Source organism: Columba livia, chromosome 16 (assembly GCF_036013475.1).
Source record: "Columba livia isolate bColLiv1 breed racing homer chromosome 16, bColLiv1.pat.W.v2, whole genome shotgun sequence".
In the NCBI taxonomy this organism is placed as follows: domain Eukaryota; kingdom Metazoa; phylum Chordata; class Aves; order Columbiformes; family Columbidae; genus Columba; species Columba livia.
Window position 1 is genome coordinate 4,571,308 of NC_088617.1, and position 67,015 is coordinate 4,638,322.

General features: G+C 56.5%; 4 protein-coding genes and 1 long non-coding RNA gene across 14 annotated transcripts; 2 read left to right on the plus strand and 3 right to left on the minus strand.

Annotated features, from left to right (window-relative positions):
• Window positions 1-3,911: 3,911 nt before the first annotated feature.
• Window positions 3,912-33,374, plus strand: SRC (SRC proto-oncogene, non-receptor tyrosine kinase). Of its 6 annotated transcripts, none has more exons than XM_065031917.1 (14): window positions 3,912-4,141; window positions 17,331-17,406; window positions 21,440-21,718; window positions 21,913-22,012; window positions 22,457-22,474; window positions 25,659-25,757; window positions 26,407-26,510; window positions 27,704-27,853; window positions 28,088-28,243; window positions 28,372-28,551; window positions 28,629-28,705; window positions 29,053-29,206; window positions 29,435-29,566; window positions 29,998-33,374. In XM_065031917.1, the coding sequence occupies exons 3-14, from the start codon at window positions 21,478-21,480 to the stop codon at window positions 30,204-30,206; spliced, it is 1,620 nt and encodes a 539-aa protein (XP_064887989.1). In that variant the 5' UTR covers window positions 3,912-4,141; window positions 17,331-17,406; window positions 21,440-21,477; the 3' UTR covers window positions 30,207-33,374. The 6 variants fall into 6 exon arrangements, with proteins under 6 accessions (XP_064887989.1, XP_064887988.1, XP_064887991.1 ...); XM_065031916.1 differs by having other exon boundaries at window positions 21,469-21,718; XM_065031919.1 differs by lacking the exon at window positions 22,457-22,474 and having other exon boundaries at window positions 21,469-21,718.
• A 4,068-nt stretch (window positions 33,375-37,442) lies between these two features.
• BLCAP (BLCAP apoptosis inducing factor) lies at window positions 37,443-45,541 on the minus strand. 5 transcript variants are annotated; one of them, XM_065031932.1, is made up of 3 exons: window positions 45,298-45,541; window positions 44,252-44,327; window positions 37,443-39,093 (listed from the first exon to the last, which is right to left on the minus strand). In XM_065031932.1, the coding sequence occupies exon 3, from the start codon at window positions 39,008-39,010 to the stop codon at window positions 38,747-38,749; it is 264 nt and encodes an 87-aa protein (XP_064888004.1). In that variant the 5' UTR covers window positions 39,011-39,093; window positions 44,252-44,327; window positions 45,298-45,541; the 3' UTR covers window positions 37,443-38,746. The 5 variants fall into 5 exon arrangements, with proteins under 5 accessions (XP_064888004.1, XP_064888005.1, XP_064888007.1 ...); XM_065031933.1 differs by lacking the exon at window positions 44,252-44,327 and having other exon boundaries at window positions 37,443-39,118; XM_065031935.1 differs by lacking the exon at window positions 44,252-44,327 and having other exon boundaries at window positions 45,176-45,541.
• Window positions 45,542-49,889: 4,348 nt separating this feature from the next.
• On the minus strand, window positions 49,890-56,808 carry PIGT (phosphatidylinositol glycan anchor biosynthesis class T). The gene is made up of 12 exons (XM_065031928.1): window positions 55,765-56,808; window positions 54,472-54,649; window positions 53,505-53,632; window positions 52,938-53,038; window positions 52,692-52,778; window positions 52,344-52,431; window positions 52,158-52,255; window positions 51,695-51,860; window positions 51,396-51,596; window positions 50,735-50,900; window positions 50,517-50,600; window positions 49,890-50,405 (listed from the first exon to the last, which is right to left on the minus strand). Exons 1-12 carry the CDS (start codon window positions 56,306-56,308, stop codon window positions 50,153-50,155), a joined length of 2,094 nt encoding a protein of 697 aa, XP_064888000.1. The 5' UTR covers window positions 56,309-56,808; the 3' UTR covers window positions 49,890-50,152.
• On the plus strand, window positions 56,217-57,258 carry LOC135575566 (uncharacterized). The gene is made up of 2 exons (XR_010466550.1): window positions 56,217-56,346; window positions 56,802-57,258. It is a non-coding gene; the product is annotated as an uncharacterized LOC135575566 (long non-coding RNA).
• On the minus strand, window positions 57,252-64,025 carry DBNDD2 (dysbindin domain containing 2). The gene is made up of 4 exons (XM_065031929.1): window positions 63,867-64,025; window positions 59,142-59,297; window positions 58,566-58,694; window positions 57,252-57,839 (listed from the first exon to the last, which is right to left on the minus strand). The coding sequence occupies exons 1-4, from the start codon at window positions 63,907-63,909 to the stop codon at window positions 57,631-57,633; spliced, it is 537 nt and encodes a 178-aa protein (XP_064888001.1). The 5' UTR covers window positions 63,910-64,025; the 3' UTR covers window positions 57,252-57,630.
• Window positions 64,026-67,015: the final 2,990 nt, after the last annotated feature.

Here is a 67,015-nt window from a genome sequence, read left to right on the forward strand (position 1 = left end):
AGTCAGAAACCTGACGGGAAATGTTGTGGCTCTATTGAACATGCAGATATTAATAATTTCCCCCCCAGCTCTTGAACTCGGTGCCTCCTTATCAAACATTTGCACGTCACCCAGTCAGTGGTTTCCCTCTGTCCTTTCCCCGGGGGAATTTTGCAGTGACACTTCCTGGCTGGGGCCACCTCGGCGCTGGGGTTAAGGGCCCCTTTGGCACAGCAGGTTGTCACCGCACTGAGGGACACGATGGGCTCTGAGCCCTCCTGGTGATTTCTTCTCAGCCGCCCCTTTTTATCCCACAACCTGCGCACGCTGGCATTTACCGCTCGGCTCCTGCAGCCCGGATGCTTAATGCGGAAGAGAATGTCCAGAATTAGCATTTCTAGCATGAAATATTGCCAAATGGCTTGTACTGCAGGAGTTATTCTGGTCAATCCCCCTTAGTAAATCAGCTCCTGAGCTTCTAACTGCAGCTTCTCTAACACGGTGCCGATTGTTTGCCATCACACACTCACTATTTGCAAGGCTGTAAAGCTCAATGATCATAAAATCCCAGGGCAAGAGCCGCGGCTGCTTCTGCGTCTGTCCAGCATATCGCACACAACCATTATATTATTAATAGTAATGATTCGTGCAAATATATTTGGAATTTGCAGTGAGCAAACTGCAGCTAGCCTCAGGAACAGAAGCCATCAGACAAAACTTATTCATGCTTGCCAAGGGAACGCTTAAAAATAAATCTGGCTGGAGATGAATAGATGTTTTGTTGTAAATCCACAGAGATTGCAGGGATCAGGACTCAGGTCAATGACTGGACCCAGAAGCACCCTCTTACCTGTCAGGAGGATTTCAGGAGCCTCATGGAGCAGTTTGATCTGCACACCTGGAGGGGGAAGGAGTCACATACTTACTCATGCCTGTAGTAACTCTCATTCTTCTTTTTCCTGATTAAACTTGTGTAAAGGTCAGCAAGAAAGCACAGGAATACCTGGGCACATCTTGATTTCTTGTTAGAACATAATTTCAAGATGTGCCGTCATAACCGAGCCACCAGAAATATCCAGTGCTGTTTTTTTTATTATCATTTGAAAGTACACAGTTTTCAGTTTCTGTTTCCTCTTCCCCTCCCTGGGGTGGGTTTTATCGGTGCTGTTTAAAAGTGGAGAAGAAGAATCATCTGAAGGAAACAAGTTTCAGGGAAGAGACTGAAATCCTTACTTGGGTAAAGAAAAAATAATTGTGGATTAGACTGTTTAAAGATAAATACTTGGAGTGGGCAGGAGGGAAGGGAAAGCAGGCGGCTGGGGGTGTCTGTCAGGCTCAGGGCTTCCTGGCTGAGTCAGGGACACACTGAGGTTTTGCTGCGTTGCTTCAACTTAAATGGTCTTAAATCGCATTATCGCCAGAGCTGCGTGTTTAATGTCAGAGTCCTGTGAGGGCACATTCCTGAATCTGAGCCCAAAAGATAAGAGACTAGTTTTAGAGAGTATCTATTTGCCATTTTAAATTTGCATGTTGGCATCTTCTTCAAATAAGATTATTTCGTGGACGTGGTCCGGCGTGTTAAAAGACACAGTGTCTTTGCTGTTTGCCTTCCAGCAACAGGCCAGCACTGCCAGAGATGAAAACTATGATTGTAGGGCAGCCTGTAGGAAAAGAGTTGATTGCAAAAGAGGAAAACAAAATACAAATATTTATAAGTCATAATTGCATCTTAGATTTGGGTCTGGATCCAGTAGAGGCTGAGTCACCCTCACCGGCTCACCCCGGGCTGGGGCCGGGTCCTGCACCCCCAGGACGCTCTCCCCTCCGGCACTGGCTCCTCACGTCTGCTCCGGACCGCGGGATCTCCTGGGATGGGGAGGGAGAGGGGACCGTCCCCACGTCCCTGTGCAGGCACTGGAGGAGAAGGTGTGTGGGACCCCAGGCATCGACATGCGCTAAAGTATGACCAAGTAATAACGTACGAGCGAGCAGAGCAGCCCCCTGGGGCTGCCCCACGCCGGTTAATTCCTTAATCCCATGTCAAACGTTAAATGGAGGAATCCCTCCCTACACATCCCCATGCCAGGTGGGTCGCGGAGGGGGTGGCTGTGAGTTAACACCCCCAAAAAACCTCGGTTCTAAACCAGGCTGTGGTTTGATGCTCCGACAAGGAGCAAGTGGGGCTGCTACCCCCACCACAGCCACCCCACGGGTGTGCGGGGAGCCCGGCCGCCCTGTCCCAGCGCTGGGAGCCAAGCGGCAGGAGGGAAAGCAGGAGGGAAAGCGTCAGCCCTGCCCCGCTGCAGGGACCTTATCAGTGGGTGGCTCCTCCCGGGGAAGGGCCCCTGCGATGTGCTGGCCAGGGCTGATGGATTGGTGTGTGCGTGACTCCTCGTTCCGGGTGACTCATGGATTCGTTGGCCCTCGCCAGTGTCATGGGAAATACTTTTTTAATAACTCAAAAGACCGAGGCGAGGGGGGCGGAGAGCTGGGAAACACAAAGGAAAACTCTCTGCCACATAGTTGTCTGAAACTTGTTAGCTTCTTAAGTTGTTCCTCAAGTGTCGGGTCTTGCTCAGATTAATGGGGTTTTCAGAAATCCCTGTTGAGTGGCCGTAAGGGTTGGTTGGAGGGGTGGGCAGGGGATGATGGAGGTGGCGCTGGCTGTGGAAATACAGCCCACGGGTCACCGGAACCAGCCAGCAGCCGAGCGCGCCTCATAAACCAGCTCAATGGGGTTTTAAGGAGCAGACTGCTTTGCCCCATTTCTTCCTAGAGGACACAGTGACAGGGAACACCTTGGTGGATCGCTGATGGGGAAGGTGGGAGGGCTGCCAGCGCCGCCGAGCTGGTCGGGCAGCCCCAACGGGCTCAGTGCAGGCGTCGGGGCGGCTGAGCCCTGAGCCTGTGTGTGCGCCCTGGCACTGCTCTGTGCGGGGCACAGCTGGGCAGTCCCCACCTCCCCAGCGCTGGAAGGAGAAAGTGCTGAGGAGCAACAGGAGGGACGGCTGGAACTGTCCCCGTGTGCCCACCTGCCCAAGCGGGACTCAGGGGGACCCTCACTTCAGCCAGCCCTATATGGGGTGACGCTGCCAGCCAGAGCACCCCCGGAACACACACAGCTCCGTTCTGCCCCATTTTGGAGGCTGACAGTGGCTACAGGGGCAGCTGGGGGTGTATTAACCCAAAGATGGGGCAGATGCCCAATGGGACGTGGCCACCACCACCTGCTAGTGCTGCCTGCAAAGGACTTCACAGCCACCTGGGGATCCCCAGGATGTGGTTTATCTTTCCCCACTTTTTTTCACTATACTTAAGTTTTGCCTCCTGACTTCAGAGATGGGGGAACAGGTATCGCAGCCCCCTGGGACGGCAAGGTGTCCATCCTGGGGATGGCGATGCACAGATTCAAGGGGAGAGCCTGACAAAATAGCATTTCGTGCTATTCACCACGTGTTAGAGCTGTTTAATAAAGCAACCCCCAAACCAGCCGGGTTTTAACCTCCTGAAAATCTGGTACCAGCTGCGGCTCCCAGGTAAACACAACAATGCAGCCCGCCGGGGCTCGGAGCGGGGGCGCGGGTGGGAGAACCCCACGGCCCCGGGGGTCGGGAGCCCGCCCAGCCCCTCACCCGCGGGGCCGCGCAGACACAGACGCTCACCGAGGAGCGAGGCCGCCGCTCCCACGCGTGTCCCCGACGCGACCGGGCGGTTCCCTCCGCCGGCGGCCGGGGTGCGCCGGCAGAGCCCGCGGCGGGGGCGGCCCCTCGCCCGCTGCGCGCCCCGCGGAGCCCGGCGGCCCGGAGCCTTCTCCCTTAAAAAAAAACACACCGAGGGGAGGGGCTGCTCTTTTTCCCCCATCCGCCGTTTCCGGTTTGCTGCCATATTCCTCTTTTTTTTTTCCCTCCCCGTGGGTTGCCCCCCCGCCCCGGAGAAGGGGTGAGCGGGGGCGGGCGAGCCAGCAGCGCGCCGGATCCGCGGCGCTGCGCGATGCTGCTGCCGGCGGCGCAGCCCTGAGCGCCCGGCTCGGCACGGCCCGGTGCGGACACCCAGCGCGGCGGCGGCGGGGGGCGGCGGCCGCGCCCCCGGCGCGGAGACAAAGCCGGGGCCGAGCGCTGGAGGCGAGCGGAGGGGTCGGCTGCGCTGCGCGCACAGGCGGGAGGTGAGCGGGCGGCGGCTGTGGGGCCGGCGGGGCATGGCCGGGGTCCGGCTGTGGGGCCGGCGGGGAATGCGTGGGGTCCGCCTGTGGGGCTCGGTGGGATGCGGACAGCCGGGTGGGCTGGTTGTGGGGTCGGCGGGGGATGCTGGCAGTTTGGCAGGGAGGCTGTGGGTCCGGCCGGGGATGCCCAGGCTCCGGTGGGGTAGCTGTGGATCCGGCAGCGGAGGATGCCCGCAGTCCCGTGAGCTTGCTATGGGTCCCGACAGGATAGGATTCTTGCGGTTTGGCTACTGGTTTCCGTGGGGTGGCTATGGGTCCAGCAGCGGATGCACATGGTCTGGCGGGTCAGTTGTGGGTCTGGCTGAGGATGCCACTGCTCTAGCGAGGCAGCTCTGAGCCCAGCCGGGGATGCTGAGCGTCCAGCGGGGCGGCCATGGGGTCTGTCGGGGCGGCACCGCCTGCCTGCAACTCCCCTTTGTTGTGTTCAGGGGCTGCGGGGGACCCCCGGGAGCGAAGGGTGGGGAGAGCCGGGCTGTATGTAGGCCAGGACATGAAATATTCATCGCCCCCCTGCTTTTATGTCTCTTGATCCGCTTCGCTTGTCATGTTTGCTCACCGGTAATTCTGGGACTGGTGTCCAGCCCTGATGGGCCCGAAGAGCTGCGTCCAGCAGGCTCCTCGCTGGGGCTCCCCGCTCTGCTGGGGGACTGCAGAGTCCCAGGTTGCTCAGTTAAAGGTTTTACCCAGCTGGGAAGTTCCCCTTTTGCAGCCTGGGCAATCCAGTCCCCATGTGTGGCTGTGAGTGGTGACACTGATGTGTCCCCACCATCCCCATCACAGTCCTTGGTACCACAGAAGAGCATTGTGTGTTTTGCCCTGAGCCACACGGGAGCTGGGGTGGGTTTTTATTCCTGCTCACTGCCCGGGGGGCTGTGCTGCATCCCAGTGCCGTTTGGGATGGGCAGGGGGACAGCCTGCAGGGATGGGCCCCACTGCACAGGGCTGTGTGTGCTGGGGACGGGGTCTGGATGGGGGGGTGACTCACTGCGCTGACCCTGGCGCGCCCCTGTCTGGTGCTGAGCATCGAGCATCGTCTCAAGGTGCTGCGCAGCCTCCTGCGGGACCTGCTGGAAGTGAGTGGGGATCTGTCGCATCTCCACGCGTTTTGCTGGCCCCATGCAGCCCTTCCCTGCCCCAGCCGCCGCTGCTGCGGTGTGTCAGGGCTTCAGCCTCCCAGATTTGGGGCCAGGAGGTGGCTGCAGTCCCAGTCCTGTCCTGGTCCCAGTGCTGTTGAGCAGCAGTGGGTCAGTAAAGGTCGTAGGTGACAGGGAGTGCTTCCCTGCCTGTGCTGCTGGCTCATTGTCCTCCTGGCTCCCCAGGAGTGATGCAAAGGAAGGAGCAGGGCAGCCGGGGGAGCCCCCCAAGACAGGACCCACCGCCCCATGGCGTTAGGAGCCGGGGGCAGTGGAGGGTGCTGGGGGTTCCTGGGGCAAGCTCCTGCCTGGGGCTGGTGCTGCCCACGCCGTGGGGGCAGGAACGGGACAGCACATACCCAGCAGTGCCGTATGCAAACTGAGCTGCGGGAAGGTGGCAACAAAAGACTTGGTTTTCCTTCCTCCAGCTCACCGGCTGGTGCTCCCCAGAGGAGGAGGTGTACGGCAGCGAGGAGCTGGGGGGCTTCGTCGCTCTCCTCTCAGCTGAGACACCCACTGCCAGCACTGACCGGGGTGCGGGTGGGAGAACCGAGTCATGACAAACCCTCCCAACTATTAATAGTGAGAAGCCATTCATCCCTGCCAGGCTTGGAGACCCCACTTGGCACCCAGCAGCTCAACACTTGCCCAGGCCCCTGTGCAGCATGTGTTGGTCAAACAAGGGTGGGGGCTGGCAGAACTCTTGGGGACGGGGACATGCAGGGGGACATCAGCAATCTTGCACTTTAAAGCAATATCCTTTTTTGTTATTTCCCCTGTGGGGCTGCTCCCAACACCTTTGCAGCCAAAGAGGCTGATCTGGCCTGCCCAGTGCTAAGCCAGCTGTTCTGCACCATTCTGTGCTGGCTCAGGATCCGGCCCGTGGCAAAACCTTGTCCATTCGGTGTCTCTGAGATGAGGCTCCTGTGCTGGCTCCCCAGGAGCCCGTCTCTGTAATCATTAGCCAGGTGATGCTCCTTTGTCAGAGAAGGGCACCTTTGCCTGAAAGATCGAGGGTCAGTTCCCAGTTCCAAGCTTTGACCTGGGAGCGCAGGGCAGAGGCTTCTCCAGACACCTTGCCTTGGTGGCTCTGCCTGATGATTTTTTTGGAGACAGGGTTATTTATGGGCTGGTGCAGCAGCAGCTAAGGGAAGTCCAATGTCCCCTGTCTCGATCGTTAGTGGCCTTGCAGTGCTCCCTGTGTGATGGAGATGGCCTAACGATAGCTCTGCCCTTTAATGACTTTGTGCCAGAGTGATGGAAAATCATGGAGGTACTGAGGGGAGGCAGAAAGGGACATCTAAACCCCTAGATGGGGAGTGGGGGGACAAGACGAGGAAAAGAGCTGCAGTTTGTGGTGACTGACCTCCTCTGCTGCGGAGGCAAGAGGCTCCTTCGCTGCCTTGGTGTCACGGAGGGGACAGCAGTGGTCCTGAGGCAGAGGTGGCCTTTAGCAGCATGTGCAGCCCCCAGGAAGCAGCATCATTTTGCCAGGCTCACCAAGGTGAGGAGGGGATGGACCGAGTGGCTCCCGTGTCTCCAAAATCCCGTCTGCCTCTCCCTGCCGCTGGTGCCAGGGTCATCACAGAGCGAAAACTGTTATCTAATGAGACCTGAAGGACATGGCCTGTATGGTCTCGTTTTAATGACCAGCAGACACCTTTAACGTTGAAAGAGAAAAGGTAGGAGTGAGCGAACAGCCTGTGCCTCCTCCCAGTGTGTCTTAAGGCGGGGAGGGGAACCCCAAGCATCACTTGGGCACAGCGCTGTGCTCCTGACATCACTGGGGGAAATTTGAAAGCCTATCTGAAGCGCTATTGTTTCCTGTGCTGTCTATTTTGCAGCTCGGTTTCCAACTTGTTCCTTTATCTCTTGGAACAATTTCCCATCTGAGCTCACTTCCACAGCCCTTCGCATCTCTCCCCGGAGCCCGCCTGGAGACACGTCCAGCCACATCCCATGAGAGGTCCCTTTAATCTGATGCCCCAAGAGCAGCTCAAACCTCTGGATGGAAATAACCATCCTCGCGCGGCTGTTCCTGGGATGGGAGTGTGCATTGTCGCTGTTTCCAGTCCAAACTCCTTCTCTTTTTGACCGCCTGTAGCTGCGGGTGGTGCGGACTGACTCTCCCAGGGTTCGCCTTTTGCTGAAGTTTCCACCCATCAGCAAAAAAACGTGCAGTGTGTCACAGGGCTGTTTTAAAGTGGGCCTCAGGAAAATAGTAATGCCTCTGGTCCTTCATATTCTAAATTCATACTGAGCCATGAGATAGTCCAGTATATCATCTGCTTAAGACAGAAAAATATAATTAATTGACTGAGCGTGGCTGCGTTGGCGTGGGCTGCGGTCGGTGCTCGGGTGCACCCAGGGCCCCAACTTGGCCCCGTGTTGGCACCAGCAACCTCGGCGCGAGGCTGCGGCGGGACCGGTGCTGCTTTGCACATGCCTGCGCACATGCATGCTTTGAAAATAAAGCCCTGAAACAGATTTCAGGAACAAATGTGGTTTGAACCTGGGCCAGGAACCAGGACCTGCAAATCTGCGTCTTGCACTGACTTCCCTTCGGGCTACGGATCTCCTGGCTGTGGAGTGGGAGGTGTTTGGGGGGGCTGTGGGCTGGCAGGATGGCCGGGGGGCATGGGTTGATGGGCAAAGGGGGGCTGGTTGCAGATTCTATATGATTCGTTAAAGAAATCTGCCTGAGCTCCTTGGCTCCCGGTGGTCTCAGTGGAGATGCACCATCTGAAGTACCTGGAGGCTGGTGTGCAGCATCGCTGGGCTCATCTAGAGGAATTTGGGGAACAGAACTGTGCGGGTGTTTAAGGCAAAAATATAAGAAATGGGACATATGTGTAGCAAGCCTGCCTTCGCCTCTCAGCCGGGGAACCAGCGCAGGTTTGGGTGGCACCTCTGGGTCTCCGTGCCAAGAGGGCACCAGGATGCCTTTGGGATCTGCAGCAAAGGGCTAGCAGGCTTTGCAGGGTCAGTGCCTCTGCCCACACATGACACGGGGACACCTGCTCTTCCTTCCCCACACTGCAAGTCTTGGGACCAGCCCCGAGTGTCCCAGCCCCAGGTTTCCCAGCCCTGTCCTGCATTTGACCTGTTGTGGTCTGGCTCCTGTGCCCGTGTGGTTTCGGCTGGCCCCATGCCTGCTGTGTTGGGGCTGGATGGATGGGGGAGATCCTGACTGCATGCTGCAAAAATAGCTCCAATGCATCATGGCTGCTCCCATCCTTCCTGACTGTGTCTGGCAATCTCAGCCACCAAAAAGCCTGGATGATGAGGGCAAACACTTCCTGATGCATTGTTGCCTCCACCATAGGTGAGGCTGACAAGTCCAGCCTGTCCCAAGCCACATGCCCCTTTTCCACACAGTGTCTCCCTTCCCACACCATACCCTTGTTTGGGGGCAGCATGTCAGGGTTAGGTCGGTGCTAAATTGATCTTGGAAGCATCTCACTTTGGGTCACCCTTCAGGAGGAATTTGGGGTTGAAGGTGCAGCCCTGTGTCTAGGTTTTACTACCCCACCTTCCTTCCCTACCTGGTAAGAAGCCTTGTGTGCCCCAGTTTCCCCTGGGAGAACCTGGGAAGCTGCCATCAGAAGTTGGTGAGGCTTTACACCACGTGTGTGCCTCAGTTTCCCCCCTTCCCACCCTTTCTTCACCAACTGCTCAACACTATGCACGCACCGTGGGCAAAGCTCTTCTTTAGGCAGGGCAAATACAATCCGATTTCCATGAACTGCCACCACCTTCCTCACCCACTCACCCGCAGCCTCTCAGATGGTGTTTTCAAGGTTTCCCTCCCCAGACCATGGCCTGACTGGGCACCAACTTCCCTGGTTGAAACCAGCCCTTGTGGCTTGATGGTTTTGTGGTGCCGCTGGGCTGCAGCTGATGTGACAGCAGCAGCGGGGTTGGGTAGTGCCATCCTGGGCTCTGGGTGCTCCCAGAGCGGAAACGTGCTGGGTCCCTTCTGCAAAAAAAACCCACAGCACAAAAATGCTGTCAGAATCGCTCCCAGCATGGCTGGGGAGGGCTGGGGAAGCCTTGGCATGGCTGAGAGGAAGCCGCCGGTGAGCACCCTGCTGTGCCGGGCAGGGAGGGTGTTCTGGGACAAGGAAGGGTGTGTATGGAGCTGCAAAAGTCACTGTGACCAGGATGAGTTTCATGCTCCAGCATCACAGGTGGTTGAGTTTGTAAATATGCGAGGTAAAAAGCTCAGGGTGCTGGGGCTGGGCAAGGAGAGCAGCACATGCGGCTGGGAGCTGCCTGCCCCCCCGTCTGCCTGCACGCGTGTGCAGCCGCGTGTGGGTGTGCATGCATGTGTGTGTACGTACACTGGTCTGAGCCCTTCTCCGTGCTTTGGGGATGGGGATAGCTGTGGGTGGGCTGGGTCGGCTGTGCTGAAGCTGCCATGAGCCACAGGTGATGCAAAGCAAAGGAGGTGCCCTTTATCTCTTTGTCCCTTCATCCCAGCCCCACGGGCTCTGCTGAGGGTGGGGAGGGGGCAGCTCCACGCAGGATGGTTATTTTGGGTATGAAGAGCAGCACAGGTGAGGGCTGGAGAGGTGCCATGGGAAGGTGCGAGGTCCACGTGCAGCTCGTCCCACGCTGCTGGTGCATGTCAGTGGCTCAGGACTGGTCCCATCCATCTCGCCCATCTGCAGTGAGCGGTGCAGGGCTGGAGGTGTGTGGAGCCTGGCTCTCCCCTCTGGGAGCGGCGGGGATAAAAGACACCAGCTCAGCGTTTTTCTTTGTTTTTCATCTGCTCGGGCCCTTTATAGCGAGCACCGTCTGGGGCTGCACCTCCTGGCCAGCTCCTCTCATGGCAGCTCCGGTGGAGCCGCTGAGCATCCCCCTCGCCCCAGGAGCGGCTGGGGAATCCAACACAGCTTTTTTGGGTATGGAAATGCTGTCTACGGCTGGCTGATCTTCTCCGTTTGCCCTTCACGACCCTCTCTGGTTGCTTCCTCTGGCGCATCCTGAGCGCGTTGCTTTGTTTTGGTGGTGCAGATGGGAGTGGCTGTGGGGACCAGCATCTCTGCGGGCTCTGCCGCCGGCAAAGTCCGGGCTCCCCGGGCATGTCACAGCGTGGGATCTGACAGTGCTGAGACCAGACCCACGGTCCTGGGCTGTGCCCAGTGCTGTGGGAGCTGCTCCCGGTCCCATCAGTGCCCGCGGAGGTGAATGCGGCAGTGGAACATGCGTTGCTGGAGGCTGATGCTGATCATCCAGCCCTGACCCACAGCCACTCGCTGCCCCCCATAGCATGTGCGTGTTTGGGCTGGTGGCGCCATGGTTTCCTGGAGCACATGGCTTGTGTTGGGCAGATGCCACGAAGTCCCAAAGTAACCCAGGAAAATAAGCCGATAATCAGCATAAATTTGCTGCATGGGGTCCTGCTTATTCGTTTGAAACTGTTCAGGGATCTGCGAAGTGGGAAGTATTGGAAATTGGTGATGGAAGACCCTTGGCCTCTGCTTGGCTTCTCCTTCATACCGTCCTGTTGCAGTGAACCCCGGCATGTGTCCTGCCAAGTCCTCATGGCCCCCAGCCCTGTGGGGTTTGTGTTGAGGGTGCAAATACCCTCCCTGCCTTTACCCATTTTACCAGCAAGCGTTTCAGGTCCTGTTCTGCGTTAGGAGAGTTGCTGGCAGGTTTCCTGCCATGGGGGTCCTGCGGGACCCCTTTGCAGGGCTGATGGGGCTGCAGCTCCAGCCCCGGGGGGCCGGTGGAGCCCCAGGGAGCTCCTCTCCTTGCTGGACTGGAAGGGCTGCTTTCTCTGAAAGTGGAAATGTTTTAGCAGTGACGCCAGCGTGACCAGGGGTGGTTGTAACTTGCTCAACTCCGGAGCTTTTCTGTCTCCTGTGTGTTCCTTGTCCCCTTCATCCCCCTGCCCTGGAGGTTTGCCACCTGCCTGCATTGCCGTCCTCGCCCAGGGGTGAAATTGCTGGGGTGCTCTCAGGTGCTGTGGGGTGCAGCAGCCCTCACGCGTGAGTGGCAGCACCGTTTTGGCCGGATCTGAGCCACCTATGAGTCACATCAGCCTCTCACCACCACCTGTCCCGTCCCCAGGAGTCGTGCATGGGCGGGCTGGGTGCTGTGCCACGGCCGTCCCCGGAGAGCACCGTGACAGATGTCCCTGTCTAGAAAGCAGAAGCAAACTCCATTCCCTGCAGCCAGAGCCTGGCTGTGCTGGGAGAGGTGCTGCAGAAAGGGGAACAGAAACCCTCCCTCCTCCTACAGTGGCCAGCTTGTGTCACTACGTCTCTGTCACCCCCTCCAGTACAGCCGGAGGAGGATGGGAACAGTGTTGATGTGATGGGAAACTGGAGAATTAGGTGGCAGGCAGTGGGAGCTCATGGATGCCGCGTGCGTGGGGGCTAGTATAAAAAGGCACATTTTGAGGGGCACTGAAGCCTCAGTGCTGAGCTAGAAGCCCGTTTTGGGGAAGCATCACCCTGTGGCTCCAGGCAGTCCTGGTGGCCAGGGGCTCCAGCTCCTAGTGCTGGCCCAGCTTGACATCGCTGCTTCCCTGCCCAACATCAGTGCTTCCCGGCCCTGCGGGCACTCTCACTCTTGGAAACATTTATGTTTTTTTCTCCTTCTGGACTTGGCAGGAAGAGAGCATTGCCCTCATCACCTTTCTGGGAGAAACCGGTTTCAGGTTAACGTAGGCCAAAGGCTTTGTGTGCCTTTGGAAAGCGTTTGCTGGAGCTGGTTGGGCAATTCCTGGCTTTGGCTGGTGTCCTGGTGGGGATGCTGGAAGCACAGGCTGAGTCAGACTGGGAGGCATTGGTAGGCATCCCTGCTCCCACCCGAAGCAGCACCGGCGAGTTCAGGCTGCACAGAACTGGCCGGCTTCGAGCATCTGCTGCGGGAGATCCCACCACTTCTCCAGCCCCCATTCCTGTGCTGGACCACTGTCATGGTGAAAAAGCTTATTTTTCCATCTGTAGTTGCCAGGTGCCCTTGCAGAGCAGAAAGGGAGGGCGGATGCATGCTGGCTGGGAGGTGAGGTGCTCCCCTCTCCCTGTGACTCCCCTTTCCTCTGTGTGTGCAAGCAGCAGACTGGGACTGGGGTTGCTGGATCCGTGTGCTTGTTCTCTGCCTGTCCCAAAGCGCTCATGCGTGGGTAACAGGGGACAGCGGGGCATCCAGGAGGCTTCCATTGACCTTCATTTCCTCACTGCCCCCAAACTCTTCCTAGCAGTGCCCTGAACCCAGGGAGGTCTCCTTTGGACCAGGGCATGGGGCTGGTGGAGCTGTAGGAGCCCTGATTTTCGGGGTGGCTTTGTTGCTGCTCAGGAATGATGGGGCACTGCTGGTAGCCCGTGCTCTGTCGGTGCAGCAGCTGTTCCCCTACAGCCCTTGGCATGGTGTGTCAGGAGCTCCCACAAGCTTTGCCCAGTGACATGCTGGTCAGGAAAGGCGGCTGCCAGCTCCCTCCAGAGCCCTCCGCACCGCTCAGTGATGTCCATTAAAAACCCACTGCAGCTTTGGGTGTGCGAAGCTCCCAGGGAGCTGGTACACAGGGCCGTGGGCAAGCATCACAGTGGGTCAGTTCCCAGGTTTGCTCTGGTGTTGTGGTGGGGATGTGACACAGTGTGGCCATGGCCACCTTCCCTTCTTACATCCCTCGGGGGAGAAAAAGACTTAAAACCGAGTGCGTGGCAGCTCAGCACCAGCAAACACAACTCGCTGCACGTACCGCTCACTCCAGGCAGCTGGTTGCGATATTTGGGGAGATAAGGCTTGCAAGTTTTTCTTGCCAGCCTTAAGCGAGATGGTGCTGGTGGGGCACCCACTGTCGGGCTTCCCCTGCCCTCCCCAGCTTTGGGGTGCTGTGGGGGGCAGTGGGGGAACCACAGCTGTGTGCAGCTGCTGGTTTTGGCAGAGCCGCTGCCCATCATCCCAGCGAGCCAAAAACTGCCTGTTGAGGGGCTGGTGTCACAATGGTGGGGAGAGCTTGAGCTCCCTGCCTGGCTCCCTGAGCGTGTGCTTGGTGCTTCCCCGTTTCTTGGCCAGATAAACATCCAGAACTTGCTTTTGAGCTTGACAGGGGTTTGTTTTGGTCTTTTAAACTCCGTGTTTTGACACATCTTTTTGGAGACATTGTGCATCACTCTTGGCTGTGACTCTCTCCCATGCTTAGCGGCGGGGTGAATTTGGATGTTTGATTTAATTATCCTTTCCCTTTTCGTGACCCACTGGCCTCTGCTAGCTTGGGCTGTGGAGCTTTAATTAAGATGGTTTTAAATTTAATGGGAGTTGACAGGGTCGGATGGGAGGGGCTGGGACTTACATATGTGGGGAGTGTGTAGCTGGGCCCCCACACATCATCCGTGCTGCCCTCCCCTCTCCACTAGTGATTCCTTCCATCTGGGAGAGTTTTCCATCAGCTGGAGGCAGCCAGGGGAGGGCTGGGGTGCCTTAATTCAGGTGCCTTCAACATGCAGTCACTGAGTGAAGTGGGGGTCCTTGTTGGGCATTTGAGGCACCCACCCATTGAAGTGGCTTCCCTGGTCCCCATGATGGAGCTGAGAGATCAAGTGAGCATCTCCGCATCTCTCCGTGTTTTAGGAATCAGTGCAGCAGGGCTGGTCCCAGCCTGGCGGAGACATGCCTCGGTGTTCCCACTCTTGTACTGAGCAGAGCCCAATGGCACGGGACAGGGGACAGGAATCGCTTTTTCTGCGGGGGACATGTTGAGCTGTGGTGTTTGGATGTCAGGAGGGGACAGTGGGCTGAGTGGGGCAGCGAGACTTTCCCCAAAGCACCGGGGACTGCGCTGCCATTTGCTGCCCCCCACCCACGGTGTTTGCAACAGGAAAAAGGAAAAACCTCAATAGCATCTCCTGGGACCAAGGGGGAAGCTGCTGTGCGAGTGTGTCCGGGGCCGTGTTCCCTACCAAAATGCGGGGAGGGAGCAGGGGGTGATGCAGGGAGGAGGACGGTGAGATGCCCTTTGGCTCTTGCGTGGCTCAAGCCTGGGATCTCTGTTTTTAGTGACACACCTCGTAGGTGGCTTCTGTTTGTCCTGTTCCACCCTGGCCGTCCCTGCTCCCCAGCCCCCGTCATGCTGGCAGAGGGCTGGTTGCGTGCAGAGGATGGAGCAGGTTGGGGTGGGTTTGGGATCCCTGGTGCCTGCTCCTGCGGGCTGCGCGGCTGCTCTGTCTCGCCCGCCGTCCTGCACGCTTCATTTTTCAGTCTGGTGTGAGACAGGTGCCGTTATTCATCTCGCCGGGGCTTTGCCAGCCAGGGATGCGGCTCGGCTCCCTCCGGCAGCGGGTGGGTGCTGGTGCCCCAGCTCCTCGGCAGCCCCAAGGACGGAGCCTGTTTTGTCGGAGACGTCCCCATCCCCAAGGCTTGATGTCTGGTGTTGGGCCCCAGCCTGTCGCGGCATTTCCCAAGGTTTCTGCCTCTGCCTGGCAGAAGCAGCCATACCGCTGTGTTTTGTCTGCTCCCAATCAGTGTCTTTTGTTAGTGTCTTTGAAAAGAAGATAAGATCGCTTCCCCCTCGCCGCCAGCCCCGCTATCAGCCTGGCCGTGCCACGGCCATTGTATCCTTGAGCGATCCCAATGCAGCAGAAAACAGCCAGAGCGGGACTTGCTGGAGAGCAGCGATTGCCTTCACTATTGCCTTTGTGAGAGCATCTCTGCCGTGGGGAGGTAGGGCAGAGGATGGAGCCTTTTCCTGCATCCCAACTTGCCAGTTAATTTTGGGGTGAGGGGAGAATCCCTGGGGTCACGGGTGCCGGAGGAGCGGGATGCTGGGGAGGTCAGGTGGCGTTTCCAGCGCCAGCAGGGGAGGATGGGGCCGCCACTGTCTCGTGTGCCGTGATCTGATGCGAGCTGAGTTGTGCAGCTGAGTGTGCTTCATTTTTAATTGCTTTTGGAGAGGGCAGGCTGGGGGTGGCCTCTTGCTGCGGCTCTCTCCTCGCTGCGGCCCCTGCCCCGGGCAGGGTGCGTGTCTGGGCGCAGCCCTGGCACCCTCCCCTGTGGCTGCAGCTCAGCCCAGCTGCTGCCTGGGGGCGTTTGGGGGGGCTCGGGGTGGCAGGAAGACCCTGAATGCAGAACCCAGCAGCACATGGGGATGGCAGTACTGTGGGGAGCAGCCAGAGCAGCCACTTCCAGCCACCAAACACCCAAATCTGGGTACACAAGGAGTGAGAGTGCATCCATCCGCCGGGCAGCCGAGCAGGGACCTGTCCCTTCCCCTTTGGAGGACGTTGCACCTCGCCACCCTGGCACATGGCTGACACCAGGCTGAGGGGTATTTGGGTTTCTCTGGTGGCATTTTTGGTCCTGTTTTGTCTAAACATGCCCATGGGTTCGCAGCATGTGTCCGGGAACCCTGGTGACACAGTGTGCCTGGGCAGTGAGGACACAAGGGACCACGTGCGTACGCGTCGCAGCCTTATTTGTATGTGCTGCAGCCTGGAGTTGAGACTGCAGCTTCCCCCACCTTCCATTCTGCTGTGCAATTATTGCCAGTGAATATTAGTCAAGTACAAATTACAAACCATTCAGAGTCTTAAAGAGCTGTCAATCAGCTGCTGCTTATTATCCTAATCAAATGCACTCAAAATAGTGGCAGAACTTACTAGCAGGGAGAAAAGGAGGCCACCAAAATAAACCTGTGATATGCCACGTCCTCTGTGTGCCATCCACCGCCCCAGGCGCCCACCCAGCGAGAGGGACCCGGGTCGGCTACCCGTCATCGCGCTGACCCCGCGGAGGTTTGCTCAGTGATTTCCAACCATCACGCTGCAGCATTTGCAACATAACCAGCCTGGTGTGTGTGTGCCGTGGGGCTGCGTGCCGTGATCCAGGGAACACACAGGCTGAACAGGTCAGGTCGGGGTGGCTGGGGAGGGGAGGCTGCAATGGCAGCCAGCGATGCTGGGGGAGCAGCAGCTTGTTCTCCTTTGCTGCCGTCTCTGTACAAGCCCCCTCCTCGCCGTGGCTGAAGGCTCTTGTGTAAAGGCAGGAGGCTGTGGCTGGTCTCACTTCCAGGCTTGCTCCCAGCAGGGTTAGATGGCAGCCCTGCAAAAACTTGCCTGTGGCCAATCCCTGTTCCCCCTGGGTGAGATGTGAACCCTGGGCTCCAGCCGGGACTGGAGCCCCTTGGGATGCTTCTCAGGGCTGGGATGCTCGGGGTGCTGCGGGGGCTGAATCCCCTCTGTGCCAGGCAAGCCAGAGCTCCCCAGGAGCAGCTAAAACTTCAGCCCAGCACAGGGTGAGCAGGGCTGGCTGGAGAGAGGTTTGTCTTTTGGCATGAGAGGTGGGAGAAGGGGCAGCTCCTGCAGGATTTGGGGGCTGGAAGGGGGTGGCAGAGCCAGGCAACGTGGCTGCCCTGGCTCTGCGGGGCCCTGCCCTGCCCTGAGCCACTGCTGCTGACAGGTGTCCCCCCATCACACACACTTGCAGCAGGAAACTGTCTGTTTTCAAAAATTTGGCCAAAATGTGCTTTTCTGGCTGAGTCAGGGCTTGAGCAGCTCCCGGACCTTGTGCATGGTTCATGCCGTAGCATCTGTCTGTGCTGCTGGGGGTGGAGAAGGCGACTCATCCCTGGGAAAAAGGTCCCCAGTTGGTGACCGACCCTCCCTGCCACCAGTCTCAGCTGTCTGGAGGCAGAACGGCGGGACTGGGAACACTGGTATGTCCAGAGAAACTGGCTTCACTTCTCCCCCAAAAAGCCCCTCAGCGGGCCAGCGGTGCCTGCGCTCCCCTCTCGCCCCGGGACATCGCTTGGGGCAACTCCAGCCGCCTCCTCTCCCATCCTCCGGTGGGTTTGATGAAGTGGAGCAGAGAATTGTCCCCTCTTCACACATGAGAGATCAGAGCAGGCGGGTGTGAGCTGCTGGTGGGATGGCGAGGAGGAGGAGGAGGAAGGCAGCAGCAGCTCTGGGCACTAGACAGTGGTGTAGGGGGGAAAGGGTGGTGGGGTGCGGGGACTGCCGGGTGCTGACGTCCCCTCTGTCTCGCAGGCTGCGGCAGGAGCTGAGCTGACTTCACCGGTGTCCCCTCCCCACCCCACGGCGAGGCTGTAGCTGGAAAGCGCTGGTAAGGGATCTCTGATGTTCTGGGGAGGGGGGACCAGGCTGCTTGCTGAATGAGCCCACTCAGGAGAAGGGAAACTCTCCTGACTCCCTGGTGGACTCAGGTGTGGGGTACTGGGTGCTCTGCAACACTTGGATTTGGCCCTTGAGCATCCATGGGTGGGTAGGGAGCTGGGTGCAAGAGCAAAAGGCAGAGCCCCCGCTTTGTCCTTCCCACCCCCTGTTGCTCCCCATGGGGACAGAGCTGAGGTCTCACAACTCAGCACCACAGTGATTTGCAATTTGCTATCAGCACTGACCCCCCCACCAGAGCGGAAACCAGGGGAGTTCCTGCAGGCTGCGACGTGCCCGGGGTGCTAATCCCCGCCGCAGGAAAGCTGCCTCCGTCCGTCCGCCGCCTCGCAGCAGTTGGAGGTGAATGCCGGGAGTGCTGGCCACGCTCCAGCCCACCATGCCAGCCTGGGGAGGGGAAGCCCTGCCGAAAGCTGAGGCACCGGCCGGGACAGGGAGCGATGCTGAGCCACCCCATCCCAGCACAGCAAAAAGCACAGGAGCACAGAAATATCCTGCCAGGCATCGGCTGGGCTGCCCTGGCTGGATGCCGGGGCTTGGAGTGTGGCTGCAGCCTGTTACATGTAGAAATCCTGTGCGTTAGACATAAGTACAGCGTAGCTGCTGGCAGCAGGGAAATTTGTCTCACGGCTCCCAGTGATGCTGCTGGGATGTGCTGGGAGCTGCCACAGCCAGGTGGTGGATTCACCCACCTCCTTCCTTCTCTGCCCCTCAGTTCCGAGGGGGTTTCGTCACTAGCTCTGCCGCAGGGGGGTCTCTCCTGGTGCGCGGCCCCTCTTCCCTGGGGACCTGAGTGCACAGCACATTCCTGCTGTCATTAATAACTCCTCTGCTGGGCTCTTGCACAACCCCCTGCTCCTCCAGGGAATTTGCACCCTTTCCTCGCTGTCTGCCCAGGCAGAGATGTGGTAATGGTCACATTGGCTGTTACCTGGGACTTGGAGTGGGGATGGTGCGAGGCTGCCAGTGCCTCTGGGCACATTTTGGGGTTGCCAACTTAAGTCTTGCACAAGCCAAATTGAAACTGGTACATGCAGGTGTTTAGGTGCAAAGCTGTTTGCAACAGGAGAGCACAGAGCAGGGCTTGCTGCTCTGCAGCCCCTTCCCCAGAGGACCATGGGCTTGTGCCTCCTCCTCCTTCACTCCCATCTTTGGCTGCCGCAGCCAGAGCCCTAAGTGACCCAGGGACTAGTGCAGACCCAAGCAAAGCCCTTGCTGAGGAGGGTTAGTACCCAAGCATGAGCTTGTGATGCATTTTGGAGAGCTCTCCCTTCCCACAAACATGACACAGGGAGTGATGAACTCGTGGTCTCTGGCTGGGACATACCTGGGGGATGCATGTCCTGTGCCTGTGGGCTAAGGGGTTTGAAGGTGAGGACATCCCACTGCTTTGGGGCCATTGTGGAAGTGCCCAGGGGGATCCCGTGTCCCCTTTCTGGCCCTGCTCCTGGCTAATCTCCAGGCATTTTGCCTGGTTTACACTCTGATTTTTCTCAGTGCACTGATAGATCAGTTGCTGACCCAGGCTGGCAGCCCCACAGGGTGTGCTCAGGGGACACTTGTGTCCCCAAAATGATGCTAAATCAACACCCCCCCCCCAGCCGGGTGTTTTCCTGCCTGGGGAAGTGCTGCTTCCAGGGGAAACTCTGAGCGGCCGCCCCTTGCTCACGGCCGCGTGGGCAGTCACAAGCTGTGTGGTCACAGCCCCCCCGTGTCCCCGCTTTCCTGCCCGTGCTGCCGCTGCCACCCGGGAGCACCAGCGGTGCCAGAACCCCGGCAGAGGTGAGCAGGGGGCTGGCCGGGGGACAGGGAGGTTTGCTTTCCTTAGCAGGGGGGGCTTTTTCTTGTCATTTCTAAGGTCCTGCTTCCTGTCCTTTCCTTCCCACAGTTCTGCTTTAGCTTTTTCTGCAGCAGGGTTTTAAAAGCACATTTATTTACAGGACAGATCCCTTCCCCTCCACCGTGGGCTCTGCCTCTGGATTGTTGTCAGTGACAGTTTGCAAGTGCACGGATTATATTTGACCTTCCTTTGCTCCGGGGCCCCTGAAGCCCGGCACAGATATGCGTGGGACGAGTCCCATGGCAAATAGAGGCTTTGGTCCCTCCTCGTCACCAGCACATGTAGGAGGCAGGACGGCTCCACTCCCCGCTGGAGTGGTTGCCGTAGCCGTACCCAGCCCCAAAAAATTGGTTTATTCCGATTCCCAAACACTGGCAGGGTCTGATCCTGCTGGCACACTTGCAGCTGAAGCAAACCTGCCAGGAAGTGAGGCAGGGGATGCTGTTCTGCAATTTGAGAGCTGGAAAACGGTAGATGGAAGTTTGGTCTTTTGGAAAATAAGCCGTGATCATCAAGCAAAGCCCTTGCTATGGGGAGGGGAGCAGATCTTTGCCAGGCACCCCTGAATGTCCCTGCGGCAGAAGAAGGGGGCTCTGCCCCTCAGGTGCTGGGGCTGTGCAAGCTGCTGGAGCTGCCCCATGACTCTTGTCCTGCTCATGGGGGCTGGATTAGAAAAGTGATTTATTGGGTGAGGCTGAGCCCTCAGCAAAGCCTCGTGGGTGGCTGCATCCAGGTCCCCCTCTGGTCCACACCGCACAGGCAGCGACTGCCTCCCCTGCTCCTTCCCTGCTTGATTTTATTAGAGATATTCTCCTCCCCACTTGTCTCCACCGCCCTTTTCCCTCCTGCCACGCGTGATCTAGCCTAAATATTTCCTTCCATAGCTTCAGGACACTGCTGGATATCCTGCCATCTTCGGAGACTGCGAATAATTCCCTCCCTTCATTTATATCATTACCTTGAAGGTATTTATAGAGCATGATCTTGAGTGGAAAGGAAGGCACGACTATATATATAAAGCTGAGATCCCTTGGTCTTTAGCTGCTAACTGCCTGGAACAGCTCTTGATGTAAACTTTTATCCCATTTGTTGCACACTTTGGACTTCACAGGAACATCCTCAGCATTTTAATCCCCATCCTGAGGAAGGAGAGTGATGCAGCTATGGGTTCTCCAAATCTCTGATGTTGAAGTAATCCCAACTCATGGATATTTGTCTGGGTTTTGTCTTCTCCTGTCCGTGCCCTGGTAGAAATCCTCATGTAAGAGGAAAAGTGGCTGTATGGGGTGCTGAGCTACATGCGACGGCAGGTGCCTGGCCCTGGGTCAGCCACCCAGGCACTTGGCATCCTCACTCCCAGGCTGATCCTGCATCCCCCCGCTCCCAAAACCTGCCCTAGCAGCTGCGCTCCCGGCGTTCCGCTGGCTGCTGCAGCGAGGTGGGATGCGGCTCGGTGTTAATGAGGGACAATGCTGTCCCAGGGCAAGGGCAGGATGGCCAGACTTTGCAGCAGCTGATGCTTGAACAGACTCCAGAGGTTGTTTTGTTTCCTGGTGGGCAGGCGTCTGTTGCACAAGCCCTGGGCAGCATAATAATAATAGCAATAATAACAAATGAACACAGAATCATAGAATCCTTTTAGTTGAAAGAGACCCTCAAGATCATCAAGTCCAACTGTTAACCCAAAAGTGGCACTAAACCATGTCCCTAAGAACCTCATCTATGCATCTTTGAAACTCCTCCAGGGTTGGTGACTCCACTGCTTCCCTGGGCAGCCTGTTCCAATGCTTGACAGCCTTTTCCATGAAGAAATTTTTCCTAATATCCAATGTAAACCTCCCCTGGTGCAACTTGAGGCTGTTTCCTCTTGTCCTATCACTCGTTCCTTAGGAGAAGAGACCAGCCTCCCCCTGGCTCCAACCTTCTTTCAGGTAGTTCAGAGATCAGAAGGTCTCCCCTCAGCTCCTGTTCTCCAGGCTGAACCACCCAGGTCCCTCAGATGCTCCCATCACACTTGTGCTCCAGACCCTTCACCAGCCCCGTTGACCTCTGAACTCTCTCCAGTACCTCAATGTCTTAATAATGATGATAATAATAATAATGAAAATAATAATAATAAAAGAAGTCCTGTGCACATGTGTCTTTCTCCTCCAGCCTGGGACCATGGGGAGCAGCAAGAGCAAGCCCAAGGACGCCAGCCAGCGCCGGCGCAGCCTGGAGCCCACCGACAACACCCACCACGGGGGGTACCCGGCCTCGCAGACACCCAGCAAGGCGGCTGCTCCCGACACCCACCGCACCCCCAGCCGCTCCTTTGGGACCATGGCTGCTGAGTCCAAGCTCTTTGGAGGCTTCAACACGTCCGACACAGTCACCTCGCCGCAGCGTGCCGGGGCGCTGGCTGGTCGGTGTGGGCTGGGGCTCAGCGGGGTGTGGGGGGGTCTTGGTTTGGTGTTTGTGGCTTTGGTTCCAGCTTTTTCTGATGATGGTGGGGTCTCCTGCTTTTGAGGGACTCGGTCTTATCAGCTGGTGGGAGAGTGTGGGGAGAGGAGAGGAGAGTCCCACGGCTCTGCCCATCCTGAGCGGTCTCTGTTGCAGGTGGCGTCACCACCTTCGTGGCCCTCTATGACTACGAGTCTCGGACTGAAACAGACTTGTCCTTCAAGAAAGGAGAGCGCCTACAAATCGTCAACAACACGTGAGTGTCCCCGTCCCTGCAGCCAAGCCCAGGTGGGTGAGCTGCCGCCTTTGTCCACCCCTAAATCCAGCCCCAGCAGGACCAGCTCTACCTGGGGATGGGTGCTCATAGAGGAATGTGACAAAACTCGCAGCGACATGTCTGAGGGCATCAGCCCTGGAGGCAATGATTTGCCTGCTTCCACGTCCTGCTGGCCCTGCTGCTGGTCACTGTTGCCTTGCAGCCTTGTCACCAAGCCACCTCCTTGCTGGCCAGTCCATGCCCTCCAACGTGGGTCCATGTCCTCGCTGGTTCCCTGTCCCCATCAGTGCTCAGCTCCCTCTTGTTTGCCTGGACATGTCTCCTCAGTTTCATGGGTGCTCTCCCCTGTGCTTGCACGGTGTCTCTGATCTCACCTTCTCTCTTGACTCTTTTTTCTCTCCTCTGTGCCACGCTGTCGTTTAGGAGAAAAGTGGATGTCAGGTGTGTATCACAGATTGTTAATATTATTATTGTTAATGATCTTAAATGATGGAAGCCCATCTGGTGCCCATATTAGGTTGGGTGAAGCAGGGCTGGGAGAAGCTGGTTGCCCAATGGTTTAGTGGTTGGTTTGGTTTGTCCTGCCTGAGCGATCGGGGCAGAGCAGGGAGCCCCTTCTCATGCTGGGACTGCTCCATCCCGAGCTGTGTCTGCACCCAGGAGCTCTGGACCTGTCCCGCTCTCCTCATCTGCACCCACACCCCTCTACAGTCCCTTTTCACCTGGCTTTCTGCTCCCTCCTGCCCTTTCTTTTGCATTTATTTTTGCATTTTTAAAGTTTACTTTTTGTGAGTGGCTCGGGGGGCTCAAGCACTTCTTTAGGGGTCTGCCTCCCACTTGTTTGCTCTCCACTCCATCCATAGCAGCATACCCATCGCCCAAGTGACCTGCCACAAGATGTGCTGGGCCCATCACTTGCCACGTGGAGCAGGGCAGCGGCACAAGCTGGAAGATGCTCCTAAATGTGATCCCGTATTGAACCCATGTGTGGGTCCTGGCATGCATGGTCTGCAGCGTCCTTTGACTGCACTGCTGGTGGCCTGGCGGGCAGGGCCGCTGTCCCCAGCGCTGCCATGGGGTCCCCAGGCTCTGCAGCTCCCACTGGCCCCTCCGCTGCTGCCTTCCAGCCCGGGCACCCCAACAGCTTTGCGAAGTCAAAGGGTGGGAAGATGGCAGAACCTCCTGGAGGTGATATTCTGCTGCAATGGTTGAGCAGTGTTGCACAAGCATGTTTTCAATCTGATCCTTGTTCTCCTTGTTCCAACACTGTTTATTAATGGTGATTCATTTAATCCATGAAGTGCAGGATGTGCAGGGCTTCAATGCTGCAGGGAGAGCCTGAATTTGGGGGGCTTGGTGCTTCTTGCTTTCACAGCCTCAGCAGTGTGCTAGCCCCAGGCTTGGGTTCTGGTTTGGGCTGTTATGAAGTGAGCTCTGCCTGCTGGGGGCCAGACTGGGCCCATATTTAAGGTTTTTTCATTATGTCTTATATCACTTCTGGGGTTTCCATACTTTTATATTCGTGCTGTTTGTGAAAGGCTGGGTCAGAGTGAAGGGTCAGTCAGGGCATGCCCAGAGATGCTCGGATGGTCCAGGAGCAGCTCGGGCTGCCGCGCTGTGGGGACAGCAGAAGGCAGGCGTGCCATGTCCCATGTCCCCCTCCTCTGGGCTCCCTCAGGGCACAGCACCTGGGGACTGTGGGGAGGGGGCTTGGGCTCAGCCTGGGAAGGGCTGATGGGTCCTGGGCACAACAGCAGCTTTGCAGGGTGGCTGTGGGTTGCAGCTGCTCTGCCAGGGCTGGGGTAACACAGGGCGAGAGGACAAGCCTCTGCATCCCTCAGCTCCTCCTGCATCCCAGCAATGCCCAGGCTGTCTGCGCTGATCCTCGGCCTCTCGGAGGGGCCAAATCCATCCACCCCAGTGCAGAAAGGCTCCCGTGGTACCATTTCCAGTGGGAGGAGGTCTCCTGCCAGCCGGCCAGCAGCCAGCAGGGATGTGGTAGGGTATTTTGGGTAAGATTGTGTAGGGAACTGTTGAAATGCTTTGTTTTGATGATGATTATTTATTTTTTTCCCCACTGGGGCATTTTTGGAATAGTTTGTTTTTGCTGAATTCCCAGCTTGCAGCCTTGCAGCTTGAGCTGGAACAAAGCCACAAGTCAAAAGCTGGGCATTTCTCAAGCAGACATTTACCCCAATCCCGTGGGAAAGGAGCCCAACCGGCCTCCTGTCCCCTTCGGAGCCACCCCAGTGAAGGTGACTGGGTCAGCAGCTCTGGCTGGGGAGCCCAAGCGACCTGCCACAAGGTGTGCTGGGGCCAGGAGAAGTTAAAATATGGACTGGGACTGCTGCAAGGCTGGGGTTGGGCTCTGGGGAGTGTCAGAACCCAGGTCTTGGGGTGGGGGGAGATGTCTGAAGGGTCCCCACTTACCCTGGCATTGGTGCGGGGAGCCAGGGGCTGTGTCCGTCTTCTCCCAGCTGCTTCCAGGCATCACTGGGACAAGCAAAAGTCACAAGTTGTTGGTGTGTCAGGAGTGAGGATGGAGGTTTACACATCTGCAGAGGTCAGGGACAGGTCTGGATGTGGTCTGAGGAGTCTTGCACTGGTGACTGAGGTTATTCAGGTTGTTCTGTAAAGTGTTTGTGGAGGTCATCCTGCCAAGTTCTTGCATCCTTGCAAAGCCGTTCCCACGGATCTGCACTTTTCCCGTAGCCTCATCTCCCTCGTGGTCAGGATAAATGAGGTGACTCTGTCTTTGATGGGTGAGAAGATGTGGGTGGTGGGAGGAAGCCCCGCTGTCCATAGGGAAGGGGAAGCTGCCTCCCGCCGTCCTCTTGTTCTTCGCTGTTTATTGTCCTTTCCTGCCCCGTCCTGTGCCGGAGCCTGCGGGAAAGAGGACAGAGCAGCGAGAAGGCTCCTGGGGACATGCTTGGGGTCACCATACTCAGGGCAGGAGGGACAGCAGGTCAGCCCTGGGATTGTGGGGGCTCACACAAGGCAGAGCTGTGCTGGGGGCCATGGGCCAGCACTGTGGGGGTGTGTGGCTCGTTTGGGGGGCTGGGGAGAAGCTCAGGGGTTGTGGCCAGGCAGGGTGCCCATCCCAGGGCTTCCAGGGATGTGCCTAGGCTGGATGGAGCTCACCACATCCAGGCTGGCATCGCCGCAGGGCAGGTCTCATCCCACCCTGCCAAAAACTCAGGGCTTTCTGCCGCCTGTTTAACAAATGCCATCTCTTGGGTTTTCCTGGTGCTTTTTTTAATTGCTGCCATCATTCTGTCGCTTTTCCCTGTTTCTCCTCCCTCCCCTGTTGCTCCCCGCTGCCTTGGATCCCAAATGCCACTCAACCTCCAGCCAGACCCTGTTCACATTAATTTGGCTCCAGAGGTACTTTGCCTCGCTGGCTGCCCTGCCCAATTTAACTTTAAAGCATCCTGTATGCAGATGGGTGGCCGATACCCTAGGCTGGCCCAAAGGGCAGGAGCCCTCCTGACTGGGGTCTGGCTGGGGGCTGGGGGGCTGCACCCCTTCCCGGTGGGCTCACCCCCCGGCCCTGGCGCTGCGGGCAGGAGAGGGGCTGGCTGGGCGGTCCTGGCTTCACACTGAGTGTGTTTTGGTTCTCTTGCAGGGAAGGTGACTGGTGGCTGGCTCATTCCCTCACTACAGGACAGACGGGCTACATCCCCAGTAACTATGTCGCGCCCTCAGACTCCATCCAGGCTGAAGAGTAATTGCCATCTTTGAGACAGTTTAAAGACGAGCGATAGCAAAAGCACCCTGAGCGCTCCCCACCTCCCCCTGCCCCGCTCCTGGGCAAAACCTGGAAGCATTCTGGGTTTTTCCCCTTTCTTTAAGGCCTGTGAGGTGGGGAGGTGCAGGATGCGCGCGTGGTGGAGGGATGAGCGGTGGTGGAGCCAGGGCCGTGGTGGAACTGAAGCTTTTGGTCTGGTTTTCACTCTTCTGCACGGACACACATCCGTGCATGAAGATGCTGCTGGTGACCATCACACAGGGAGAGCAGGAAGGGGCAAAACTGGCCAGAAGTCCCAGAGCAGGAGGTGCCAGCCACATCCCCACAGCCTGTCCCCAGCCAGCAGTATGGCATCCCCCCAACAAGAGCTCGAGGGGCTTCAGGGGTCCCCAGAGCCCCTTGTTTGGGGAGGTTTTGGAGTGAAGGCATTTTGTGGTCTGTGGCGCAGGGTTGCTCCTCGGGCAATGCTCAGTTCACGCTGTACAGGGGCACTGCGCACCCCGGGGTGCCCAAGCCTGGAGGTGTAGTCTGTGGTCTCCAAGATCTGCAGCAGGGGTGCCAGGGCTGGCCAGACTGGAGGGGGGCGGTGAGTGCAGGGTGTTGAGTGGGCATCTTGCTCTTGCAGGTGGTATTTTGGGAAGATCACTCGCCGGGAGTCTGAGCGGCTGCTGCTCAACCCCGAAAACCCTCGAGGGACCTTCCTGGTCCGGGAGAGTGAGACCACGAAAGGTGAGTGGGGCTGGGGGGAGCCAGCTGGGAGGACCCCCGCCGGGGCTGGGGGATCATCTGTGCAGGGGTCTCTTTGTTCACTCTTCACAGTCCTGGTTCCCCCAGCTTAAGTGCACAGGGAGAGAGAAGAACAGAATCATACCTTGTAGCTAGGAGCTGATGTTGGGGTCACTGAGCGATGTCCCTCAGCACGGATGGTCCCTTGGGGTCTCCTCTGCCAGTCCCAGGGAGCAGGTGCTGATGCACCCATTAAATCACCGGTGACATTTCTATCCCGAACATGCTGTGACACCACTGAGCCCACAGGGCTGGGAGGACACGGCCACATCTCTCCCACTGCTGCCTGCCCATCAGTTGCCCTTCAGAGAGATGGTTCAGCTCATGGCAGGGGGGGATCTTGTGTCCCTCCAGCTCCGACCCGACCACCAGGCAGGATGGTCTATTTTCTGATTTTGTTCTTTTGTATGATCTTGGTTTTTCCTGGTCCTTACATAGTGGCAAAATCCTGAACATGTGCTTCCTGGGCAACCAGGCAAAGGCAGTAATGAATTTTTAGGTACTTCTTTCAAGTCTAACAACTCTTTATACTTGTTTTGTGCCTCCCGAAAGTGCAAGTTGTGATCTTCGCGGTTTGCCTGCCTGAGGCTGCTGTCTCTTACCTGGAAACATGGTTTAGTTTGGCTCCAAATACACCTTTGGGAAAAGCTCCTTGATGTTTCTTTCTGTTTTGATGCCTTGAACTCGTCATTATTTATTTTATTCCGGTAGAAACATTTCACTCAAGCAGCAGCAGCAATCTTCCCTTTCGTTATTTAAGGCCCAGGTGTTGCTTTCGTGTGGGCAGAGCAGAGATGGGCATCCAAAGCGCTGCCCATGGTGGGGTCTGTGGAGGGGCGAGTTGGGCCCCCCAGCCCCTTGGCTCCTCTCTGAGATGCCAAGACACTGGGGTTGTGGGTCAGCAGCTCCCCCCGCCCATCCAGTCCCCTCTGCTCCTTCAGAATCCCCCCTTTGCTGGATTTATGTTTGTCCCTGGAGGTTGAAGGGGGTCATGCCCCTCATTAACGCTTTCCCAGTTCCATGGGGATGCTGACATGGCTCTTGACTGCCCAGTCCTTCCCCCATACCCTTCCCCACCCCATGCGGAGCACCCGTCTGTGGTGCATCTCCCCCCATCTCCTCGGTTCTGCCCGCAGGTGCCTACTGCCTCTCCGTCTCCGACTTCGACAACGCCAAAGGGCTCAATGTGAAGCACTACAAGATCCGCAAGCTGGACAACGGCGGCTTCTACATCACCTCCCGCACCCAGTTCAACAGCCTGCAGCAGCTGGTGGCCTATTACTCCAGTGGGTGGCCCCGTGGAGCTGGGTGACACCCTGGGTGCTGCTGGGAAGCTGGCATGGGGTTGGGGCTCCACGAACCGGTTGGGGGGACCCTGGTGAAAAGCTGGTTGGGTTTTAGGGAGGACGGTGAGGGTTTGGGTATGGGTCCCTGAGGTGTTTTACAGGGAAGATGTGGGGTGAAGCATCACGTGCCTAAATGCCCACATGTCACCATGATGTCGTCCCTTCCTGTGCTAGAACACGCCGATGGCTTGTGCCACCGTCTCACCAATGTCTGTCCCACGTCCAAGCCCCAGACCCAAGGCCTGGCCAAGGACGCCTGGGAGATCCCCCGGGAATCGCTGCGGCTGGAGGTCAAGCTGGGGCAGGGCTGCTTCGGAGAGGTGTGGATGGGTAAGGATCGCTCCCACTGTCCCCTCCGTGTCACCACCTGCATCCTCTCCCCAGACACATAGGTGGGGGTAGCAGGAGAGGGACACAGCACCATAGACGTGTCCTGAGCGGGGTATCCTATGCTGCAGGGACCTGGAATGGCACCACGCGGGTGGCGATCAAGACGCTGAAGCCTGGCACCATGTCCCCGGAGGCCTTCCTGCAGGAGGCCCAGGTCATGAAGAAGCTCCGGCATGAGAAGCTGGTTCAGCTCTACGCTGTGGTTTCAGAGGAGCCCATTTATATCGTTACTGAGTACATGAGCAAGGGTGAGCGCAGGAGGGATGCCAGGGGTGGTCAAGGGGCTCTGCTCCTCCGATTGCCGTGACCATGGTCTTCCTCGTAGGGAGCCTCCTGGATTTCCTGAAGGGCGAGATGGGCAAGTACCTGCGGCTGCCCCAGCTCGTGGATATGGCAGCTCAGGTGGGTTTGTGCGTCCCTGGGCCTCCTGCATCCCCATCCGAGTGCGCCAGCTGCCCCAGCATTTCCCTGGGCTGTTGTAGCTGTTGGGTTGCAGGTGCCACCATCCCGCTGTGTGCTCAGCATGGAGCTGGGTTGCAGTCAGGGACCGTAATTTCCCCGTTCCCGTTGCTGCTGGCTCTCCTTGGCCAGCAAACCTGTGTCTGCCTGGTGTTTCTTGAGCAACCGGCTGCTCTATACCCCAAGTTGGGCTCCGCTGTAGAGCTGTTCCTGTCAGCGGTGCTGGGCACTCCCCAGGGACCCTCATGTCACCCCACCAGCCTCAGTGCCGCGTGTCCTGGTCCCCACAGATCGCATCTGGTATGGCCTACGTGGAGAGGATGAACTACGTCCACCGGGACCTCCGGGCCGCCAACATCCTTGTGGGGGAGAACCTGGTGTGCAAAGTGGCTGACTTTGGCTTGGCACGCCTCATCGAGGACAACGAGTACACGGCTCGGCAAGGTGTGTCCCCAGGGCTGCTGGCACCGTGCCCAGGCAGGGGACAACCACAGCAATGGTCCCTCCAAAGTCCCCAGTCCCCAGGAGTGTGTGTTGCATCTTGAGGCAGCACATGGCCCTGGCTGCGTGGGGATCCTGGGGACACTCACAGCCCCTGGGGACACTTGCAGCCCCTGTGTCCTCGGGCACCGTGGGGCCAGGAGCAGCCCCTCACCCTGTGTCTCCATCCAGGTGCCAAGTTCCCCATCAAGTGGACAGCCCCCGAAGCTGCTCTGTACGGCAGGTTTACTATCAAGTCGGACGTCTGGTCCTTTGGCATCCTCTTGACCGAGCTGACCACCAAGGGCAGAGTGCCATACCCAGGTGAGGGCTGGCGCCCGCCGGCAAAAACCCATTGTGGTGCCCTGGCACCATCTGCCTGTGCCTGGCACTCACCCCAGGCACTTCGTGGCCCCCAGAGCCATCTTTGCAGAGGAGCAAACTGCTCCAAGTTTCTCCTGGGACGTGGGCAGGGAGGGCAGGCTTGGGGCAGGGACTCCTGCCCAGGTTGGATCCTGTCCTGCTGGGGGACAGTGCACAGAGCCTGCCCGGGGTGCAGGGTCACAGCCCCTCTGTCCCTGAGCAAGGCGACAGGGACAAATGCTGTTGGGCTTGGGGGACCTCTCCCTGAATCACCACAGTTGCCTGTAAGGCTCACCCCAGTGGGATGCCCTTGGTGTCCTCTCTGGGAAGGATGCAGTGCAGGATCTGGTCTGGCTCTCCCTCACTGCCACATCTCCTCTGGCCGCACACAGGGATGGTGAACCGGGAGGTGCTGGACCAGGTGGAGCGGGGGTACCGCATGCCCTGCCCCCCCGAGTGCCCCGAGTCTCTGCACGACCTCATGTGCCAGTGCTGGCGGAAGGACCCGGAGGAGCGACCTACATTCGAGTACCTGCAGGCTTTCCTGGAGGACTACTTCACCTCGACAGAGCCCCAGTACCAGCCCGGCGAGAACCTATAGACCCGGAGCTCCTCCTGGCACCAGGGACGTTGCCATCCTCGCCGCAGGGCGCCGAGGGCTGGCCTCCCCACCTGGGGGCCGGTTTTTGTGGAGCGGCCCCAGAGCAGGATGGGGCATCGCCTCCGGATGCGGCCAGGGGAGGTGCTGAGTCCCCCTGCCGCTCATTAAGACTTCTGGCCCATGTTTAACCAAGTGGTGCCATCCCGCTGGCGAGAGGAGCCTGCGGGTGCTGGCGGCTCAGGAGGGCGAGCAGAGCATCTCCTGCTGAGAGACTTGGCTTTTGGGAGAACTTTTCCACCCCCCCGGCAGCTCTGGGGTGAGCCCAGAGGAACTGGGGGACAGCACCCTCTACCTGGGACATGTGGCCCTGGCCTCCTGCACCCCCTTTCTAAATCAGCACAATTTTCCCTGCCCCTTCACCCTCCCTGCCATTTCCCCCTTGGCTCTGGTTCTCCCGAAGACACTGGCAGAGACCTTTTGCCCCAGGGAAGGCGCAAGCCCTGGCTTGTTCAGATGGGGAGATGTGCCAGGGCAGTGATGCCAGCGTGGGGTGGCAGCGGGACGCTGGTGGTCCCCTTTCCTGGAGCATCCCTCCAGCCATACCATAGCAGGGCTCTGCGGCTGAGCCATGCTAGCAGGCACCAGGGCATGAAATGTGGGTGTTCATGGCTCCGGTGACCATCACCATCCCGTGGGAGCACCTGGGTGCACATTCAAGTCTTCCAGCTGTGTCTGTCCCCCCAAGAGACCCATCTCGTCTCTCCTGGGAGCAGCACGGGGGATGCTGGCAGAGCCCTTGCCTTGCCCTGCCCATGGCCAGCCCCACCGCCCCGGCTGCGCTTTGTGCCACCAAGCGCTCCTGGTCTTCCAGCCGGTCCCCTGGGAGGTGCCCCAGAGCCCCCCAGCAGGTGCACCACAACCCCCCAGCCACCCTCCCTGTTCCACTGCCAGCTCTCCCACCAGCAGAGTCCCCTGGGCTGGCCCTGTCACCAAATCCAGTGCCACCGCAGGGTTTGGGTGCATGGCACAGGTGGTTTTTCAAGGTGTGGGACTGTTTGGGGGGAAATATTCATTTTTCACAGATGCTTTTGTCCACCAGGTACATTTTTAGCTGCATTCCCCTCACCCCTTGTGTCTTGGCTGCTGGGCTATGATGCCCGCAGCATCCCCAGCCACAGGCTGTCACTGTGCAGGAGAGTCCCGGGATGTGCTGTGCCACCCGGGAGACATCTGCATCCTCATCTCCCCGCTCGCTCCCAAGCCCTCAGCCATGTTTTGGCATTGAGTGTCTGTCTGTCCCCATGGGGCTGAACCCCTGGACCCCTGCACTCTCCCACCCAGCACCTGCTTTGTACATAGCCCCGGAGCAGCCCCCACCCTCCCAGACATTGACTTAGTTGCATGTGTTGTTTTTTCCCCTCCTGGGGCTGTATGCAGCTGGAAACCATTCACCACGGTGGCTCACGAGGTTTTGCTCCCTCACCTCTTGGGTTCCAGACACCCTCGCTCAGAAAGACCTGGGGGCTCTTTGGATGCTCTCCTGGACCAGGGGGTGTGGTGGGGGCTGGAGGGTGGGGGTGCTGTGGGGCCAGGGTGCTGGTACACACCACCAGGAAGGACCCGGAGAAGGGGAGCCAATGGCTTCGCCCACCTCTCGCTCCCCAGGCAGTGGGTTTTCTTTGCCTCCTCATGGCTTGTGGGATGGGGTTTCCCTCCAGCACAGCCTCCTTGCAGGCAGCAGACCCAAACCACCTCTTGCCAGCCCCCACCGTGGTGCTGGTGTCGCATGAAAGGCAGGTGGGAGCCGAGTATGGGCAGGGGGGCAGCCAAAACCACCTTCCCTCCCAAAAACCAACACCCCCCCGGCGCAGGGCCTGGGCATGCTGCTGCCTCCCGCAGCTCCCCGACCACTTATTTATGAACCAAGTGCTCACTTGGTTGGTTGGTGACACCTTTTTAATGAGTAAAACCTTCAAAATCAGCTTGAATGGGCTCTTTAGCAAAACAGAGATCTTGTATTTTCTGGCTTGGAGAACGGCAACTGGTTTGATGGATTTTTTTTTCTACATCATTTGGGGACTCGGAGCTTTTCCTCCCTCCTTCGTAGCAGATTTGCTGTACCTGCATTTCTGCGTTTGGGCAGGGACTCTCCAAACCTGGATGTCCTGGGTCTTTCCATGTCTGCATCCCTGAGATGGGTGGATGCTGTGTCCCCATCGGCACTGCCAGAGAAGTCCTGTCCCGGTCTGAGGGGTGGTCTGTGCCATAGTTCTGCCTAAATCCCCATCCCCGGGAGAAACTTCTTAAAACTGTAATGTGCGGAAGCCAGATTTGATCTGAAAGCTGGGGAGAGGGGGCAGGAGCACACGTTCAGGTTTGCCCTTTGGTTGTCTGCAGCACATACAGGGTCTTGCACCAGTGCAGCGGGACAGGAACGGGCTTGACCTGGCGGTTCCATTTTCTGGCTCTTTTTGGCAAGCGGCAGAGCAGGAACACACCCTTGGCGCAAGGAACACCCCCGACTGGCTTAATTCCCTGTGGCTTTTGGCAAGCTCTGATGAAGGAGACGTGCTGGGGACATTTCAGGGCAGAGGACAGTGAAGTGATCCCGGAGGAACCTCCCTGCACGGGGCTGGGGCTGTGTGTCTGCGTGTCCGTGTGTCCATCCGTGTTTCTGTGCGGCGGTTTTTGTAGGATCCAGCATCTCCAGACTCGCCGCTGCAGCGGGATCGAGAGCCTCTCCTCCATCACCATTGTTGTCTGCCAATGTATGTTTTTAAGCCAATAAAGTCCAGAGGGGAGCCCCCACCTAAGGGTGCTCTTTGGCATCCTAGGGTCAATATTGCCCTACAAGTTATTCTCCTCTGCCATTATCATTTTTTAAACAGTGTTTTGTACGATCTCCAACCGACTATGCAGAGAACATGTGGATCTGTGTCTCTCTTCGCAGCTCCCCTCTCCCCCACCTGCCTTTTTCAGTGTCTAAGTAAAATATTTAGCTTTTTTTTTTTTTTTCTTTTTTTTTGGATAATAATAAAACTTCGGGGGGAAAAAAATGTGAAAAGGTCCAGCTTTGTGGGTGGTGGGCGGTGGAGATGCTTTGAAACTATTGTTGATGTAAATACTTTGCTATTTGATAATTAAATACAAACAGACCTCACAGAAAAAGAAGTGTACTCATGTATGAGAGGACTCAATGCCATTACAGGAGCTGGTGGTTCCTGGGCAGTGTGTGATGCCCATGGGTGGCTCCTGGTGCTTTAGAGGCTCTTCTGGACGATGCTGCCTCTGTCACTGCATCCCAGCCTCTGCGTGCGGGGACACGCAGGTCCCTGTCACACACAGGGAGCACTGGCCCCCTTGGGGCTGTGAGTGACACGGTGACCCTGGTGTGCACATCAACCCAGCCAAAGCCAGGAGACCTGACTGCCAACCTCCACCAGCTGGGCTGGTGGGGATAGGATGAGGACAGCCCTCCCCCTTCAGCAGAATCTGCTTCATCAGCAACTACAAGAAGCAGGCCTGCTTCGTTAGGATAATTTCTGCTGATTGGGGGCCGCTCACTTGGTGGTTAAGTAATTGATATATAGCACAGTGCTGAGGGGAATAGGCCATCTGAAAGCAGAGTGGCTGATGATGATGAATCTCCATCACCACCATCATGGTCTAGCGGGGGGGCTTTGGTGCCCTGAGCCCCCGTGTCCAGCTGCTCCCATCTCCTCCTCAGGTGGGTGAGTGACTCAGTTCTATCACCTTCAATGTTTTGTGCTTTATGTTTTGCTTTTCTGTGAAGTAATTAAGTGACTGAGGGCAGAGGTTTGGGTTGGACTTGATGATGTCTGAGGTCTTTTCCAACCCAGTCGATTCTGTGGGCCAGGTGTGGGGTGGGAATTGCTGCCAGGGTCCCCTTGGGCCAGAGGGAGCCCCTGCCAGGTGTCCCCAGCCTGAGCCAGGCAGATGCTCCTGGGGATTGCACTGCATGTCTCCTTTAAGGACTTAATCTTGTTGTTTGCTTCATGCTTGTCTTTCACCCTGTAAATCCAGGAGAGGATTTGAGTGTCAGGGTGGGGGTGGTGGCTGCCCCCACAGTGGGGCTGGTGAGGAGGTTCGGGGTCCTGTGCTGGGCAGTCTGTGCTGGCAGTGGGGTTCTAAAATGGCAAGAAGGAGTTGTTGTTTGGCTTTGGAGGAAGCGAAGGGGATGTTCACCCTTCACTTTCCCCAATGCACGTCGAGTCTTGGCTCTTGACCCAGGCTCCTGGAAGATAAACCCTTGTGAGTACATGAGTGGCAGCTACAAAGTGAGGATCCCCCGGAGCAAACGCTGGGCTGTGCTGTGGGTCTGGGGTCTCTCCCATAGCCCAGACCCAGCAGAAGGGCTCTTGGGTGAACAGGAGGCTACTGGCATGTGTTGAGTCAGAGGACAGAGCTTGTCTCTGTCCCCTGCACACTCAGCCACCCAGATCTCGTGCCTCAGCAGCAGGTCTGGGTGGCACCTGAGCCATCTGTCCTCCCTTGCCCTGCTACCTGAGGATTTGTCTTTGCTCGGGGGAGTAGCAAAACCTTCTTGCCAGGGTTAATCTCCAGGCTCTGGGGGAAGAACTAAAGCCCTTACCTGATGTGTAGTTGACCTCCCATAGTTGCTGAAGGCAGGAAACCACCCTGGGACAGGCAAGACCAAAGGGGAGTGTCAGGGCTCTCTGTGGTGCTGAGTGATGTTCATGGATTCCCTGGCTCAGGGGTTTGGCTGGACCAGCATGAGTGGATGAGGTTGGAGGCCATGGCAGCCTGGTGCTCTGAGCAGCAGGGCTGCACCCTGGACTTCACTGCCTCTCTGAGCCGGCCGGTGGGCGCTCCTCAGCGGGATCAACCTCCCTCTGCCGTCTGCTTCTGAGTTAATAAGCTGTGTTTTCTCAGGGTAAGCGGGGAGAGCGTCAGGGCAGGAGGCACTAATCACCCAGCAAGATCTGGGGGTGGAAGCTGGGAGAGTGGGCTGGTGGTCGTGGTGGCCCCAGACTGCTGGTTCCCCACCTGCACCCCAAGCCATGCTAGGGAGCTCGACAGCCAAACATCAGCCCCTGAAATGAGATGTGCTGGTGTGGCTGTCTGGCAGATCCAGGGTTCAAAAAGCCACATCAGCCTGGTGGTCACAGGAAACCTTCTCCACAGGAAGCCTTGTAGTGTCCCAGCTGCTCATCTTGGGGATGCTGCCTCTCCCTGGCGAGCGGTGAGGAGGGGAGTGAGAAGCCCCCAGACCCCAGGGATTGCTTGAGCTGTCTCTCTGTTTCTAGGGATCTGGGCCTCGCTTTGCTTTTTGTCTTTTCTTTTCCTGACCCCTGCTGTGTCACTGATCTGTTATGTGACCTAGAAAATGATCTCTCCTTCAAATGGAAAGATAAAAGAACAACTTCAGGCTCCTGCTCCCTGTATCTAGGGAGCACCAGGCAGATGGACTTTATATTAACAACACTGCAGGGTGATGAGACTTGCTCTGTGCCAAAGTGCTTGCAGGCAGTGTCCAGGCTGGACAGGACCTGGCACAACACAGTGTTTGTGTTTTAAACCCCACTGCTTTCAGAGTCACTACTGTAGTGCCTGCCCACTGGTGTGGTCCCCAGGCAGAGACCCCTTGGTGTCCTCAGGACACTGGGAACAGTCACCCCTCTGCTCTTCTGGCAGAGAAGCTCCTTGAGACCAAGGCAAAAGGCCTGAGAGCGCAGGTGCTGTGTCTGTGTGCGCTCAGGCCACTCCACGGTGCACAAGCAGGGAAGATGTGACAATGCTTTTCCAAAGCCATCGCGTTTGACCTGTTCTGCCGTCACAAGCTGGTTTTTCACGGTCCCTTTATAGAGGACAAGCAGGGCATTAGCATGGGATGTGAGACCTGGTTGGGTTCCTCACTCTGCCTGAGGCTTTCTGTCTGACCATGATAAAGTTGCTTTAATTTTCTATCTTTAAAATGAAGATGCTATCTCGGTGCCCTAAACAGGGTAAGGCAGTGTGCTGGGGAGGGCTGCGCGCATATCAAAGAGTGCTCTTTATCTGTATTTGGGAGGGCTGCAAAAATTAGGTTTCTTGCCCATCAGTCTGCTGACATCTCCCCTGTCGCTACAGGGGCAGCCTCCCTCTTTTGAAGTGCTTTTTGCTCCAAGTTGGGTCTCGCAGGAGGGGAAGCCTGCAGCGGCGGCTCCAACCCCACGTACAAAGCCAGGGCTTGTCCTCATCCAAGGGACTGTCTGGCGTTGTGGCGAGGATTTATTTAAATGGCTGTAAGGTGCGACTTGGCTAGTAAGCAACAAAAGTGTACTCTTAAAAGAACTAATGGAATCAGCTTAAGTAAATTTACACTTAAAAGCTGCTCAGAGTGCAGACAAGTCTTGCCACAGGTTGCAGATGACATGCCCTCTCCTTTCTATTTGTTGTTTATGCTGTGGCTGGTATCACAGCTACTGGGATTTCCCTCGGCCTGACAGGTGACAGAGCTGTCATATCTATTCCTGGTGATGTGGCACACACTTTTTTTTGAACACGTAAACACTGATATGCCCTGAACGCCTTCCAACGTGGACTTGGTCTTCAGGGCTTGGAGCATGGGTAGAGGAGGCCAGTTTCAGCACTAGCAGCACAGCTCCTGCACCCTTGAACTCTGCTCCTGGGTGCAGTCAGACCCAGCAGTCCCATGTCTGGCTGTGTGTCCCACTTCTCCCCTGGTCCTGCAAGGGGTCGTGGCTGAAGCTGGGGAAGGGCTGGCACAACTGTCCCCCCGCCAGCTCGGGGCAGTGGGGTCGCAGCCTGGTCCCTGGACAGGTCGGGCAGACGTGGTGGTGTGGGACGGGCTCACGCTGCGTAGGTGACCAGCAGATAACACTTTTACTGCCAATGTTGTTGGGGATTAGTGGCTTTTGGGACACCGCTTTGTGGTTTCATTTCGTAAGCAGCAAGGAAAGGGTGGGGGAATCTGTCACATAAGTTCAGAGATACAACCAGAAACCACCTCCTGTGCTGTAAGATGTGTCTGTTTAGGAATCATCGGTATGGTTCCTGGTCTGGTCGTGGCCAGGTTAAACAGTTAACAAGAAGAGTCAATACTGGGAGCTACAGAGCAAACAGGCTCTGCCTCTTGCTGGAGAATCTCTGGGGTTACTGTGCTGGGAATAGAACAATACAGACACATGATCGCTGGGCTCAGGCACCCACAATGAGCAGCCAATGCATCATACTGGGCAGGAGGCCATAGACCAAAGTTTATAAAGCTTTATTAAACATTTTGAACAGCTGTGCAATGAACAAACAATACTTTGGAAGTTTCACAACCTCATAGCTCCAACTTACTGGGGGCAGCAACAGCCACTTCTGCTGCTCTCCACTACCAGACTGAAGTAAAGACAAGCAGATGGCAAAGGGGAGGGAAGCCTTTGAAGTTGAGACAGTGTTTTGTGTTAACCTCTAGCAAACGAACCCCTGCCCCAGGCTGGGCTCCCCAAGAGCTGTGGCTGCAGTGTAACGTGTGGAGCTCTGCACAGCTGTGGCTGTAGGACTGATCCCCCACCCCCTGGGCTTCTTGACACCCCCTGCCAGGGGAGCTGGAGATCCCAGGCACCCCTCGAGCCTCTCCCGTTCTCCAGTCAGTAGCACCAGCACCTTCGGTCACCCCTGGCCCAAAAACACTATCACAGAAAATGGCTCAAGCATTTAGGGCTTCCAGCCATGTCTCCACCTCAGGACCCTCTCCTGCCCCGCCCACACCCGGCCTTTTGGGCTACTGTGAGATTTGTAGGGTGAGGTTCACAACCCCACATCTTGCAGCATACTGGTTCTTCATCCCAACAGTCAACACCTTGGTAAACCCTGGAAATCTAGGAGGGGAAGAGACAGTCTCCACTACTTGTGAGGCTTTATAAAAGCAGCAGCATAACTGAGGCTTTCAGGCTGTGATCTTGGAGTGGAAGTCGTTCAGAAAGCACTTCGGCAGTGCACGCATCTCTTTGGCAGGCTGAGCAGGAGGAGGTGACTCAACTGCCTCTGGCTCCAGCAGCTTTTGGCCAAGTGCATCTGTGAGCTGCTGAGCTTGCCCTTGATCAGCAAGGCGGGAAGGCTGGCTCCCCATGATGAGAAAGATGGAGAGAATCTTGTAGCTACTCGAGCAGAATCAGCGGGCCCAGAGCCCTGAGTTAGACCAGCGTGGTCTAATGCAGACAAGTGAGCGACACACAACTCCACCACCGCGCGACAGCTGGGCAGGGGCCAGCAGCTCGGTCTTCCACCAGTTCTGTTAGGAGGGCTGGTGTCTGTTCCCGGTGATACGGGAAGGAGAAAAAAAGATTTCTGCTTCCAAAAAAGCAGGTGGTGCTGCCAGAGTTCACACAGTAAACAAGTCGAATTTCACAGGCAGTGGGAGGAACTTACCACTCCAGTTCACACACAGTTACAGGAAACAGGCTGGTTTTACTCAGTCACATGCCTAACACTCCCTCCCTCCTCCCTAGCCCGCCCCCTTTTTAAAAGCAAAACGAGCCCTCAGCAGTCCAGAAGATTATCCTTTTCTAGGTGCCCACTATACTGGGATCGTGAGCTGACTCTGGCAACTGGGATCCTGTGCAGTGATACAAGAAGCAGTTCCCCCAGCAGCTGTAGCAGATGAGGAACAGAGCTGCCAGGAAGACCAAGGCACAAATCGTGCAAGGCTTCCGTTCCAGGAGGAAACTCAGCAGGTAGAAGCCCATGAACATGGAGTGGCTGAACCACAGCGCTGGGTTGAGGGGCTTGGGTATGAGCAGGACGGGCAGCAGCCACTGCAGGCAGTACATGGTGGCCGCTGGCTGGGGCCTGGTGGCAGCAGCGATCAGACGGGACCCAGAGCAGGTTCCAGCAGCTCCTCAGGTGGGCTCTTCTGTAGACAGGGGTAAAATGTCAGACTGTTAGAGAAACACAGCAAAAGAAAAATCAACAGACCACCTTATACAGCTTCATCTACTCTCAAGCATTGTGGGCTGATGCTTGAACTCCTAATACTAAATTCTGGTGTGTCCCAGAGCTGGTGGAAAAGTTCCTGCATTCTGAACCATCCAGCTAGGGACAGGATTAACTCTTGCTGGTGTAGAAGTGTATCCCTTGTGTGCTCTGTTTCTGTTAGTCTGGGTAAAAGCCTGAGTTGAGACCCTTTTCTTGAATGCAGTGCAGGAACAGAAAGGTAGAGTGGGAAATGGAACAGCAAATGAACTGCTGCAACCTTCCCTACACACAGATTTATCCAAGACCATCCAAAGACTTGAGTGCTGGTATAAAGAAATGCAACAGAGGGGTAAACTATGAGGTACTACAAAGAAGTGTTAGGGCGAGAGTTGTCTCGGAAGCATTAAGCGCACAAACTGCTTCCTCCCCAGGCACTAGACACATTATGAAGCCTTTCAGTGGGACAGCATAAAATTCAAGCTGTACCCGTAGCTACCCAGGAATGCCCCAACAGTGTCCAGGCTGCAAAACAAAGGGGAGGGCGGTCTCTGCTTATGGGATTCATAATCCTTGCCAATCAGCTAAAGTCAGATAAGACAAAGTATGTTAATAGATCAAAGAGGGAACAGTCTCAAAATGGCAATTTTCATAAGTGCTCTCAAAACAGGATTTCCTCACTTAGATTATTATAAAACCCTGTGAAAACAGTGAGCTTTAAGGGCTTCTCTAACCAGAGAAAGCAGCACACTGCAAGCTCAGAAAACACGCTTCTACCTTTAGCAACCGCATCAACTACACTAAGCATATGGGGCTTTTTCTTTCTAAGCAGTACAAACATCCTCATCCAAGAATTTCAGATGTTTTTTTCAAAATAATAAATGCCTTATAGGAGTTTTTACAGAGCCAGAACTGTTAAAAGGAGGCAGAAGAATGGAGTTTAGCAGCCTGGGGTGGCAACAGCAGGTCATGCTAGAAGACAGCAGTATTGTTGGGAGCCTGGTCAGAGCGGCTTCTTGCAGCAATCCTGTTACCTGAAAATACTCAACAGAGTAGCGCTGTCAGAAGGATGGAGGGCTGAGCAGAGGCTGTCAGGATTACACTGGGGGCGGGAAGGTTAGTAGGATGAAAGAGTGAGAAGGTAAACAAACAGCACATTCCGCTGACTCCTGTTGGCAGGAGAAAGGATTTCCTGGAGAAGGGAGCGTGAGGGACTGCAGAGAAAAGCCAAGAGAAAACCACACATGGTTCTCTTCCAAAAAAACTACTGAGGTCAGACTTGTCTTACAGCTCTGTGAGCTTGTGGGTACCAACCGGCTCTGTCAGAAGCAGGGAGCGTGCTGCCGTGCCCTGCGTGGAGCAGTACGGTCTGCTTTATTGTTGGAGAGAATGCAAGCCAAGATCTCCACCAGAGCAAAGAGATTAAGAGTATTTGGGGAAAGTCTGTTGTGCTGGCGCTCCTGCAAGAGAGTGGTCTCCAGCAGAGAGGGCAGCTGGGGTTCAATTAGTAAAACTAAGCTGCAGTTAGGCAGCCAAAGAATAAGGAAGAAGTTATTTTATGTCGCAATGTGGATAAAGTCAAGTGAAAGGAATAAAACTCCTGATGTTAGCACTGTTTTATGCAGCTCAGATTTTTAAGAGCAAGTCTAGTCCCAAGCCTGCTTTGCCCATCTATAAACTGCAAATAAGAATTATGTATTTCATAGCAAAACATGCTGCCTGCTAGCCTTTGTGAATCACTTGGATGTTTCCGGAGTAAAAGTACTGCAGAAGTAGCAGATGACATGTTGCTTTTTTTTTTTTTCCCAAGTGGAAGAATAGAGATAAAAGATTTAACAACAGAGATTTGAACAGAAAGGTTAAACCCCACCACCCAACTCTTTAGTCCAGACTGCAGTGAATACAACAGCTTTGTACCAAATAGATGCAGCCACCCTAATCCTCCTGAAATGCTTCTTCCTTGAGGTTTCCCACAGTCTTTCTCTCCCAAGCTCCACGCAGTACAAATCGCTGCAAACACATCATGTCCTACTTGTGTGAGATCCAGCCCTGAAGTCACATCAGCTCAACTTCTGCAGCTGGACATGTGCTGCAGTCTTTGGGTCACTTGTTCTTGAAGCTTTAGCTTAAAATGCCTACAGACAATTGCTTTGGGCTTTCTGTCGCTAGAGTAAAGAAACAGATAAAAACCAACCTAAGATGATGGGTCTGTCAGAAGAGCACAAGGCTGGAACCAAGCTCTAGAATCTTCCAGGACTAATGTTATCTATCTCTTGGCTTAAATTAGACTGTGTGTTGCTATTGAGCCTTTGGCCCCCAACTTTACAACTGACAACAGTTATAGGGTATCATTCTAATTAATGATCTATCTACATTTCACTCCACAATCTGGCCTCGTCACCACAGCAAACACTTAAACCATAATGCTCTGAACATCAAGTTGATTCTAAGTACGTAAGCATTACCTAAACACTTCCTACAAACACAAATTCATCTTGGAACAAGTTACCCATTTTTACATATAGGTATTTCCTGCAAGAGCCAGTTGCTTAAAGCAATCAATGCAACCACTCTGCAGAAAAAAGAACCATTTAATAGTGCTTATTTTAACTACAAAGTTTCAATGACAATGCCCTTCAACCAGCAGACCTCTTGGACTTGCAGCAAGTGCAGATGCTCAGTCAGTCTTGTATCTGTAGTCAGTTTGCTCATGTTTTCATGTGCCCCTTCACTATCCACTAATTAAAGGCTGAAAACCTTTTGTCTGCTGTATTCCACAGCTGATCCCAGATAAAATACCTATGACTTGGGACTTCTGCAGCTCTGTCTTCCTCAAGGGACCTTCCACTAGTGATATATGTACTTGGCCTTAGCTTTTCACTGGAGATTTCTTTATACAGCTGGCAATGAGTCCAAGTGCTCTTTCCATGCTACCAAGCCAAAAGAAACAGCATCTCCTGCTATCAGCTCTACTGAGCAGGGAACAGGGACTCCTCTTGGTGCCCAGGACAGGCAGTCCCTTCTCAAAGCCACAACAGTATTCAGTTTTGCTAGATACTCAAGCAAGGTGAAACCTACAAACAAGACATTCCTACCTTGTTTTCTTTGTCCCCTCCTCAAGATCCAAGCTACAGATTACCGCGTCCCAGGGCAAACAACAACCTGTCACCCAACAGAACTTCTGCCAGCTCCCAGTTTCACAACTGCATCCTGCTTTTCCTCAACCAGTTGCTCTCGTTCTCCCCTGCCTGACTCATCTCCTTCCCCAGCCAGCCTGCTGTCCTGCCACCCTGCAGGACATGCTCCTGCTCCAGTCATCTGACTTGGCAGCCACTCGTGTTTACCAGATGTTCCTTTTCACCGCACCACCGCTGCCTCCTCTCGCTCCTCTGCAGCTCGTGGAGCTGCTTGAACTCGCTTCAGACCCCTCGGCAGCAGCGAGCAGGCGATGCTCCCACTCCTCTCCCCGCAGTCGGCACTGCACAGCTCCATCTGATCTCCCTGTGCTGCCAGAACCACCTCCCTGACAGTTCCTGCAGGCAGAGGAGCAGCCCAGAGAGGTTCCCTGCGCACCTCGTAAGCAAGCACCAGCACTCCACATGCTCATTAATTGGCTTCCATTGTGTTCACAGCCCTTCCTTCTGTCATCTTCCAAGACTATTCAAAACCAGCAGGTCCCACTGGTGTGTGTTTGCTGGGAGGATGTTCAAATTCCAGCGTGAGGGTAGTGTCACATCTTTACAGCCAGAAACAAAACTTTAACCATGACAAGTCAAAAGTGAGTAGCACAGCTCAAGTCTGTAGTGCTTTGCAATGGATCAGTTACATTTTAGAATAAATCCATCTGAGTCAGCAAGCTGTTCCTTGATGTTCTACAAGCCAGTTCAGCAACTAAGAGGCTGAGAGGTGTTCCTACACTGTATGCTTTATACATGGTTTTATCAGTATGCTAACACCAAGTCTGTACCTTTCTCAAGAATGTCTTAATTCCTTAACAGCCCATTCACCCTGACAGGGGAGAATAATCAGCCAGCTTTCACTAATCACTTAAAAGGTAAGCTTGTTCAGACCTTACTAAGGCAGCTATTAAGCCAGTACTGTCCACAAGGAACTTCCCCAGCAGATGCTACAGAAACAGTCACTTAAAGGTATGCAATAAAAGATAAAGTAATGCTTTTATTGGGAGGTGGTGGTGCCAATCTCCCCTTTTCCCAGAAACCGAAGTTTCTTCTTGGGTATGAATAACCATGTTGTCTAGATAAAAAATCTCTCAAGTTGCACAGTGCACATAAACTTAAGAGATCTCAGAGACTTGCACTGAGTTTTTTACCTGTAAGGTTCACCTGTAGTAGAGTTTGCATAAAATCGTGTAAATCAAAAACCCTGTCACAGCCATGGAACTTGAACTGCTGTGTGTGGGCAGTGCTTCATGCTGCCAGCGTGGGTTCAAAACTGCCTCTCAAGTACCATGTAGCATGCAAAACAGCTGCTAAAAATTATAGTATCCAAAGCATGGGGGGGGGAGAAGTGAAAGAGCTATCAAGTGAGGAGTTGATGAGCTTGAGTTCAGCTAAGAAAAGCAACAGCACACCAGCTTTTTAGATGCCAACCCTTTCTCTGAAAAAAAACAAGAACCATAACTGTTCAACTTTTAAGACCTATTTGCAATATCAGGATTTTAACCTCCTTCAGGGTTTTTTTGGCTTTGCTGTTACTTTTTCAAAGCTTATCTGCTGGTATGACTCAGCTGGAAGAAGCAAGTCTTCAATTTTCGGCAAAGGCCTTGCCTCAGTCTTTGATAAGTTTGTGCCTTCAACACTTGATGCAGGCTCAGCAATGGTGCAATATAATTGCGAACAGTTTCCAAAAGAGCCACAAATCCTTGACTAACCAAGCCTTGGGGTTACTAAGCATTCTGATTTCTCAAACTAGAGACAAACCAAAGCAATTAATTTCATGAAGAGCAGAGGCTCTCTGAGCCACTTGTTTCATCACTTCCATAGCTGCTCTCCAAGCTTCATTACTGACTGGGGGATTAATTAGCCTGTGTCCAGAGGTAGTGCAGTTCACGTACAGCAACAGGGTGAGTAAACCCCCACCTGTGAGCAGGACAGCAGCAGAATGATCTGCGTTTCTCTGCACGGTAAATCACAGGAGCAGAACCTTAAGTCAGCTCTGTGGTGGGAAGAAATGTCAACATCAACAGTTGTCACCAGATGTACTGCTACTTTTGTTTGTACTTATTTATTAATTCTCTGTGCTCTTCATTCCTGCCCTCTGCCTTTGTTTAACTGCCAAAGATGATGAATTCTAGGCCCACTTCAAGTTCCCTGAAAAACATAATTACCTTTAGTTTTGTTTTGGATAATTTCTCTACCTTTTGTGCCTTCGACAGGCTTCAGCACTCTGAATGCAGCCTGATAAAGGCCAGTTTTCTGCGTGCCAGGTAAAGATGCAGTATTGGCGGGGGGCTCTGGGGAGTTAAGACACACAGGATGGAAGGGCAGAGGTTACCCCACTGTGACAGTATTTGCAGGTTCAGTACAGGGGTAATGAAGTGTAGGAGTTTGGTGTGCTGCAGACTGCATTTGAGAGCTTTGTTTTCATCTTCTCTTGCACTTGCGTGTTCAGGACGTAACGAGCAATGTTTGTACAGCACAACAGCTGCAAAGCGCGGTGAGGAGCTGGCTCAGCGTGCCCGGGGGGTCGCAGGGCAGCGAGCACCGGGAGCGCTGTGCTCCCCGCCAGACTAAAGGATGTCAGGGTTGTGCTGCTGTGGGGAGTAACGGGCCAGGTTTGCCTTGGGAAGGTGCACAGTGACCTGCGAGACGTGCCTGACCCTGAGGCTGGAGCTACAGAGGGGAGGAAAAGGAGCTTTTTGGGTAAAGCAGACGCTGCTGTTTCCATCTCAGGTTGGTGACAACCTATGTTATGGTGCTCCCGGTGGGCTGGACCCGGCCCCCTGTGACCACTGCACCGGGACCCGCCCCGAGCGCTTCCTCCGGCCCCCAAACCCCACGAACCGTCACCCCCGGCGGAGCCGCTCCCGCCCGCAGCGCCCAGGCCGCGCCTCGATGCCTCCGCTTCCCCCCGCCGCCGGCCCGCAGGCAGGCTGGGCCCCGGCCCGCCCGCGGCCCGTACTCACGGCGCGGTGCCGCCGCCTCACGCCGCCATCCCGGGGCCGCCTCCGCCGCGGGCTCGTCCGCGCCCCGAGGAGCGAAGGATCAGCCGCGCTCGGACCGGCCGCGGGGCCGCCCCCGCCTGCGCGCCCCGACAGGGCGCCGCCGCCCGCCAGGACCCCGCCGCGCCTGGCCGCTGCGCGCCTGTCCCGGGCACGGCCCGGCCCGGCCCCGCCGCGCAGCAGCTCCGCCGCTGGGCTGCGCTCCGGTGGCGGCGGCCGGGCTGGGGGGAGCGGGGGAAAACGCCCGTCTGTCAGGCGGCGCCGCGGGCAGCCCCGCGCGGCGGGCACTGCGCCTGCGCGGCGGGGAGGTGGCGCGCCTGCGCCCGGTGGTGTTTTGAGCGTTTGAAAAATGATGTTATTATTATTTTTACTATTTTAAGTGCCGTTTGCGCACTGCTCGTGCTGCCCGCAAGCCGCTTTGGCACGGCGCCGCACGGGAGGTGCTCGCACGCCGTTGCAGGCGGTTTGCACACTGTGACCGCCGTTCGCACAGATGTTGGCAGCTGTTCGGGTGCCGCTCCGCACCGTGCGCCGTTCGCCTGCGCGGTTCGCGCGTCGCGGGGCACTGCGCTGTTTGCATGCAGCTGGCACGATTTTCTGCAGGGCTGCCTGCTTTTTGCATGCTTTACGTGGGGTTGCATGCTCTCTGCAGGCTTTTCTTTGCATGCGGTTGGCACGTATCCTTGCACGCTTCGTGCTGTTCACACACGGTGTTCGCACCGTGTGACACGTTGAATCTGTGCTTTCTTGCACTTCATTGCATTCTATTTCTGGGCTTGTGTCACGGAGGCACCCCGTAGGTTAATTTAAGGGACAACAAGGTCCAAAACCAACTTTTGTTAAACCGGTGAGAAACAGGGTTTTAGCACTCCAAAAGTCACTTAAATAAAGGTTCGGATATCAGCTGAGGAAAATTATTTAAGGGGCAGCAACTAATACAAGAGGTGGTCCACAGCGTGCATGCACGTGGCTTCACCCAAACAATGCCGGAGCTGTCCCTGTGTCCTGGAGAAATACACACTTGCCTAAATATGGTGCGGGATTATTTTTAAAGAGATACGCGCACTCATAGTGAGTACGGGAAGTGTACACTCGCGATTCCGCGAGGGTAAATTTATAATACACCCGCAATCCTGCGAGAGTTAATTTACTTACACGTGCAAGCGTGCACGGAATCCTACACAGTATCACAGTATGTTTGGGATTGGAAGGGACCTCAAAAGATCATCTAGTCCAATCCCCCTGCTGGAGCAGGAACGCCCAGGTGAGGTCGCACAGGAACATGTCCAGGCGTGTTTTGAATGTCTCCAGAGAAGGAGACTCCACAACCTCCCTGGGCAGCCTGTTCCAGTGTCTGTCACCCTCACTGAGAAGAAGTTTCTTCTCAAATTTAAGCGGAACCTCTTGTGTTCCAGCTTGATCCCATTACCCCTTGTCCTATCATTGTTGGCCACCGAGAAGAGCCTGGCTCCATCCTCATGGCACTCACCCTTTATATATTTATAAACATTGATAAGGTCCCCCCTTAGTCTCCTCTTCTCCAAACTAAAGAGACCCAGCTCCCTCAGCCTTTCTTCATAAGGGAGATGCTCCACTCCCTTAATCATCTTCGTTGCCCTACGCTGGACCCTCTCCAGCAGTTCCCTGTCCTTCTGGAACTGAGGGGTGCTTATGTGGAAGCACAGGAGGAAAATACACTCGCAACTGTGCGAGGGGCTCTCGGCGGCCACTCGCAATTGTGCGAGGAAATAATTTATACACGTGCTCGTATTGGGCATGGAAAGTTACGCATGCAAGTGTGCATGGAAGGAAAATACACTCGCGATTGTGCGAGGAAATAATTTAAAGTACGCGTGCAAATGTGCACGGAAAGTTACTCGTGCATATGTGCACAGGAGGAAAATACACTCGCGATTGAGCGAGGATTAATTTTACACGCACTTATATGGAGCGCGGAAAGTTATACATGCATATGTGCACGAAAAGTATAAATATACTGGCAATCCTGCGAGAAGTTTTACTCACACCCGTGGCGGCGAGGCAAGCGGAGTCCCCATCCGGGGAGGGGGCTCTTGGCGGCAGCATCTTGCTTGTGCTCCGAGAGACCCGCACAATGGGCGGAGTCTCGACGAGAGTCCTGTTTATATACTGGCTGATCAGATCTGACTGTAGGCATTCTAGAAGCTTCTCTGCACCCCCACACTGTCTGTGGGTGTCCCTGAAGCCTCCAAACATCCCCCACGCTGGGCACGGCTCAGTGTGCCTCAGCACTCCCTTCTCCTAATGGCCCTGGCCAGGGTGCTCTGGGGCCAAACAAAAGAAGCTGTTAGCCTCAAGTAGCAGAGAAAGAGGGAGATGTGCCCACTCCTTCCATACTGAAGGAGGGAGGGGGAGAGGGGGGGGGTTGCATTCTGCACAGCTTGCTTGCAGGCTGCTCCCTTGTCACCCACAGCAGTGCACTTGTGTTGCTGACTGAGCCCTGTGGAGCCCCAAGGGGCCCCGGTTTTTGGTGCTGCAGTGGGGTGTGCGCCTGCAGCCCTGTGCACCATTCTTTGTGTGATCCCTGGTGCTGCCTCTCACACTTAGAGCAGAGGTGCTGCCATGGCCTCTCCCCTTAAACACTTATTTTCATGTCGCTTGCTGGCAGCAAAGCCCGGGCTGCTGCGAGTGCTCCAGCCCCTCTCTCTGCAGACACCTGTCAGCAGGTGACCAGCGCCCAGCTCCAGTGGCATTCCTAAAGAGGCCATATAGGGAAAGGAGAGAAATAGCCTAAGGAGAAAAAAAAACCCTCAAACATTAAGATTTTGGGATTTCCCAGGTGTTTAAAAACCATCCAGCCATGGCTGCAGGGCCACCCACATTTCCCACAGGGTTTTCTGCTTGTCTGGCCCATGTGTTTGATGTTTGTGATAAGAGTGACTCCCTCAATGGCCAGGCAGGTGTGAATCCAGCCCGGGATGGTTTCCCTCCTGCTCTGCCATTATTCTGGGCTGAACTCTTTGCAGGCTGTTTAAATTCCTGGTTTATGGCACCATGCAGGAATAGCCTTTGGCTGGTGGCAGCTCCAGCTGCTCCCAGGCTGCCCTCGTCATGCTCAGCACAGGGACCTTTTTCCCTGCACAAGTGACGGTCGCGTTTGCAGTGGTGCTGTGTTACTTGCACTATTTTGGGCTGGTTTGGCTTGTGGCACCAGCTGCACCCATGGGTGCTGGCCTGGGGGTCTCTGCTGGACCCCACCGAACACCTGCAGCATGGAGGCTTTGCTAGGGGGACATGGCTGCTCTGAGCTGCTCCAGCACATGCTGATGGCTGCAGAATTTATCCTGGACCCAACCTGAACCAACTTGAGGTCTCCAAATCCTTTTGCAAGCTGGAATGTGGACCATTTCACCTGAGACTCCTGGCTGCCTCCCCCTGTCCCTGCACAGCTCTGGGAGCTGCACACTTGCTCGGGTTTTGTTTGGCTGCAGTTCTGGCTTTCTGTACATTCTGTCTTGAACTTGGAGCCTGGCTGGTGGAGCTGCAGCAGCAGTCCTGCGGCTCTGAGCAGCCTGAGCTCCCAGCCCTGTGGCGTCCTTCTCCGCAAGCAGGGACAGAGCGATTGTCCCAAATTCACGTATTAATATTTCAGCAGCTCTGCAGGCTGCGTGGAGCCATCCAGTGGAGTGGATGGGGAAGGGAAAGGTAATCCCAGGCCAGCAGGAACAGACCGCTCTGTGCAGGGCAGGAGGCAACAGGGTTTTTATGGCCTTTCTGCTAAAGCAGAAACTTTTAGAGGACCTCTGGCTGTGCTTTGCTTTGATTCTGGGGAATATTTCTTCTAATGATTTCCTTGTGCTTTGTTTAGCTGCTTGTCGGCTTGTCTGTTCCTATCACAAAAGCCACAGCCAAGATGGTCATACCCATGAAAAGAGCAACCCTCCCACATCCTCTCACTGGTCCCCATGAACAGCAGCAAGGTGGTACCTTGTACTTAATGAAAATAACTGAGGATGGCAGGGGTGCTGGTGTTCCTGCACTCTGGACTCAGGGAGGGCTGAGGCTGTTGCCCACCAGCAGAGCCCAGCTGGGCGCAGCTCTGCACTTGGGGTCTGCTGAGCCCAGAGGCTCCCGAAGCTTTGGGGACAGCGTGGGCACAGGGGAGCTGTGGGGCAGAGATGCAGAAATGACACTGAGAAGGATCTTGTGCTGCAGCAGAGGGGTGAGCACGTGGAGGGGTTTCAAAATGCTGCAAATAGAAGATGTGAGGAAGAGAAACTTTTGCCTGACAAAGGAAATAACCCCTTTCCGTGGCTGAGGGGACAGACCTGCAATTAATTTGCAAACTGGTTCAAATGTGAAGTGTGGCAGGAGGGAGCTGTGAAAGGTGGTAGTCGTGGAAGATGAGATGGTGGAGCAGGTGAGCCCATCTCTTTGCTGCAGATCACACCCCTTCTCATCTCTGCATCTCCTCCCAGCTGACTCAGGCAGCATCCCAGAGACCTGGCAGCTCAGAGTCTTACAGGGTCAACTCTGACTGTGGGGTCAAGGTAAAACCAACCAGGAGCAGACAAATGTACAAAACAGCTTGTTTACTTCCAGCATCGTTCCCAGCACATAAGTTACCCCTCTCACAAACAGAAGTCTTACACCTTTCCCAACCCCACAGCAGTGCAGTTCAGTAGTCAATGGACTTAGAGCCGTTTCCCATCTTAACGATAGAAGCAACATCTCAGCTTTTTGGATCCTGAAGAGAGATCCAGGCAGCAAAACACAGCAAGCTGCTTCCAGCAAAGACAAGAGGCAGCAGCACTCTGCTCTCTGGCTGCCCTAGTTTCTCTCAGAGTGGGGGCACCCCCCGGAGTTTGCGGATGACGTTGGCCAGCCGCTTGGCCAGCCCACCCCGGCTCGGCTCTTCCACGTGGAACGTTCTGGTCAGCAGGTTGTAGAAGGAGCCGTAGCAGACGGCCACCACGGTGCAGGTCAGGCAGATGACATTATAGGGCATGCTGAAGTCTGGTGTCGGCAAGTTGACCAGCAGCGGCTCTGTGTACAGGCGCACAAAATAGCTGGAGCCGTCAGAGGAAGGAAATCTGGAGAGCAGAAGCAGAAAAAGGACCGTCAGCCCGCACAGGACTGCTGCTTCGTGCTCACCAGGATGATGGCTGTGGGACAGCCCCGCTTCCCAGCGCTGGGACACTCACAGCGAGGTGAAGAGAGGGCTCTGCTCCACATTCACATCCTTCATAGCAATGACGCTGGGCACCAGGGCACTGAGCACAGATGAACTAAGGAGACAAAGAACAAAGCATCAGTCCTGCCAGCAAAGAGACGACAAGAATTCTTCCCATCCCTAGAGACTTGGGCAGCAAGTCCTACACGAGGTCCAGAAGGGGACAAGGAGCTGAGGTCATGCCGTTACCTGACGTAAAAGCCGTGATTGGGGTCAGGTGGGTACTCTGTCCACTTCAGTAAGGCCCTCTCAAACTGGATTGTGATCTTGGTGACAGAGTTGGCTGGCAGCTGGATCAGCATTTCCAAGAGGTGAGGCCGTCTCCGGTCCTGGGCTGGCTGGTAGTGGATGTAACCTAACCCCAAAGACACGTGTCAGTGGCACCGGGAGGACCTTGTCTAATCTCACGTTGCCTGGACATCTCCCAGGGGGCGGGTGCTCCTGTTTCCACAGTCCTAGGAGAGGTTTTCTGGGCAAGTGGAGATGCACAGGTAGTAAAAACCATGTCTTAAAGCTAAATCTGGCTGGTCTTTAGAGCTGATGACCTATGAAAGTCAGGTGTTCGTACAGACAGGTACGAATGCAAAATAAGACTCAGTCATGAGTTTTAAATTGAGCCTCCTTTACTACAAAAATCAATGCACTTTAGTTTAGACCCTTGTTGGATTGTGAAACACTGTTCATGTGCCTCTCTTTACTGAAGGCTAGGAAAACATCCTAAAATGTTTTGTTTCCCTGTTCGGTTTCGCAGTGATCACTGGGGTCTGAGGGAGGGACCAATCCATCTCTGGAATTGGCTGCTTGTGCCAAGAGAACCAGCTGGCATGTGCTCCCGGGAGGGTTTACTTACTTGGCTTGTTTTCCTTCCCCTTGGTGATGATAGTCAGAGTGTGCACGTAGAGCCGCAGATACCAGGGTACAGTCTCCAGCAGGACGACGGGGAAAGCCCGGTAGGGGTGGGTGTTGTAGACGAGAGTGCTGATCTCCCCGGTCTGCAGCCCGTATCCACTCACGTAGCGGTGAGCGTGGAGTATGGGGGTGGGCAGTTCCGCTGTGAGAGAGAGAAAAGGACCCAGGAATGGGGGGCGATGCCAGGTGAGTTTTAGGCCTGGAGCCCTGGGCAGGTGGAGTGAAGTTCTGGTCACTCACAGCTCTCTTGGGGCCGCTTCCACTTCAGCTGCACATTGAGGCTGCGGGATGTATTAAAGAGTGAGGGGCTCAGCAGGTCATAGACAGCGTAGGTTCTCTTGTCTCCCTGGACAACAGCTTCAAGTACAGATGTTGGAGTGGGGGTCACTTCCAGTAACTCCTTTTCCTGAGAAAGCAAATGGACCATGCAAAGAAAAGTGCCCCTTGAAGTAACTGGCAGCGCTGGGCAAAGCTCCTCCAGCTGGCCCTGAGCTTTCCCACCCAACAGCCAGCTCAGCACCTTTAGTAACACCACCATGCTCATCCTCGCAGCCCTGCTCAGAGGAAGGAAAGCCCCTCCCGTTGTTAGCCTTAGAGGGCTCCAGGGGGGCTCGGCCACACAAGGCGTGGAGGTGAGGGTGTTTCAGAGCCAAAGTGGCTGAACTGAGGGAGCAGGGAGTGTCCTCTGGTCTGTGAGCGTTACCTTGTTCTTAGGGGAGATGTCAACGTAGACTTTGCTCTCTGATGCCAGAGGACACGCATCAGTAAGTGTGCGAGAGAACATCTTAAAGAGGGACCAGTCTGCGGGAAGCAAAGTCAGCGTCAGGCAGAGTGAAGTGCCGCAGGCCGGGGGCACACAAGGAGCACAGCACGGTGCTTCCGAGCTCACCTTTCTTTCCTTGGCCGCTGGAAAACGTGTCAAAGACCACAGTGAGGGTCTGTCTGAGCTCCCAGGACACAGCCAGGCAGGAGGCATCCTGGACAGGAGAGAGAGGCAGCTCTGATCACACCTTCTGGAGAGACAGGACACCAGGAGAGAGCTGGAACTCCACCATGACTGCAGGAATCCCTTCAGGATGCCGATGAGACCAGAGAAGCAGGACAACAGCTGTGTTAGACACAGCGAACCCACCGCAGGGGAGGTGGGCAAACCTGTGTGTCACCTTGCAGAGTCACAAGAAGGCTCTGTATTTTCTCTTGGGATGTTAAAGTAGGGAGCCCTGAGCCTCACACTTACCCTGCAGACAGGGCGGATGTGCACGGCCTGCGAGTGGTAGCTGCTGTGGAACAAGCGCTCAGCCTTCAGCAGCACAGCGAGCCCAGCCTGTGGGGAGAGAGAAGGAGAAATTCAGCGCCAGGTCTGTTCTCTGCTCCCACTGAGAGAAAGACCCTGATGAGACTTCGCAGCGCACGCTCCCATGTTGTTGCCGGGATCACGGCTCCATCAGGAGCGGCCCAACAAAGCTGCAGGACTCGCTGTTACCTTTGAGCCACACGGGAGCAGCTTCTTCCAAGGAGTAAGGTTCTCTGTGCAGACGACCTCGCGGGGCAGGACGGCATATCGCAGGAGATGGTGATCTGTCCCTGGGCAGGGAGGTGGAGAGTCACCAAGCTGCTACTGCTACAGGCATGAGAGAAGCAGTTCCACCCCCCAGCCCACCTCTCATTATGGCCAAAATGCCATGAGCTCAATCAGGAATAGATCACGCTCTGTTCAGAGTGATTTGGAATGAATAGGTAAGGTATATTCTAGCAGACTTTTTTCTTGAGTGCCTTAAATCCTCTAGTCTTTGCTGTATCGTAAAATACTTTTCAGAGAGATGGACACAAGGGCCTGGGAGCATCTGCCACGTACTGCTTGTGTCCTTCCTCTGTTCAAATCCAAGCCTCATTCATATGGAGAGGAAATGCTTCCAAGAGGAGGTTAACAGTCCCTGTTGTACACACCCAGAACCTGAGCCCAGGCTCCCTGCAGCAGCACGGGGCAGAGCTAGAGCTGGAGACAAGAGTGAGAGGGCAGAGCTGGCAGCCGAGCGCAGGCCAGGCTCACCGTTGGCTAAGCCCAGGGGTCTGAAGGACGCCGTTGGAGTGACCGTGTTGGTCGAGTCAATGAAGTTCAGAGAAGCACAGAAGATTCCCGAGAGGATGTTACTCAGTTCTTTCCAGGCTTTGTCAACACTGTGTGAGAACAGGTACCAGTGATTACTCGGCAGCTTAAATCCTGAGGACAACAAGAGTGAAGTCAGTAACATTTAATAAACACATCGGGGTGACCACACTGCCTTTCAGAAGCCGCAAGGAACGTGCAGGCACAGGCTGCTGGTCATGGACTCTCCTGCTCTCTTGGTATTTATTCTAACACATGAGATCTGGGAGACATTCAGCGCAGGGGCAGCCCCTCGGCTGGCAGAGCTTCACACAGCCAGGGAGCCAGCGGTGGGTGCACCCGGGATGAGAGGAGAGAGGCTGGGTGGGCTGGGAGCACATGGGCCGTGATGTGCAGTGTATGGGGAAGGGGCTGTGAGACCTAAAGCAGCACCTTGGTGCAGCTCTGAAGGCTGACCTGACCAGCAGACCTGCAACGGGCGGGGAGGAGAGAGCTCTGTGAGCACACACAGAGCTGCTGTGGCTCAAACAGGGGCTGTGTGCTCAGGGAGATTGTGACAGGGACTGGGTGGGAGTCAGTGGAAATGAGTCACAGATGAGAGGTCAAGATATAACCCTGTTGTATCAGTGCAGCGAGGGGTTTGTCATCACAGAGCGCATAAGGGAATTGCTTGTTCCTTTAGTGAATAAGGGTTTGTCCTCAGCACCACGTCCTGCCCTGTGCACTAAGCGGGGCTATGTTCTGCTTTTCCTTAGAGCAGCTCTTGGGGGTTGCAAACTCTTTAATCCAGCAGACATTCTCCAATGCAGGAGGCCCCCGCACACCACACATGGTGGCTGCCTCCTGTGAGAATGGCAACAGCTCCCAGAGAGAGGACCCCGGGAGACAGACCCGTGTCTGAGGTACCTACTCGGTGACGGTGGGCTGGAACCAGACCCAGAGCTCAGCGCCAGCGGGTGCTTGCAGGGGCGGCTGCCCCCAGGTCCGGGTGCGCCAGAAGCCCTGGGTGAGGGCGAGGTGCAGCTCCCGCACGCCCAGTGCTGCCACCAGCCGCCCCAGCGCCTTCGGGAAGAGCCTGTAGTGAGAGACTGCAGGTGGTGTTAGCCCCTGCCCTGCCTGTCCCCTCTGCCCCTGCCTGTCCCCTCCATGTCACACCAGGGCCTGGCCACACGTGACATCATTCCCTGGGGCCGCCCCTGCTTGCATCACCACACTGAGCCCCCTCGTGTGATGTCACCGCAGCCCCCATGGCCTCGCCCCGCTGTCATCACCACTTAGAATGAATCCTGTCTGCAATTGCTTACCCAAAGATAAGTAAATCCTTCCAGTTTTAGGTCAGCCTGACAAAGATAAGGGTGACCTGCAGAACACCCAATCAGAGAGGGAGACCTTGCAGCTTTGGACATTTTGAAGCCCACACAATTAGCTGCATCTTGCTTCAATGCATATCTCAAGACTGTTGGATAAAGTGTCCTTTAGCTGAATGTTGATTGTTACATGCTAAAATGATTATGTAATGCAATTTGCAAATGTGTAACCAACTGGCTCCTTAGGTTTTACTGTAGCGATAAGATTTTTGTATAGAATGGCTGTTACTTTTCTTTCTGGTGTGCTGGCTTTATTCCAGCATTCAGACTTGTGCAACTCTGTGATAAACAATAGAGAATCATTGAATCATTTCAGCTGGAAGATCAAGATCATTGAGTCCAGCCATAATGTAACTCAGGCACTAACCCATGTCCCTAGGAACCTCAACTAAATGCCTTTTGAACCCCTCCAGGGATGGTGACTCCACCGCTTCCCTGGGCAGCCTGTTCCAATGCCTGACAACCCTTTCCATGATTAATTTTTTCCTGATATCCCATCTGAGCCTTCTCTGGCGCAGCCTGATGGCATTTCCTCTCATCCTATCGCTTGCTCCCTGGGAGCAGAGCCCGACCCCCCCAGCTCCAGCCTCCGCTCAGGCAGTGCAGAGCGATCGGAACTCCCCTCATCCGCCTTCTCATCCTCTGTGTGCTAAACCTGCTCATGTGTGTGCACACCCGCTAAAGAACCCTGGGTGTGGGACAACAGCTCTGCCCTGACGTCACTCGCCCCGATGACGTCATGCCATACCACACAACGTCATCGCCCCGCGAGATAACTCCGCTCGCTGCCCCAGCCAATCGCGGCCCGCCCTGCGCCCGGCCCCGCCCCGCCCTACCGGCGCCCCGCTGCAGGTCGGCGTCCCATCGCGTCCGGAACTGGAAGGTGGCGGCCACGTCTCCGGAGGGCAGCGGGCTCAGCAGCAGCTCCTCCCGCAGCGCGTCCCGGCCCGTGTCCGCCCGCCCGGGCCCCGCCGCCAGCAGCACCAGCAGCGCCGCCGCCGCCAGCATCCCGACGCCCCACCGCCCACTTCCGCTTCCGGCCTCGCCGGCCAATGGCGGCCGCTTCCGGGGTTGCCATGGAGACGTGACGCCGCAGCCCCGGCACGGCCCGGCGGGTTTTCCTTGCGCAGGGGGTGCGGGCCGGCCGGGGAGCTGCTGCCGGGAGCGGGCTCGGAGCCTGGCGCCTGCTCCGCTCCAGGGAGGGCAAGCGCCTGCCCGGCTGTGCCTGCGCCCGGCAGCAGCCTGAGAGCGACGGTGACCGTTTCGTGGGGCGCTCTCCGAGGGCTCCCTCCTCCCGGTTTTCAGAACTGGGGAGGCTCTTGTGCGGCCTGAGCTTGGCTGGTTCACTGCGAGGTTTCGGCGCGCCCGAGGACTCCACATGGACCGTGCCTGTCGCTGGGGAGGCTTCCTCTTCTCAGGTCTTGCTGCTGCTGGCTGCTGCCCCTCTCCCCTTGGCGTCTCCTTTCTGCAGGGCAGTGTATATCTGTGGGTGCAGAGCACCCCGCTTCCACTGGCCACCAGCCCAGGGCCACCCCAGGAGGACACAAACTGCAGCGCTGGGGAGGACAGACCGGTGGAGCTCACAACACCTCCCACTCTGGCCAGTGGTTCACGGATAACTGGGTCACTCCAGCAAGTCTCACGAAGGGTTGGCTGATGCAGGAGGGGGTGTAGCAGGGTCTGGACCCCCCAGGAAGCAGCTGAGATGCAGAGTGTTCCCTGGCTCCTGTCGCTTATTTGCCAGGCTCCTTTCCTTTTTGGGATGTGCTGACGCAGCCCAAGCAGGGACAGCGCTTTCCTGGCCTGCAGCCACTGATAGTTGCCTGAGTACCTGGTCGGCTTTGTGCCTGACTCTTTTCACCCTATCCTGCAGGGAGCAAGTGTAGTGTACTGCAGAGTGGCTTCATTTTGATGGCTCTTCCTTTGCTCCTCTAAAGCAGCCTCCAGCTGCCATCGTGCTGTGCTGGGGAAGCCACAGCTGCTGGTGCTGCATGTGCTGATGTTCTCCACTCAGCCAGTTTCCATGGGAAATCTCCCTAGATATTTGTGGTGAGTAGTTACAGCCCTGCTTGTGTCCATACTGGAGCCACTGGCTCTCTTCCAGAGGTAGCACCTGCTACACCAACAGCCGCCCTTCTCCCCGAGCTCCGTGCTGCCTGATCCCACTCTGGATGCAGGACCCGTCCCCGTGCTGGAGCTGGGCTTCATTTGCTCCTGCGCTGTGCCCTTAGCACACAGACTTTGCACCGCTCCCCCTCCTGCAGCCCCCACCAAACCCTCACCCCCAGCGCTGGTTTCTCCCAATAACACACGTGCCTACTGCTTGTTTAGACTGGAGTGTTATTTCTCTGTATCGTTAAATGCTTGTCTGGACAGGACCCTTGTCAGTAGGATGGGGGAGCTGGGATCCCATGGGGTGCCTTTCTGGGAATGATGGGGCTGTGGAATGCTGAGCATTTCAGGGGAGTGAAGCAGGGAGTGTTAGCAGCAAAGCCTGAAGAGTTAATTTTGGGAGCCTACAATACCCCTTTCGTTCTCCCTTGGCTGCCAGGAAAACCTGCGGAGGAAGAGGAAGGGAAAACCTCCTCTCCTCTCCGGCAGGGCAGCAGTCCAGGATGGGGTTTACTGGGTGCCAGCAGCTTTCCTTCCTCGGGGCTGGCAGGTCCATACGGAGGAGGCTGGGAGCAGGGCAGAGCTGGCTGCTAGCTTCTTGCCACCTGCTTTTTGGGACTGTCCTCCTGCAGGTCCTCCTCATCCGACTGCACCACAGGGGTCTCAGCCCCCTCCTCGCTGGTGTCCAGGCTGTTCGGATCCGTGGAAACGGAGGACGTGGAGGAAATGCGTGACTTGCTCTCCGCTGTGTTGGGCACTTTCAGGGTGATTTCCTCTGGGTGCTGGCTGGCATCTGCCCCTGGAGGAGAGCGTGGTAAGAGAAAAAGAGAAAGAAAAAGGCTTCTGGAGGTTTATTGCTTTCCTGGCTGTTCCCTACCTCACACCGCCAGCTTGGCTCTGGGCAGCCCCGCACATTCCTTCCCCGTTCTTGGCAGCGGAGCCTTCTCTGTTTCATGTGAAACACGGCTTGCAGCCATGCTGCATGAGGCCATTGGCTGCAGCAGGCAAGGAGACGTTTGGCTCGGCCTTGGTGAATCACTACAGCGCGTGTGCGTGGGGAGGAAGGTGCTGGCACTCTGGGCTTTCCCTGTGGGACCCAAGCCCAACTCCCTGGGCTCTGGCTGGGCAGTGGAGGGGTCCCGCAGCCTTCCTGCTCAGTACAGTGAGCTCTGTAGCATGATGGGGACCTGGGAAATCGTGACAAGACAATGGCTGCTCCAGAGGAGTTTCAGGACAAGAGAATTAGCCCCACAGACTCTGTAAAGTGCCTGGGTTCCACCCTCATCTTCTGTGCAAGGTATTTGCAGGGGTATGAACCTCTGGGCTGTGGAGGGGGATACTGGCATGGACCAGCCCAGGGTGAGGTCCCTCCAGCCTCACAGGCCCCAGCACCAAGTGTCTGTCTTTGTACGGGGGTGTGTGGATGTGCACGCAGGGTGGCCAGGACTGAGGAACAAGTCAGAGTGGGCACTGGGGACAGGGAGGGCTTTCAGCCTGGCCAGCAAAAGGCTCAGACTGCACGTACCTGGCTCAGCAACGCTGCTTTCCTCTGTCCCACAGCCCAGAAACACGTCCTGGTCTGACAGGTCCATCATGTCCATCTGCTCCAGCATGTCCACGTTCACCTCCATGGAGGAAATGCTGCCTAAGGGTGCTGCAGAGACAGAGACCAGTGAGAAGGTGAGTACTGGTGCAGGCAAAGGGCACTGGCAGCCCTGTGCAGGCAGCACCCCGAGGAGGGAACCAGCCTTGCCATGGCGAACTGAATTCTACTGACTGGTAAGAGGCCCCCAGGAAAATGATGTTTCCCTAAAACATCCTTCTGGAAGCCCCCGCTGCATCCCTGCAGGCCTTGTCCCTGTCCCAAACTGCTGTTTTGATGACCCTGTCTGAAGCCGGTGGCTCTGCAGGGTGCCAGCCTGGGTACCCATGTGCAGTGGTGTGAGTAATGCACAGCACACCCACATGCAGCATGTGTGGTCCTGTCTCAGCGCAGGACATGCATGTCCCCAGCTGCCTTTAGACTGGGGATGTCCCACTGACCCTCATGACATTGTTCCCTGAACACCCCCAGCCCCGTGCTGGTGCCCTCAGCACTTACGTCTCCGATGCTCTATCTGCAGGTGAGACATAGGGAAGAAGTAATCCACATCATGCTGGAAAACCTCTTCAAAGAACTTCTGCCGGTCCCGTAGTTTCAGCTGCTGCTGCTGCATCTGCTCTGCATCCAGGCCCCGCTGAGGCTGCTCCATGTCAGCTGGGGAGAAAGGCGAGGGCGGTCAGACCAGGCAGGGCTGTCTGAGCTCTTCTGCCTGTCCCAGCTCACGCGGTACAGCCGTGCTTTACCAGCACACATTGATTGAGTCACTGTGAACAGATGTTACATGTCGTAATGGCAGCATCACTTGTGCTGGAGCCTCAGATCTCACTTCTGAGGCACAGGACAGCGAGGACCTGGGAGCTCATATGCTATGGTTGTGACTGCTGAACTGAATTATCAAGGAGGGAAAGGGTGTTATGAGATCAGCCACAGTTTCCACATGTTCAAGTTTCAGTTTCCTTGCTATAAAACAGAGGGCTGTCTGTGAACGCAAACAAGTAGGGGAAACTCCCAGGGACAAGAACTGGTGTTAGTGCTCCGGGCTTTCTGGGCTCAGTGATGCATAAGGAATAAGAGGCACCAGCAACCCTGTCACCCCTGCACACGTGCACCCCTGCGGCCACCGGCGCTATAAATACAGCCGCACCCACGCTGGCAGGCTCCCCCGTTCACCTCCCGCGCTCACACAGCCAGCTTGGCTTCTGCCTGCACAAACATTTTCATTCCTATCATTCCTCCTGCAGTTCAGCGCGGGTGCCTGTGTCCCCAGCCCGCGTGGAGGGGGTGATGAGAGCCCTCAGGCTGGTGCTGAAGGAGCTTGTTGCTGCATCCCTGGGCCTGGTACCTCCCTTTTGGGTTGGGTACCCACACCTGCAAGGACCCAAATGGCACAGAGAGGCCATGGCTGGTGGCCACGGCTGTTCCCAAGCTGGTGTTTGACCTCAGCCATTCCATATTTCCTCTCTTCTGCCCTTGGCCCAACCAGCACAAGGAAAATGTGATTACTGGAGCAGGCAGCGCAGTAACCATGGAAACCAAACAAACATCCTCTGCTCCGCCTGAGCGAGGCCCAAACCCTTTGCTCCTCCAGGCTGGGGAGGAGGGAACAGAGCAGCAGCATCCCTACCCTGTCTGGCAGGAGTGGGGGCAAGGACAGCAGGGGGGCTGGTGTCACCAGTATGTACCAGCTTAGGGCCCAAACAGGGGAGAGGTGGTGGGCCTGGTGAGATGTCCTGGAGATCGATGTCACATCTTCCTGAGAGCCCTTCTAGGGCTCTTCTGCACCCCGCTTCTGGGGGATCCTTCAGCTAAACCCCATCGTCTGCAGGCACCTGCCCCAGGAAGCCAGGTTGTGCCTGCAGCACGATGTGGGGATGCACCATGACTCAGGGCCAGTCACCCTGCGCTATCTGGAAGAGGCTCTGGTCCTTTTCTGGCTGCTCAGCGTCTTCCTGCGATGCCCACGGCAGTGATCCTGACTGCCTGAAGGGACCTCAGTCTTGTTATGTCTGACCTGAGCACTGGGCGCCTGCTCTGGTGCAGAGGCTTGGCGTGCTGAGCAGCGGACGCATCGTGCCGGTGAAGCTTTCCTCGCAAAGCTGAGCAGTGGCTGCAGCCCTGTGCCGCTGGGGTAAGGTAAAAACCTCCTGCCTCCCCTGTGCTTGCTGCAAAAGAGAACAGAGCCAGGGACAAAGAGCGGGTGACTGGGGCACTGATTATGGAGCTGGCTCTGTTTCAGCAGCTGGAGCAAGCCCTGTGCTGTCTGTCCCAGGCAGAGCTCTTCCCCCTAGCCCAGCTGTGCCAAATCCACAGCAAACTGCTGTGGTTCACTATGCCAAGGAGAGGCCATCAGACTCCAGCCATAGGGAGGCTGGGGTCAGGACAGAGGATGCGCTGGCTCCCAGATTTGGGATGACAGACAGGCTCCCCCTGTGGCATCTTGCCAAAGGGGCCCCAGCATGGAGGTAAGGATGAGAGTCTCTAAGTCCTTCTGCAGTGCAAATATAAAATAAACCTTGAGCATGGCCGATCTGTGCTGTTAATGCACGTGACCGATACTCGCGGTAAGGGTGCTTGTGGCAGCATTCCTGTGGGCGCTGGGATTTCTCTTGCGGGAGAAATTAGCAGGACCTGTTCATGAACTTGTTTTCGAGCTCTCGCCTGGGACTGAGGCACGAGCACTGAGATCCCATTATGTACAGAATGCCGGCAGCGGGAGATGGCAGCTGGGCTGCTCTCGACCCTGCCTGACCCGTGACCGCGGTGAGAGCCGGGGACAGAGCCTTCCCCCCCTCCCGGGGCTCTTCCGGGCCCTGGGGGGAGCGAACAGCCCTGCTAGTGTAGCTGCCTCTCAGCAACCCTCCCGGGGGACATAAAGGAGAGCGGCGTTCCCTGGCGCGGCCCTTCCCCATGTGACGGCTGGTCACACTCCCCGGCTGTCAGTAGCGGGGATTGTCTCATCCGGTTGGCATGTTCCCACCGCGGGACACGTTTGCACGCACAATGCGGCCCCTGTGCACCGTGGGGGATCTGTCGGTACCTGCTGGTGGCCTGGCTTTTATTACTATTGTCATGGTTATTACTACAGCCCACTCAGCCAAGGGGCCGAAGCCTTATCAGCATTCAGAGCCAGGCTCTTCCCCGCTGGCTGAACCGCCCAGTGCGGCTGCAACGGCACGGAGTGCCCCGCTGCCTTCAAATCCTTCCGGATCTCATGCCTTGTTAGCCAGCGCAGCTTGTAGAGGAACGGGGGCCAAACGCTGCTGCAGAGCTTGGGCGGGCAGGATCCCCCCCAGGAGATGCAGGCAGGGATTTCCTTCTCGCCTGCTCCCCAGGTAGCTGCCCACGGGTGGGCTCTGAGTAAGGACACTGGCCCCGCTGGTCCCTCTGCCCTGCCAGGGCACACCGAGGAGCCAGCCCCACATGGTGTGGGCTTATGGCCACCCGCGGTGGGGTGAGCCGTGGGAGGGCTGGCTGCAAAGTAAACCACTGTGAGCCCTCCCATCCACACCCTCGCTGAAGCGGTCCAGGAGAGGAGCAACTCCTGGGGTGCAGTTAGCACGGGGTGAGGGCCAGATGGGCTTGAGGATGCTGGGAGCACCAGCTCAGGGTGTTCTCTGACCCAGCATCCAGGCCAGGAGCAGAGCATGGTTCAATTATCTGGCTGTGTTTCCACTGGGAGGGGAAGTGTTTTTCATTCCTCCTTGGCCCGCAGGATCCCAGTACAACCCCCATTCTGTCTCTGTCAATAGGAGGGGTGTATCTGGGGGTGGGAGAAGGCTTGTTAGTGAAGGCACAAGACCAAGAGAGGATGGGGACAGCCTTTTCTTGAGGCCATGGCCCTGGAATACCTTGCAGAGATTTCAAGAGATTTAAAGAAAAAAAAATTTGGGCTGTGGCAAAGGACAGGGGACGACAGGGAAGTGAACAGTTTAATCGAGGGGTGACTCCAAGCACGGTCCAGTTCCCTGGTGAATGAAAGAGCTGGGGTGGGCTGGCCCAGCCAGATTTTGCCTTTCTCCCTGCACTTTCCCAGAGCCTGATCCCCTCACCCTGCTCCTCCAAGAGAGGCCCAGGACACCCCACCACTGCCCAGTTCACTGTCTGTGCCTTGTGTTCCCGGTGTTGCAAAGAAATGAGGCGGGGGAAGATGCAGCTCCGCAGCTGCCACAGCATCTTCCAGGAGGCCCTGCAGAGATCACAAGCCTTTCCCTGTCACCTTGCCCCAGCCAGACCACTGTGGTACAAGGGTCAATCCCAAGGGTTTTCAGCTCCTTTAGCCTTGGGAGAAGCAGCTGGTGTGGAAAGAAGAGAATGCCCTGGAGAATCATGTAGAGTCAGGCTGTGCAGAGACAGGGTGCCTGGACACACTGGCTGCCTGAGTGCAAATTCCCCACATGGTCTTTTCTCAATCGGCACGTCTGACCTCGTCTTGCAGCACAGCAAAAAATAACCATGACCCTGGTGAGAGGAAATGCACTAGGCGAGTGTGAGGGAGGCAGTGGTTTTGGCTGGGAAAAGCACCGGGGGAGGAACTAGAGAGGGAGGACATGGCACCTTGTAACCCTTCTCTGGTGCCGCGGTTTCAGCGCCTGCACTCCTCCGAGCCATCTCCAAATCCCCTGCGTCTCAGCACTAAAAATATCCCTGCCGCCCAGCGCTCCTTCCCCAGCAGAGGCTGTGTCATAAGACCCTGCTATTTACGGGGCCCTGCTTTCATTCCCGCAGAAAGAAGCGTGAGGACAAGAAAGGCAGGAGGGCAGCACGGTGTGCCAGACCCAGGGCCAGATCCGTGGCAGGTCATCCCCCACCAAGTCCCCTGTCACCCCGGCCACTGCTCACTGATGTGTTTGCTCTGCTCAGTCTCCTCTTCCCCGTGGGTGCGGGGAAATCCGCACCTTCCGGGGTGCTTCAGGGCTCCGAGGGACACCAGTGTCACGCCGCGACAAGCCCAACAGGTCCCCGAGCTCAGCCGCTTCCCAGGCAGGTGTCACCCCCCCGCCGAGCATCCTCATCCCCCGCTCGGAGCTTCCCGGGCTGCCCGGGGAGTGGTGCCGGTGCAGCAGGTTGGTGCAGCGGAGGCGTTCGGGGGTGGAAGTGAGGGGATAGCTGCTTTGCCAGGGGCATCGGGTGGGTGTTTCGGGGGGGATGCGGACAGCCCGAGCCCCCAGCCGGTGCGGTGCCCCGCTCCCCTCCCGCCGAGCGCACCCCGCGGCCGGCACTTACCGGGCAGCCGCCGACTGCGGCTCTGCGCCCCGGGCCCCGACATGCAGCTGCTGTCACCGGCTCGGGATGGGATGGGGCCGGGCCGGGCTCAGCGCGGGGCCGCCGCCCCCCCCGCCGCCGGCCGCCGCTCGCCCATGCCGTGCGCTGCGGGGCGGTGCTCGGCGCGGCGCGGGGCGGTGCCAGCGACACCGGCCCCGGGGCATCGCGGCGGCGGCGCCTACCGGCTGCTGCCCCCCGGGGCACCGGCCCGGGGCTGTGGGAGTGCTGCGGAGGGGGCTCTGCTCCCCAGGGAGGGTCCCCATGCAGGGTGCGTGGCCCCCGTGGGGAACAGGGTCCCCGTGCATGGTTCTCGGTCCTCACGGAGGGTCTCTGCGTTCCGGGACACACTGAAAGTCTCCATGCAGGTTCCCTGGTCCCCAGGAAGGGTCCCTGCAGAGGGTCCCCCCGCGAGCCATCCCAGGCAGAGCTCTGTGCCCGTAGTGCCTGGCTGCAGGTGCGGCAGGAGCTCTGCCACGCGTGGCAGGGGTGGGCAGGGTTCCCTGTGCCTGGCCAGGGAGCACAATTGCAATTCACGCTCTATTTTTTTTTTTGCTTTTTTTCTCTAAATGCTCAGCTTACACGACCACACAGGAGAGACGACAGCATGCTGTGTGGATGGGCCATGGGCTCCCTCTCCAGCTCACCCCCTGCCTTCCAAGACCCCGATCCCCCAGCAGAACCCACTCTGGGGTGTTTTCTCCCACGTTCAGCCCTGCACAGCAGGGCTGCTCCTTGGCAGAGAAGTGGACTTGGCTGTTCGCCTCCTTCCTGTATCTCAGCAGGGTGAGTCAGTGCCTCGCCGTGCCCTGCGCCAGCTCTGACTGCAGCCTGGTCACTGCCCAGCCGGGTTCGGGGGGGAACCACTCAGCCCTTTTACTCTGGCTGAAAGGGAGTTTCCAGTGTCCGTGGCATGTCCCGCCTGCTCCGTTCTCAGTGTGTTTGTCTCACTGAATGATTAAATATAACTGGGTACATTGTTTGTGTCCCAGCTCTGTTTTGGCTACTGTTGCTTTGCTGTCCCCCCAAGCCTCCTGGGAGCTCCTGCTGCCGAAAACCAGCTTTGCGCTGGGAACCTGATGCCTGCACTCCATGCACTTGCCCATAGCTGCTGGCTCCAGCTCACACGGAGATTACGAGGGATGAACTTTGTCCATATGAATGTTTGTCGGTATTCAAAATGCACCCTCAGTCCCGCTTGATGGTTTCCACCTGACTGAGGGATGCTGGCACTGTGGCTGGGTGCTGGAAGGCTGAGAGAGCCAGGCTGGTGTAGCAAGATGGGGGTCACATTCTCTGAGGAGCTGCAGGAGCAAATCTCTGCTGGGTGCCTGCCAGCTCTGGCTTGCTTACAGCTCGGTGTGGTCTGGCACAGCCTCTGGGCACTATCATCAGTTCACCACCATCCCTGCTGCCCCCCTGCCTGCCCTGCCCTGCCAGTGGGGAGCCAAGGAGGCAGAGCCCAGGAATTAGCTTAGGTCTCTGCTACGTGACATGTCTGTGTTGACTGGCACTGGTTACTACTGCGAAGTGTGGAGACTGTTTCTGTCTTGCAGAGCACCCCAAGTTCCCTAGGGTTCACTGCAGCCCCAGTCCCCGCTGTGGGGACAGCATGTGTGGGTGCTGCCTACACAGACTGACACGCACCCAAGCCCCCCGCTGCTGTGGCCCCTCCACCCTGCCTTGCTGGGAAGGGGTTGGAAAAGCAGTGATATCATCGGCACGGAGCCTGACTCATCTCGGCTCTTCAGCACAAGCCGTGCCGCTCAGCGGCGCACCCTTTTTATTCCAATTAAACTAACACAGGCAAGCCAGCTCCACAGAGTGATTTTTTTGCTCATGGCCAAGCATGCCTGTCCCTGGCCAAAAGGTGAGAGGGGACAGAGGTGACACTGGAGTCAGTGGAGAGTCTCCACTTCTGGTAGGGAGCCCTAAGAATAAGCCTTGCTAGGTACCTGCAGGGTCTGCCGCAGCATTCCTGCCTCCCTTGTGCCTCTGGCACAGGCTGACAACACCATCCTGTGTCAACAGCCCTTGCCCTAACTGCAAATGCCCAGGTCCTTGGGCAGTGTCCCCTGGAGATGCGGGTCACAAGCCCAGGTAGGAATGACACCTCTTCTCTCCACAACACAGAGTTCAGCTCCTGCCAGAAGTCCCCAGGGGAGCCAGCATCAAAGTGCACCCCTCACCAGGAGAAAATGTAACATGACTTGTTCCTCCTGCCCTTCCCGCTCAGGTTTCTTCGTCCATCAGAGGTTTGGGAGGTGAGTCAGGCAGCTGCGGGGTAAGGATGGAGCTGGGGAGGAGTCGGCTGTGAAGGGAAAGGAACCAGCGCCAGGCAGGTGAATCACTTGCTGGTGAAAATAGATCTTGTTCTCTAGGAGGCGTGCGTGGATGGGGCTGGGAGTGAGCTGCAGCTGATCAGTAGATTGTGGAGGCAAGAAAAAGCCAAAGCAAGGCTGTTTTCCCAGTAAAGGAGGTGATACATTGCAAGGGAGCAGCCTGCAGCAGGCAAGGCTCCAGTGACTGGCTGTCCTGCGGCTGCCTTAAAAGGGGTGATTTTTAGCCCGGGACAGCAGGGAGACAGAAAAGCCATAAACATCCTCAAAGGAACGTGGCTACTGAGTAATGAACGTCTCTGCTGGGCCGGGGAGGTGAGGCGGGGGGAGCCGAGCTGTGTTGAGGTGCTGCCTGGCTGGGGTTCACAGCATCGCTTCGTGCCAGGAGCTGGCTGGCTTGGTCGTGTCCTGCCCCAAGGGAATGGAGCCCAGTCCCTGGGTTGCTGGTGGAGGTACTCTTGCCAAGAACCAAGTGTGTTGTGTCCCCACATCCTCGGGCTCCACACCATGCAGACATCCCTAACAGCCAGCTGCTGGCATGGGAGCTGGTAGAGCTGGGAGGGGAGGGGGGGTCAGGGGTGCTGAGAACCCCATCCCACAGGTCTGTTGGGCTGGCCAGGGCAGGATCAATGCACTTTTCTGCGTGGCTTTTGCCTTAGGATATGCTACCTCGTACTGGAGGCTACAGATCTGGCTGCTGGGGTCTTGGTTGTGGGAATGGCGGAGGAGATGGATGAAGAGACAAAGATAGAGGAGGAGATGGAGGTGAACCTG

Bases quoted from the DNA above. Each gene is read 5' to 3' on its own strand.
- PIGT (XM_065031928.1), bottom strand. From the start codon at position 56,308: ATGTGGAGTCCTCGGGCGCGCCGAAACCTCGCAGTGAACCAGCCAAGC. The intron at 53,633-54,471 runs GTAGGTACCTCA...GTTCTCACACAG, and splicing joins TTCCAGCCCACCGTCACCGA to TGTTGACAAAGCCTGGAAAG. The intron at 52,432-52,691 runs GTAAGTGTGAGG...TCTCCTGTCCAG, and splicing joins ACATCCGCCCTGTCTGCAGG to GATGCCTCCTGCCTGGCTGT.
- SRC (XM_065031917.1), top strand. From the start codon at position 21,478: ATGGGGAGCAGCAAGAGCAAGCCCAAGGACGCCAGCCAGCGCCGGCGC. The intron at 28,706-29,052 runs GTGGGTTTGTGC...TGGTCCCCACAG, and splicing joins TCGTGGATATGGCAGCTCAG to ATCGCATCTGGTATGGCCTA. The intron at 29,567-29,997 runs GTGAGGGCTGGC...GGCCGCACACAG, and splicing joins GGGCAGAGTGCCATACCCAG to GGATGGTGAACCGGGAGGTG.
- DBNDD2 (XM_065031929.1), bottom strand. From the start codon at position 63,909: ATGTCGGGGCCCGGGGCGCAGAGCCGCAGTCGGCGGCTGCCCG. The intron at 59,298-63,866 runs GTAAGTGCCGGC...CTTTCTCCCCAG, and splicing joins CCGCAGTCGGCGGCTGCCCG to CTGACATGGAGCAGCCTCAG. The intron at 58,695-59,141 runs GTAAGTGCTGAG...CTGTCTCTGCAG, and splicing joins GCAGATAGAGCATCGGAGAC to CACCCTTAGGCAGCATTTCC.
- BLCAP (XM_065031933.1), bottom strand. From the start codon at position 39,010: ATGTACTGCCTGCAGTGGCTGCTGCCCGTCCTGCTCATACCCAAGCCC.